Raw genomic sequence first — 72,089 nt, forward strand, 5'->3', positions numbered from 1 at the left:
AACCAGTTAGCTAATACCTACCTATGATCAGTTTTTTTTTTTTGCAAGTGGAATAACACTGCAATAATGGCGAATTCCTGCAGTAAGAACAACGGCGAAATAATGAAAGTACTTTTCCAAAACAACATAAACTACGCTGGAGATCGTTTCAAAATTAAAATCAAATGAAATCAACTTTCAACAGACGTTAGTGTGTAAATAGGTCGCAACTTTAGAAGTCACTTTTTTATATTACCAGCGTTTCAAGAAATGCCATCATTGCCAAGAAGTGCGCCGAAGAATGGCAGAAAGTCATTCTTTCAAACAAAAGTAAGTATAAATAAAATTAAATTAAATTATACTTTAAATTACATAAAACATATTTAAATTAACCTAGGTTAATTTAAAAATGTATTATTTACAAAAATTACATTCCTGAAGTGGCTTTCTGAAGTTTTTAAAGTAATTTCCCAGGTTAAATTAAAATAAGTTTTGATTTCATGTTCATTTATTATTTTTAATATTATTATTTCCTATATTTCACTGTAAGTGCTAATCAGTTAATTATTAAGCCATTTAAAGCACTAGGTGCTATACTTACTAGTGAAATCAATTATACTCACGCGCCTAATACCATGTCGATACACTAAAATTTGAACCCAGTTAAAACTGAAACCTTAAGAGAATCAAACCACTTTCTCATGAAACCAACTATCTAATGAGACCTAATGTGTTTCACGGTTTCATTCCAGACATTTTCAATGGCTTAATCGTTCAATAATACTCACTGTTTGTTTGCATTCCGCCGGATATCCTCACAAGACAATGCTAAACTGATCGCTCCGAAGTGAGTAACATTACATTGTTCACGGAGTAAGATGCTTTGGATTGGAGCCCCTAGTTGAAGTTTTATTGGTCGTAAAAATCGTGTCGAACATGTTCTCATTGAACGCAAAACTTACATTAGTTAGAGATTTTGTATATGTTGAAACAAAAAGAGTTTTGGAAGTTCACAGCGGCCACGAAAGTACTATAAAAAAAAAATTTTTTTCTTTGTCGTTTGCGGAGTAAATGTCAAACGAATTGGGGCTCGCATGGCTCACATTTTATACGCGCTACCATGCCTTCCTGTATGTAAAATCTTATTCCTTGAGCATGATAAATATGTATATGGGAAACTTAGTGAACAGGTTTTTCAGCTAATGTTTATCCGCAGTTTGAAAGGAGTTTTCAAAAAATCCCATGGAATCGAATAATGTGGGATATTTAAGTTTGTATGAGAAAATGGATCAGGCTCGAAAAACTCACTTTCCCAAAACGTACAATTTCTCTAAAAGTGCACTTTTCGCTAAATGTACACTCATAAAAGGTACACTTTACCAATTGGGGGTAGTTTTTCAATAGGGTGCACTGTTTCAAAAAGTGCACTTTTCTAAAATGCACTTTTCGCTAAATTCCCAAAAGGTACACTTTACGCAATAGGGTGCACTGTTTCGAAAAGTGCACTAAAATTTTCAAAAGGTAAACTTTCGTTGCACTTTTCCAAAGCGGACTCATTTGGTATAAGTATGTGTATTATTCACGCCGACAAAATGGTAAAAAACTATAAATATTATTTTTTTGTTCACCTGACACACAAAGTGGGGTGTTTTGCTCCAACCCCGCTGTGTGGGGTGTCGTTAAATAGGTCTTAGAATAACCTAACCACCAAAAAGTTGGAAAGCCCCCGACCCGATAAACGGCTGAACCGATTTTGATGAAACGTGTTTAGAAACAATATTTAGATAACCTGCTTTCAAATAAAAAAGAAACCGCATTCAAATCGATCCACCCGTTTAAGAGCTACGGTGCTACAGACAGACAGACAGACACACATAGCGGTCTAACTTATAACACCCCTCTTTTTTCGACAAATCAACAGTGACTTAAATAATCGCTCGGAGAGTTCAATCAAATATATGCGTCCCCCACTTCTTATTTATGAACCTGTTGTGACGGTTGAGCAACCACGCGGCCACGGAACCCTACAGTGAGCATGGCGACATGCGATTGCCCGGTTTTATTAAGTTTAGAGATTTATTATAGTAAAGATTGTTGAAAATATAGCTTCTGAAAATGTGCACTGTCTGAGAACTTGCACTTTTTGAGAAAGTATACCTATTGGGATCGCGGGCAAAAGCTAGTATCTGATATCAGTGATATCACTCTACGAGTATGTTATACTCTCTGTGCACGACATCAGCGCCACCTAGCATCCGCAACTTTTTTGGCTTTGATGCTCTGACATTGTGACAAAAATCAAACCTATAACATATTAATTTATAATACAAAAATTACTGTGATACCATGATTTGGGTGGACAAAAGGTTATAAATTAATTTTTGGTCATTAAAATTAAATGAGGTAAGTAAAATTTATTCATAAAGTGTGTTTTATTTTCGTTACGTCAGGGCTTGTTTACTTCATGTTTAGTTGTACTTTTACTGTAAAACGAAAAGATAAAGCTATCTTATTGGTTTATTTGAATAATAGTAAAATTATATAATTGTTCTTATATCGCTAGTAATAAATTAAATATCGTTTTCTGATCAAAATGAGTATCATTTTGAAGACCGGTTTTGTGACTATCACTCAATATAAAATTTCAACCGCAAACCGTTTCATAAGGAAAATTGTTGCTGGACATGTCCGAGATGTAGAGGAATTAAGAACAAAGGGGCAGTGTTCAACAATTCAAGCTCTCATCATAACACAAACATCTATTACTAAAATTAGGTAGTTAAAGTCTATACAAATTTGCTTTCTTAATGACAGATTCATATGAGTATGACATCTGTCATCATCTTTGACAGAGCCTAGATTATTTCTTCTTTTGGCCGCTATGAGTGCTGCGATAGATTTCATTACCCCCACCTAGTACTTCGCACCCTCCCAATACACGGCTGTAGGTACACAACAATACAATCGTGTCGCAAACACCAATCATGTCTCAGAATTGAAACAAAAACTCAAGTGTCTCTTGATTTAATATGTTGAACATTTTTAATTAAATACAAAAAAAACATTACCAGAAACATGCTATTTATATTATACCTCTACGTTGCAAAATACAGGCTAATAAAATGACACACTCATGATCAATTAAAATTTCAATACAGAGACCTCAGAGGATTAAACACATTAAAAACCTCCTTCACAATTTTAGGGTGAAAAAACCCTAAAAAATTGGAAAAATCAATATGAAACTACAGACAAATAACAATCAGACATTCTACGGGAACTGAAGGCCACGTGTCACTGATCATAATTTAACCGAGTAATACAAGATAGGGGAGACCGGGGACAAAAGTATTTGCTCAAATGAATATTGCTATATAAAACTTTTCTTTATGCTCTATATATATGCGTACATTTTTATTAAATAGTGTTCGATTTTTTATAGTTACAAGGTTTTGAAAAATAATTGACGATTGTTACTTTTGTCCTCTATGGGTAGGACGAAAGTAACATGGTTAGAATCGAAAGTTAAACCCGTGAAACAACACTTTACTGAATATAACAACACTTTACTGAGCATAACCTATGATCACTTCTTTCTGTTTCATGTAACTTTAGGTACTTTAATGTTTGTAATTTACGATGTTTAATTTTTTCTGCATAAAAATGCTTTCTGCTCTTCATAATCCTAAGCGTCATTTAAAATCGATCCCTGTGAACATTTAGAGGTAGAATTGAGTGTAAGTTAATGATTTTTGGCGTACCTTATGACCTTAATGCAATTTATCAGGTTTTTTTTGGTCCAGCTTAAGCGTTATGTTACTTTTGTACATAGGTATCCCAGATTTCTCATTTCATACGTTCTTAGCAAAAAAACTAAATGTTTTGCATTAAACTTAAAAGATTCTATAAGCAATGGAATAAAGAATTACAATCTACACAGTATAATTGTCATAAACAAACGCATTGCTGAAAAGGTACAATTGAAGTAATGTAAGTAGTATAAGTATACTAAACTATCCTAAAAATAACTTAACTATATATACAATTTCCCCAAGTCTGGTCCTTGCGGAAGAGTACCCATAAGGCTGGCTGCATTTCCGCGCTGTATCGTGATCCCAATATGTTGGGCGAGAAATGCACCTGCCCTATTATGGTTAATTATATATTTTTTTTATTTGACCAAAAAGTTTGTGAGTAATACAATTAGTAGGTAGTAGTCATGTCGATATTATCGCCCTTATGATAAATAAGCGCCAAATAGATCAATCTTAAAACTTTACTTCAGGGGTGCAAAATCATGTTAGTAAGTACTTGTAATTTTACTTGAGGTTGAGACATAGGATTGATACCTGGTTACAAGCAGAGAAATGATATTTGCTAGCTCTGGACGGCTGCATGTAGTATTTTGATCACTGCATAACTCTACAAACCCGTTGTTACTTTCAACCCGCTGATACTTTTGTCCCCGGTCTCCCCTACTCGTACGGACGTCAAAAATAGTACTTATCAACCCAATTGGCATTATACGGCCAAATTACAAGCAATGGATGGCAAGTGGCACAACAATCTCTTGCTGTAATTCAACCAAGTAAATGCTTTACCTACCATTTTTTATGACAGTTCGTACATCAGCATAAAATAATAAGGTAAATGTTCATTATTGACTTGTAAGTGAAAATAGCCTTAGTTGTGTTTTAAGTCATACAATTAACATTGAACCATCGATTTCATTGAACTCTTGAGTGGTAAAGGAATTTCTTGATCGACATTACATTTATCAATTTACGTAGAAATACCGTCGTACCCACACTAGCGCCCAAGCAGCGGTCGGCCGGTAGGTATGGTGTAGTTTGATGTTGTGCTAATATAATTCTGCGGCCTTGTTATGCCAGTAGTGCTCAAATTCCAAATCCATTCTTTCGTTGTTATTTTAGCAGTACGAGTTGGATGAGAGCGAGTTGAATGGGCACGAGTTGGATGAATACGAGATCTTCTTCTATCCGACTGCCGCCAAAAAACAGGGTTATTTTCAGTTGTAATTGGGTTTAACGCCGCTAAACTCTTAGCACCCTTGGTTTTTTTGCCCGGGTCCCTTCCAAGGAAGTAGTAAATTGCTCCAAAAATGAGGAATAGCACGATCGGAACTCTGAAAATACGTATAATCACTATGACCATCACAATGAAAACTTTAGTCTACTCCGGACCGTAATGCAAGTAGAGTAGATGCATCAAAATAGAGTTCATAAAGGCATGTCATTGTAAGTAATCGTGTCAGAACCAATCGAGACTTTTTCCTCTATATTTATACACTTTTTCGTATTCATAGATTTAATCAAATAACGAAAGTAAACACTTTGGAAGCTCAATCTCTATTATTATCAATTTTTGGGCAATCAACTTGAACAAGTTCCGTTAAGTACAGATTAAATCGAGAAAATATCTGACTTTAACTTGCATGAAATTCCTATTTATTTTGATTCTTTTAATTTGTATTTAAAGATTCACTCCGACATTAAAAGAGTCAAAATGATTAAAAAGAGACGACCTTTATTTTTACATAATTATTCTCTTTGATACGTTATGGGCTCATCAGAACTTAGTTTAAACAAAAAGATAAATTAATGAAATGTTTCGTGATGTTTGTAATGGTCATTAACTCAACGTACTAAAAAAATACTTACCCAAGTATTGATACCGCCATAATTTATTTATGATCTCAAAAGATCAGAATAAAACTGAGAGAAAAACTCTACAGAACTGCCAAACTTAGTAAAAGAAATCTGTTTGACTTTCGTTTCTTCTTTTATAAACATCATAAAGCAGTGTCTACACTCATAAAAAATCCTACACAAGCTGTTAACAGATCACCTCTATGCGAAGAGTTTTTTGTATTTGTCTCCACTCCGGTGAAAGAATTCCTTATCCCATGGGAAATCGGGAATCATACTTTGATCTTCTAGTCATCATAAAGTAAACTTTTATGCAAATTCTGTTTGGAGCTGTCCAAATCAGTTAAGATTTTTTTTCTGATTTCTAACACACTTAACAGGCAAGAATCCTAATCTAATTATTGTTTAGGTTATAATTCCGTTCACTAAATAGACGGAACAAAAATGTCACTCGATTTGTTTTTACCAAGGTTATATGTCCACGGCTTTACATTTTAGAATTAAAACAAAAATCCACATTTACAAACATTATGGAAAATGAGATTCGCGAGAAATCAAAGACGCGTGAGAAAAAATGTTCTTTTACATTCGTACCTTTCAAACATGTCTTGACGGATTACTTAATTAAGAGTACCTGTCTGTACTAATCTATCTCTTTTTCGTTATTTTCATCTCAACTCTTTTTAATCTATACTTACTAATGTAATTAAAAGATAACCTTTGTACCGTGGTATGTAGAGTTTAATCTTTGGATCTACATAACAGATACCAAAGATGTCTTTCAATCAACCTTCAGTATCCGAGTAAATATTCAGCGTTTTTGCGACGTTTTTTGTCCTTGTTACAGTTTCAGCAAGTATTTATTATTAAAAGGGATGATGACAAGTGAACAATACCAAAACTTTTGAAGTGAAATTTAGTTCCTTTTGCGTACGTCTTTTACTTAATATTTTAAGTCGGACTGTTAGTATACAAGGTAAGTAAAGAAAAACAGGTATGTTTAATTTTTTAATCCCTATAAACATAATTACAACATTCACATAATTGTGACATCAAACTGGTTTTACACATGAAAACTTAAGTAAATTACAAGTTCTATGTTTGTAGTGTACAGAATTGATATGGGACTTACGTCATTTTTCGAATACGGAACGTTGGACTTATGAACCCGTGTTACTACTACATACTCACAGGTAGTTTACTAAATTTTTTCATATATACTAAATGAATATCTCGTAAATTAATAATAGGTATCCCTTCTTGTGCTTAAAACTGTAGTTGCTATAGCGTACTTGTTTGTACAAAGACAAATAGCAACCGCAACCAGACGTTGGTTTTAGTACTTTGAAGCGTACTCGTAATGTAATGTAATAAATTTTAATTTAGGCATTAGATCAGATCGAAATTATTATTTTTTTCTAGCTGCAATATTGTATAATAATTAACGTACAATAATTTGCACGAGAGAGAAGTGGATCTGTGACAGTTGACTCATCAGCAAGTACCTACTTCCGACGTTCGAATAAAAACAAAGTAGTAACAAAGTATTTTAGTAAAACATGGCATGCTATTTTAAAGTAGTATTTTTTATTAAAAAATATGAAAGTATTTCTAGAGGTACTTTACTAACTAGGTACTCTTAAAGCTTGCTTATAACAAAAACACAGGCTATAAGCTGAGTCTATAAGTAAACTTATTTTATCATTTCGCTTAGCCTATCTTTGACGGTAAAAAGAAATTACAACAGTTTCTTTTCAAAACTTCCAGAGTCATCGGTGAATATCCTATTTTTATCCATTTACAACTAGTACGACATAGTACGAGATCTATGCCACGCACCAAACTTAGCGAATAAGAATAACTGGAAATTATCTTTATTTAACGATAGGTAGTCACAGGCGTAACGATTTATTTGCGGAAGTTTAGACTCAAGTACAGTACCCGGTTTAGACCTTAATAAACACTAATACATTGGGAGGCCATAAGGCCAACGAGTTTGTAGTGGTCAATCGAGCGCCGCAATGTAATGGAACTAGCACGATTTTTCTTGCTAGCCTAAACTGAGCTTGATAAGACATTCTAAACTTATCCAAGTGAATCGCACATCTGCGGCTACCATTAGGTTAAGTATGAATATTCGCTCATAGCGATTCGTGTGCGCCCGCACTGCTTCTACCTGAATCTTCTACACGGGGGTCTCAGTGCTCTGAAAAACGAAGCGTTGTCAGTCTCTCCACGATATCGAATAGTTATGTTCTGCTCAATCATGGTTAGGTTTGGTAAGTGATCACTGACCAGATTATCAGTTGTGAGATGACGTCGCAACTACGTCACATTTTCGGTCATATGTTCCACTTAAACTGTAAACGCCTGATGTTTTTCTAATTCTACTTGGGCGTTGATGGTTCGCTTGAACTCATTAATATGGTGCGGAGAATGTGTGGTGGCGCCGTCGTCGTCTCTGGCACGCTCATCAGATACTTCGTCGCCCAATATGCGCTGAAAGCGAGCAGTCCCGTCAGCATCAAACTAAAAAAAAATTTTTTTTCATTAACGAAGCATGTACTTGGACTTACATAGTATAAAAAATTTTGACGAAGCACGTTTCTGATTTTATTCTTGTAGGGTTGACAACTGCCTGGTATGATTTCTGTTTTTATATATTTTTATGGATTCGAACTAGTCGTAGAAATAGACTGTCAAACATTGTTTTTCGAGAAGCGCCTGAGAATATGTAATGTCTATTCAAACTGCGATGACCATGAAAATGCTTCGCGGAAACCCGTTTAAAAAAAAAGACTTTTTTGAAAAAATATGTCTAACTTGTTGTTTCTTGATGGATTCTTCTCAACAGAGGTTTTCTCGACCGGTGGTAGATTTTTTTGACATTCATAATAAGTGCTTTTTAAAGCCGAAATTAAATACTTAAATAAATTTTGACTTTGATTTTGACATCTTTTGCAGTATCTTGTGGTCGCTGGTTGAAACAAATTGCTTATAGATCAAAGGTATTAATTTGCAGGCAAAAAATGTAGAAAATAAATGAGACGTGTTTATTACTTACAATACAAGAGCCATAATTGCAGTTGGATCTCCAGGATTATAATATTCAACAACGCACAGCCTTTAATATTTACTGACTCTGCTCAATTGAAATCAAAGTCAAAAGACTGAGAGGTTATATAGACAAGATGGGAACAGAGCCAGTATATCACAAGAAGATATACACTCTTAAGCTATATCGCATGTAAATCGACAAGGTATTATTACAGGTATTATTATTCGCACATGATCGCTAAGTGTAGCATTGAGGTCAAAATTATGCTTTTGGCATGTTTGCGATGCGCATGTAGATGACTTTTAATGCGCAAAAATAATGCGTCAGTGGTACACCGTATGGGCGGGAGCACCAGCGGGATCCTGAAAATGATAGCGGAGCGTTTTGACTGTAATTTTGGGGCGATATACCGAACTCCATGTTCACAAACATGCGGATCGATAATTCTGCCACAACTGACTGTATTGCACTGTAACATAGCTTATACTCGTAAGTTAATATTAACAACTTGTCTGAAAATAAATATTTTTTATTTTTTATTATTAATCTGAATGGCTTGCACATGTGCCACCCTAGGCATCTTTTATAGTTTAAAAGAGTGTCTCTTTACTAATTATCATTATGTGACTTAGAAAGGGGCATACTGAGTGTTAATTTATCTTACAAGCTGTTCCGTTGATAGAGCATATGTGATAATTCTGTATTAAATTTGTTGTGCGTGTCGGGGGCAGGCTGAAAACCAGCGCTGGCAGCTTCTGTGCAAGCGCAGCTGAGTCTGTTTCTTTTGTCACAGTGCAAGGGACTTGGGACATTGAGCTGAGATTCTAAATTAGTTTATTGTTTACTTGTATTCTGTTTGCCTATCATTGTATTGTTCATGTTGGATAATAATTATTATTATTATTTATTTCTGATTTCTCATATCCATAGATTATTGGTTACAAAGCACTTATAAGACTATGTTAGTATGAAAACAAAATTAAATTAAATAATAATTAAAACTAAATTAAATTAATAAATCAATCTTCTTTCTTTCTTTCAAATATTTAATCAAGTATTTAATATTTAGTCTGACTAAATAATCGTCATTGTTGTTTATAGAACAAGTGTACAGGTAATTATTTTGAGAAGTTAATACGAGTAAACCTCCATATAATTATAAATTAACTGGCTGGAGATTGATAAAATGATAGTCAGTTTCTGTTCGGAACCCAAATCTATTTTGTGTTTGAAGTGGTGTAATAAGATGTGTAATTAGTCAGTGATAAAATACCGCAGTATATTATAGCTTCTGGTGTGATCATCGTTTTATTATTTCGATACAATACGTGTCATATATTGATCAAATACGAATTGTGTGGTTGATGCCTACAGACTAATTGTTAATCAAAGTTATGAGAGACGGGTAATGGAAACACACGGAGTAAAAATGTAATATACCCCGCTGCTTTTCTTTATTTAACATCATCACAAAATCTAAGAATCGAAAAATCTCAAATAAAGTTAGTAACTATTTTTTCACCTCAGCACCTCAAACAGGCAGGTTTTGCTATGAGAAATCAGTGAGCAAAATCGCATTTTGCTCACTCCGTGAGACAAAGTAACTTTTTAATTATTTTTTTAAATGCTGAGTACAGTGTTGGGTCTACTCACTGAATTCCAAATATTTGAACTTTACTTTGATCTGTCATTTTACTTCAACACGAAAAAAGCGAGAGATAGGATCAAATGTGTTGATTACAATCTTAAATTAAATTGTTGGTATTCAAAATATATCGATACCTAATAAATTACATGAAAACGAAATATTTCCTAAATGTGATTATTATATTTGTTTCTTAATAAACGGATTCTATTTTTAAAAAATGTGTTGGTTTTGTAAACAGGTAGGTATATGTGGTTTTATTCTTATGTTACATTTAAATTATGTTCTCGCTGCTGAGATGAAAAATTGTATATGTCACACGAGACCAAAGTTTTTTTGCATCTCGTTATAGCATTCAATTATAGAATCCTTCGCTTACTCGGGATTCAAAATCAACACTCGCAACAAAAACCAACTTTTCTCTCTCTTTGCACAAATAACTATTGCCTGTTCTTTTTTATTGCTGTTTAGAAAGTGAGAAAAGAAATATACTGATATTTTCAACCAAAAGTTTGTTTTACAGATTTGTAACATCTTAAAATACTAATAAAATTGCATAATCGAGGACATTCCATTCTATATCGAACTTAATGGGCCAAGTTATAAAAATATTTGGAAGAACATACGAGTAGTTGCAAAACTTGCAAGTTGTACAAAGAAATAAAAGTTAAACAAATCCTAAGAGATTGCCTACGCCTACAGTTTAGTGTGAGCACAACTTACAGTCCAATTCACCTTTATTACCTGACTGCCCGAAGGAGGGTGTACTAATACAACCAACTAAAGTTCAATAAATATGCAAACTGTCATATTGTTAAGCATCTAAAAGCTTCAAGCTCGTTCATAACATCAACTGTTTCTCGGAAGTTCACACTTTCACAGTATAAAAATAGCATACAATACAATACAATACAATTACTCTTTATTGTACACCAGAAATAGTAAGCGATACAGAAAACAGCTACATTGAGAAAATTACAAGGTAAGCAATAGGCGGCCTTATCGCTTAAGAGTGATCTCTTCCAGGCAACCTTTTTTACTAGGACTAGTTTACAGCAGGTGGTGCATTAACAGTAGATCAGAAAAATTAAAATGCAACAAAAACACATCTACACATATACATTATCGTACATATTATACACGTCTAAAGAATATATTAATTAACTAGGATAAAGCTAATTATCGCACGATGACAGATAGTGCTCCTTAAGCATAGATTTAAAGAGTGACAGAGATTTTGCCCATCGTAAGTTAATTGGTAAGGAATTCCACAACCGAATAGCCTGGACAGTATAAGAATAGACATAGAATTTAGAGTTAGAAAGAGGCACGGTGAGGAGAAAGTTCTGAGAGCATTGAATAGAAGTTACGTAGCTAAATCGCTCTTTGAGGTAGCGAGGAGTTGCAGGGTTAAAGCATATCGTTGGGGATAGTGCAAAATTGCAAATCTACGGCACTAACGTTGGTAAAATCCGCGTATCTGAATTTAAACAACATTCAAAACCAAAAAACACTATTAACTCAAAATTCTGTAAAATACAACAAATTAAGTTTAAATTATCCTCTGTAAAACTGTGCAGATCCGTGGTATTTACGTATGGTAGTTAAGCGATTTTTTCAATACCTCTGATGATATCTAAGTTAATCAGATATGGTGCAGCGTTCTACGAGTAAATATTTTAGAATCGGTCTAACTTTTTCCATAGACTAAAACACACAAAGTAAAACATACAAAGACACATCCAAAATTTACTTTATTACATTAGTATCTATAAATGAAATGATAATTCATAAACCTAGAATTAAAAATCGTGTAATGACTAATGACATAAACCACCTATTTACATTATTAACGTTCATTTATAACATTTTCAATAAAGCTTACTGAATTATCTTTTATACAGAAATATTACTATAATTAAGTCGACAAGCACGAACAGCGCGCCCAAGAGGCATATGACGCCGATACCAAAGTATGTTTTGTCGAATTTTCGGACTCTCCTAGTCTGCACCTGGCCTGCCGAGGCATCTGGCTGGCTTCTGGCACGCTTCAAAGCTTTGTATTCGTGGTAAACCTTGAAAAACGACACAAACTTATACAGTATCGATGGCCCTAACATAAGTATCGATATTACAATACAATACAATACAATGACTCTTTATTGTACACCAAAACAAAATTACACAGAGAAAAAAAAAATCTTAGCAACTACGAGTAGTATGAAAATGTGGACATGTAAGTTAGGAAAAACAACAGTTAGGAAAAGGACTGTACAACTTATCTCTTTTATCTCTTGACAATGACCTAAATACCAAATAGTTATTTCCCAGTAATGTTCTATTATTGTGAATTATTTGATTAGATGAATATTTAAAAAAAAACATATTTTCAAAATAAAATCAAAGTTCCGAAGTATTAAATTGTAAAACGCAGCCATTTCGCTGGAATTTAATATGTGGCTTTGTACAGTCAAGTGCAAAAATAAGTATATATTCGAACCACTCAAAAATATGTTACTACTAAGTCTGTGGTACATATTTTTGAAACTTTGAATAAGTTCATATTTTTACACTTGACTGCAGGTCAACTCTAGAAACTACTATTCATCTTTATGTTTCTGTTTTCCAGAGGGTAGAGACAAGTTGTATGATATTTCAATGCTATACAAGGCCCTTTCTTCTATCTAAACTATCAATAACCCCATATTTGAAGTTCATTTTATTTGCATTGCATTTGTAACATCTGTCTGTATTTGGTTTTTTAATTCATAATGTACACATTGGTTAATGGCCATATATGTCAGCATATTTGTTTTTTTTCCTTGCATATTATTGTTAATTAAGGGTAATCGGTGTTTGAAGGTACTACAGTGGCGGTTCTGTGTAGGGCCGTAATGAGTCAGTCAGTCAGTCTGGAATTGTCTTGTATGTTAAGAATGCCGTCCATCGTTCTGTTTGAAGGTACAGCCACCAAAAACACAGTAAAAGTTTATCCCTAAATGTAATCCAGTTTTAACTGTATGAACTTAATTATTCATATCATTTAGACTGAAACTGTGTCTTCATTACAAGTCACCCAATTCGAAAGTAGAAAACCAAAATATAAGGGAAAAATTTAGGAAAACCTGATTGAAAACTAACCAACATCACGCCAGTAATGAGAAACATCACAATGCCCGTCCCCAAGAAGTAGGCGTGGACGAATAGGTCCAAATTATCTTCTACCATGTTTGTTATGATCAGGCCGATGTTGATTATCGTTTGACTCCAAATGGTGCCACCAATCCAGGTCTGTTCGTCCCGGTACTTCGGCCTGCTGCCCACTCCTGCTCCCGTCCAAAACCCCCCACCAGCCACCGCCAGAGCTAACGTACATAGTTTGAGGGCAAGACTAATATATCGCATGTGTTTAGTTTGTGTTCATCATTTTGAAAGACATGGGACTGTCAAAGTTAAGTTTTTTTTTCAGAGATTATGACTTGTGACTTGGTTGACGTTATTACAGACAAGTTACAGACTGAGCAACTTATCTGGGAATCGAAAAAGTTTTTAAGTCGTTCGCATACGCTACACTTCACTTGTAACTACTTCTAAAAAAAAGTAAGACGAAAAAGTATGAATAGAAGCTTACAAAAAAATACAATTATTTATTTTTGAAAAAACATTGGGATTAATTTAAATAAGTAGTTTTAAGGCTATTTCAATCACTTGCCTCGCCAACTTTTTATGAGCTCTTCTAATGAGATTTTCTAAGATTTTGTTAGTTGTTATTGTAATTGTTTGTTAGTAACTAGGACGTCACTTATTAGCCAAATCAATTGATTGTAAATTATATATTTTAAAGCTTCTAAAAAAGTAAAAATCAAATTTTACTGATAATCAAAAATTAATCTGGTTTCTCTTGTTTAAATTAAATGGTTTTCAATTGAAGCTGTGTCTGGACACTTTTAGTTAATGATTCAAAATATCCTTCAATCAGCGTGGGACCATTTCTGCAGTCATCCTGTATCCAAGCTGCAGTACCGTTCGTGACGAAAGAGAAGACAACGGAAGAGAATGACTTCGAACACATCCGTGAGGCGGCTCGGTTAAACTTGGCCGAGTTGTTTATCCACCCGCTCGAGTCTAACAGGGCTTACAATATTTGCTCTTTTAGACTCCAAGAGCCGGCTAAGCACCAGTGGTGTATGTTCCTGCACTCCGATTTCTAACCGGAGGGTGTGGTCTTCCGTCGCTTTAGGAAAGCAAGAATGAAAATTCCTAAATAACTTTTTTATTTTACTATTATCTATTTGTGATATGTTCTGTATTGTTATTATATGTGATTATTTTCATGTTTTTAATTTTACAGTGCATTGATATGAACAGTAAATAATTTTTCATTTCTTTATAAACAAAATGATCACGATTGCCAAAAAATTCGACAACACCACAATACTTAACATTTTATTATTTGTTGTGTCCGTGAATGTTTCATTTAATAACATAAAATCACTACCATGTGCGTTGAACCTTGTGGCCATCAGATAAAATATTTTTTTATAATAAATCCTTAAATAGCCAACTATTTCTGCGAATCACCATTTCGCTCACCATCGCCTCAGCATGCGTCTCCAAACTGTTTTATTTTGTATTTTATACTTATCGCAAAAAGCATGTATTTGTACAGAAAACTACGTGAGTTCAATTTATCATGATTTTAAGGAGCACCATTTTTAAAAGCTTTTTGTTTAACTCGTGTTCGTATGTACCTAAGTTTGTAAATTATGGTTTTCTTATTTGCCCACCATTTTTTAACCACTTTTGGTGTCCGATTGTGCTGAAATTTGGCGTACTTAATGTAAGTTTAGTGAGAGTACAATAATCTGGTAGTAAAGTTATGGTGTCCGGAAAACGGAACTATATTCAACAGTTAATGGCAAGAACTTGGAACTTGGTACGGGCGGTTATTTAGTTTAGATGACACTACAAGTAAACGCAATGAAAAGTAGTATTAGCTAAAAAAATTACAAAAATATTTTTTTGCCAAAAAAATTACCTTAACATGTATACGACATCAAAAATCTAGGTCAAAAACTTCTTCAATGGAAATTAAATAAGAAAATGCATTTAAAGAGTAATCCAGTACCTAACTTATTCTTTTAGGGGCCATTTAAAATGTTGATAACCAAATTTGATGTGTGCACTGGACCAAGGAATAAAGACTGCACTGTTTTAAATGCGACCATTCTTGGAGGAGGCAACCTCAACGTGGACGTTAAAGTTAAGCAAAATTGTAACCCGTCTAAGGTAGGTAATAAGTAAGTTAGCTTTTAAGATCGTCTTTCTTTCTTCTTACACTTTTCTCATTTAGAACAGTCGAGTTCTTATACTTCTGAGCAAAAATTCACTTCTACTCGTTCACACATATAGTCGTCATTTCAAATATTTTTGATCAAATTTTCTTTTTGATCAAATTTTTTAGTTTAGCTTATTGATCAGTGCTTATTAAGCCTATCATGAGTTTAACAGTAGTCAAATATGCTGAAACGAAGACCTCATTAGGTCTTCGACATCCTCCGAAGCTCAGAGTTGAAGGGTGTTGTAGCCAAACATAAGTTTTGGTTTAGGATACGCTTCTTTTAAAGCAGAGTGGATATTAACGTCACATTGTCTCATCTACATATCAGTTACGTAAAACTGGCCGTGATTGACCCCTATCTCACCTGATGTAAAGTCCAGATGAGGCCAAAGGTTGTTAACCCAATCGTTTTTATTTTAATATTTCAGGCTAAAATTCTAGTCATATCCAACGGCAAAGAGCTGGTGAGACTTCAAATGAACAAACCATGTGATCATTTGTTCCTGAGACCGCTACTTGAAAGCCTATTTACTGTTACAAAAAACTGCGTAATCTTAAAGGTGATAAACTGAAATTAATTTTTAACCCTAAACTTGGCAAGTTGAGACAAGTATACTCAATTCAAGCCTCGTTGGATTCTTGTAGAGCTAACAAACATAACTTAAAAAAATACAAAAAGATGATTTGAAATAATGTATCTTATTTATTAGTTACGCTGCCAAGTTTAGGGTAATCTCCAACAAAAATCAAACAAGATTTAAAAAGCTATTGTATCTTGTTTTGAGATCAAAGCACTTATAATATAAAGCTAATAATAATAATTTAATTATAATAAATAATAACTGACACCAAGGACTGACTGTATAACTGACTAAATGACGACATCGTGAGAGTTGCGGGCAACTGGCGGATGCAAGTAGAGAGTTTTCGTTCATTATGGCATTCTAAGGAGGAAGCCTTTATTTAACAGTGGACGTCTTCCGGCTGATGATGAATAAAAATATGATAAAGTGCAAACTTTACCCACGTTTGTTAAGATCTTAGTCGCACGTATTTTGTCTAACGTCTAGCAAAAATAAATGTCAAAGTGACATACAGAGACTAATGATTATTAAATTAACACGAGCTTAAAAGCCCTATGAACTTATGAACGATCATAAGTGTTAATTAGGATTCGCGCTGTCCTCGTTCATCCACCATTAACTCTCACATTATGTTTTTTTATATGTAAAAATGAATCTTTATTTCCCTTGATCACCGCATCACACGTGAACGGCTAGACCGATTTCGATTTGTTGTGTTTGCTATTGTCAATAGAAGGTTCTTATAAAAGAAGATTTAGAAAATAAAAGAAAAACTACAACGGGGGCGAAGCCGCGGGCACCAGCTAGTGTTTTATAGATATTTGTGTACTAGACACTGGCAAAATCGTCTTTCGATGGACAGAGGCATATTATAAAAAAACACGAAACTAACCGTCATATCACCGTCATGTCAGAGCCATATTTAAAAAAGTGTTCATCTATAGGCAAAACTATATGATAAGTCTACTTTGACAATGGTGATGAGCAATTATCTTAAATTATTTATAAGGCAATTAGAATCATTATTCAAAAACATTACATTAAGTATTCAAAATCATTACATTATTCAAAATGTCATTACATTGTTCATGTCATATGAAATAAAAATTGCAGTATGCGATAGTTATTGAAGTCCTTTATTTTCAGGGTGACTACAATTGCAAATTGGACGTGGAACAAATAGGCACAAGCTACTTTGGCGGCAAGTTTTTCTACGGAAATATGACTTTCAAGTCAATTTTTTACGGAAACGACTGTAACTTCTCTTGTACTCAATTACATGTTACTTTAAGTCCAAAATAATCATGACTATTATCACTTGCAATTACACGAAACTTATTTTTTTATTTTGTCATCTTGACCCTTTCAGCCGTCCACGTAATCGTAGAAATTATAACGAAAACGTTGAAAATGCATCAGATCAAGCTTCCTTACGTCAAGCCCTACACTTCGTCATTCGTCGTCTAAAGTACCTATCAGACCTTGTTACTCCAAGACCTCGTGACTCTTTTCAAGAAAGTTGTACTGTATTATGTTATAATTCCTTATTTAACATAAAAACACATTTTTTTTTTAAAAAGCCACAACTAATGTTTATTTTTTTTATATTATTCCTGGTGATTTTAATAAGTGTTTAAATATATAGAACCAAAACAAACCTTCATACTAAATTTTTGGTGGTTTTTTGCGCCTCCTGCAAAATTTGATCTGATAGAATAACGAAGTCTAACACTTTAGCCGACCGACTTGCAGGGTATTAAGACACCCACACGATCATAATATATTAAATGTGTTATGGTAATGGCTGTGTTATTATTCAAAATTGTATTAGCACAGCATAATGAGTAGATGAAATATACGTACCTATACTCATTTAATATCTGTTTTGTACCTAAGTTGCCATCTTTAAACTTAAGAATATAACTTAACCTAACTAATCAACAAAAAGTTTTAAAATCCCCGACATTGTCACTTCAAAGTTCAATATTTCAAAAACGGCTGAACCGATTTTGATAAAACATGTCTAAGAACCATCGGTAGAAAAACCTGCTTTCAAATAAAAAAACCGGCCAAGAGCGTGTCTGACACGCCCGAAATAGGGTTCCGTAGTAGCCATGACGAAACAAATAAGTATCATTTTTCTAATATTCCAAGTTTACTTAGGCTGCTGTTTACTCTTAAACTACTAATAGGTAATTCTCAAGAAAACTTAACCGTTATAGTTTTCCTTGTAAGTTTGATATACTTACTACCATCCTGAATTTTTTCACATTTTTCCACCCACCGGTTTAGATTTTTGAGGGGGGGGGAACACTTGATTTTAATGAAAATTTGCACTTTAAAGTTGACTATTTTGTAAACAAATCACTGAATCGAAAAATCGTTTTAGCAATTCCCTAATGGTTTTAAAAGACCTATCCAACTGTAAACTGAACATTGTGTAACCTTAGATAAGTTACACAATATTACAAAACTCCATGTAGCAGCTTCCAAAAGATAACAGTTGATAACAAAAAAAACTAGTGATTTATGAATTATAAAATAATACAATATACTCGTAGAGTTCAATATCGATGAACATACGATCTTTATTTTAATTTACCTTGCTCTTCAGCGACCATACGTGAAAGACAGCTACGTTGTACGACAGACATGGTGTTTTCATGCATGTATGTAGTTGTGTGCTTACATTTGGTTTTGAACCCGAACTTCTGAAGAGTTCGCAACGCGTTAGCATTTGATGTTGTGTTTGTGATAGTAAGGTCTATGTGACATGCATAGATTTGCAACTGTCTTTAGTTAAGTTTATGTTTTTATGTTAAGTTTATAATTATTCATGCATGTCTTCTGTTATACGAGTAGTTGTTTGAAATTTAATATAATGTTGTAACTCATAAAGTTAGTAGCTGCAGTGTTACAAATTTATTTCTTGTTAGCGCTTGATTAAGCCCTGTTTGACCCTATTATATGCCTATAAATAGAAAAAAAACATATCTAGTCGTAGACATAGATACGAATTCTCTCCATAGAGTTCCTATAACGTTCTGGCAAAGCATGAGATTCCTATTTTTAACCCCCGACGAAAAAGAGGGGTGTTATAAGTTTGACCGCTATGTGTGTCTATGTGTCTGTGTGCCTGTGTGTCTGTCTGTGGCACCGTAGCTCTTAAACGGGTGGATCGATTTGAATGCGGTTTTTTTATTTGAAAGCTGGTTTTTTAGCGATGGATCTTAGACATGATTTATCAAAATCGGTTCAGCCGTTTCAAGATCATCAGCTCTTTTGTTCGCTGCGGTAGGAATCTTAGACGCATAATGGATCTTTACTTTACTTTCAAACATATTTGGGACCTAAAATTTGAAACACCCATGTATGCTATATAGCTATGCAAGATTATGGAATTCTCGGCCTGATGCTGCAGCCAGGATATCCAGAACACTAGTAGGTACACTCTTAATAAAACTTTAGCAGATATATCGTGTTTGGGTTCGTTTTGATCAGTATTTGATTATACAAACAATGCAATGGTGGCAACAGAATGAGCTGATGCTGCAGCCAGGATATCCAGCACAATAGTACACTCTATAAAAAATAATAGCACATATGTCGTGTTTGGATTCGTTTTGATCAGTAATTGATTCTTCATACAATGCAGTGGTGGCAACACGACGAGCTGATGCTGCAGCCAGGATATTCAGCACACTAGTACACTCTATAAAAAATAATAGCACATTATGTCTTGTTTGGAATCGTTTTGATCAGCAATTGATTCTACATACAATGCAGTGGTGGCAACACGACGAGCTGATGCTACAGCCAGGATATCCAGCACACCAGTATACTCTTGAAAAAATAATAGCAGATATGTCGTGTTTGATTCCTTTTGATCAGTATTTGATTCTACATACAATGCAATGGTGGCAACAAGATGAGCTGATGCTGCAGCCAGGATATCCAACACACTAGTACACTTTAAAAAAATATATATCAAAGTTTAAAAAACGTGAAATAAAACTTAAATTTAAAATTTAAAAAACCTCCGACTTAAAAAAACGCCAGCAAAAATAAAAATTAAAACGCCCGAAAAAAAACGCTGCTTGAAAAGACAATTAAAAAGTAAAAAATAATTATGCGCTACCTAGCTGTTGCCCGCGACTTCATCTACGAAGAATTCGTTTATCTCTATCCCGCGGGGACTATGCTGATTTCCCGCAAAATTAGCCTAAGTTAATTTAGTATAAAGTATCTAGTAATATTTTTTTATCTAAGCGTTGTTTACAGTGGCTAGAAGACAGGTACATACAGATTATTAGCACCACCTGTGCAATTATCAACATTATTCTGAATAAAAATACCTACCATACCAACAACATTATACTGATAGAGATACAATACTTAATAAAATAAACTTTAGCAAACTATCTTGTTTTGTTAAAGTATGTTTTATCTAAAATTGGGTTCTTTAAACCAAAAGATAAAACCACGTGACAGAGGGACGTAAAAAGGAAATAGAAAAGAAATGAAGGCATAAAATAAAATTCTTTTTACACGTCACTATTAACTCCATTTTTAAGGTATCCAGGTGAAATAGGGGTAAATATGTTTTTTGCTACATATTTTACTGTCGAAAAATACTAAAAAAAATTTTTTTCAAGGACTAGATACAATCACGAGCAAAGCAAATTAAGGTTAAAAAATAGAAAAAATATTATTTATTTACTGATAACATTTAAACATAATTTACATGTTCAACCAGGCGTGGTGTCATCAGATAAGGTAGCGCATTTACTGTATTTTATAACCATTTTAGTTTATTACACCGTTTTATACGAGATAGTAACTTATCTTTTATGATTATATGTTAAAAAAAAACTTTTTAAGCAGCAATGAAACTATTCACATCATGTTTCATCATTTCACTATCTTATTTAATATGTTTAACTCAAAAGTCTGATAAACTTTTCGTAAGTTTTCATCGTTAGTATTAATACTGCGTGACACATAGTGATAGTGAATAATATATAAAAATCAATGCCACTTTTCGTTGTAATTTTATAACTCAAGAACGGGCTCACCTATCCAAACTAAATGTTTAGGCTTTGTTCGGACTATTTAGTAGATGGTTTATGTGAAGTTTGCACGAAATCGGTAGAGCGGTTCTTCATTTATCACATTTTTTGTATACGTAGCGAAGCACGTACCGGGCCGCTAGTAGTGAATAACATTTTAAAACGTTTTTTTCCAATGCAAGGGACCTTTTGACATGCGGCTGACCAGCTTTGATGTATGTTCTGGACCTAAGGCCAAGAATTGCACATCATTGAGAGCAAATATTACCAGCAAGAACGTCATTTACGCTGACTTCCAAGTTTTTAAGACTTGCTCCCCTGTAAAGGTAACTAATATTAAAAATAATATTTATTAATGCTTTTCAAGCTTTTGTTAATCTAAATTAATATTCCTTAGTATTTATCACTCAATTACCTATTTGTTTATCGGAATCCTGTTATTTGAATTTTGTCTTCCACAGTTATTTTTTTCTTCCTTATTACAGGCCTGTACTTTTCAGTGAGTAGAGGGGCTTGGTAGATTGTCTTTATCTATTGCTTTAATTTTTTTCTCTTACAGGTATAGATTTTTTCCTCGTACCGAGACTGTACTTCTTATTAATCTTTACAAATATTAACTCTGTATGTCTGTTTGTTACCTCTTCACGCTTCAACCACTGAATCGATTTATATGAAATTCGGTATGGCGATAGTTCGAGTCCCGAAAAAGGACATAGGATAGTTTTTATCCCGGAAAATTGCATAGTTCCTGCGTGATAGCGATAAACGAGTTCTACGCAAGTCATTGTTATGTTGGTTTTGTGTCAAAACGGATATGCAGGGCTGGGCTACTCTGAAATTCGAAAATCGAAGTTCGTGTCGTTCCGTCCCTCTGACGCTTATACTATTCAATACGAGAGTAAGAGGAACGGTACGATACGAACTTCGATTTTCGCATTACGGAGTAGGCCCTCTGGTCCTACACTACGAAGTACAAAATTCGAACTTTGTATCTTGCCGTCCCGCTTACGTTTATATTATTTAATACGAGATAAGACGGTACGATTCGAACTTCGATTTGCAAATTTTGTAGTAGGTAGCCGCCTAGATTTCATGTAGGTACTTAACCCCATTAAAAACCCGACCTGTTTTCGTTGCTCTTACCTACCTATAGGTATAAGGTATTATATCAAGAGACAAAAATCACGAGTTTGTTTTTTTCTCTAACAGGGGAAGATCCTGTCGTCGGCGAACGGCAAAGAGCTGACTCGATTACAAATGAATAAGCCATGTGAACACTTATTCCTCAAACCTCTGTTCACGACGTTGTTTAATCTTACAAAAAACTGCTTGGTTTTAAAGGTAGGTAAATACCGCGTCTTGTCTGTAATATAATCAATGCATAATTTGATTCTTGAGATTACATACTGTCATTCATAAGGGTTTCTGTGGCAGATTAATTGGCGCTACTATCGTGAAGTCCGTTTGACAGGTCTAACATTTGCATCGCATTTGTGACTGGTTAAATAACTAAATGAGCCGATCACAAGAAACACGTCAAACGGACTTATCTATACTAACCTAACGCCATCTAGCAATATTTCGCCTGTCAAGAAACCCTCATTAAAATATCTTACTGAGTCGCAAAATAGAAAAAAAATAAGGTTATAAATAAATTCTAAACCTATTTATGTACCTACCTATATATTATATTAACCTTACGATATGATCTCCTATCGGCCATTAAAAACAAATTAAAAACAAACGCCTAATCGTTTGTTTTTAATTATTCAGTACCTGGGCGAAAAAAGGAGGAGGTTCAAAAAAGGAATTCGGTCGTATTTTTTTTATGTTTGTTACCTCAGAACTCCGTCATTTATGAACCGATTCGAATTATTTTTTGCGTTCTTCTATGAATATCTTCAATTAGGTCCCATAAACAGCAAATCAGGATCTGATGATTGGATCTTAAGGAAATCGAGGGAACTCTTCAAATGTTGTAGGGACACCTATAGTAAATTGGATATATTCAGTAGTAACGCGTGCATTTGCTCTTGAAAATCATCATTTGGTGAAGTGGAACTGATCATGAAGACCACAGTTGAGCATCGGAGTTACTACTCGATAAAAAGTATTTCACGGGTTGAAATTTAATTACTTTGACACAGTTGCTAAGCAATTTATGCCCCTCGTAATGATTATGGGAGGCCGGGATAAAAAATATTAAGCACTTTTAAATGTTCTGCACGATATTTGGTTATAGACCTTGTGCTGTGGTAAAAAGGGTGGTGAAGCACACTAAAAACATGAAAAAAAAATATGACAAAAAAATTAACCGACTACAAAAAAAAACATGAAAATAATATTCTACCAGTCTAAAGTCGGTCGGTGCCTCAGCACGAGCCAGCAGGAGTGATTGACCAATATAAAGTGCGTAGGTGAGGTAGATGACTGTAGGTCCACTCCTGCTGGCTCGTACTGAGGTACCGACCAACTTCAGACTGGTAGAAAATTATTTTCATGGTTTTTTGTAGTCGGTTAAATTTTTTGTCATATTTTTTTTTGACATTCAGTTTGTCATGTTGCAAAGATTAGTTTCTTTAGTTTATAATATGTGATAAGATCAGCTATGTATGTAACCGTAGGTACATAATTGCGCATTATGTAACAGTCACATAAACTTATATTAAGGGTCATTCGTCACAGACGCTGTATTTATTTTAGAGGGAAGTAAATGAATAAACGAAAATCATCCAATTATACGCGATCACCAACACTCATGAGAATTAACAACCTCAAGGGAGTCGCTTGTCCATTGTCGGCTTTTAAGTTAACAAAATATAACAGCAGCCAACTAACAATTTCTACTTGACATCCAGTTGATGTTTAGCTCAATAAGAAAATCACAAGAAAATACATGATTAATATTTAAATTATACTTTTGTTCCAGGGTGACTATTCCAAAAAAATAGATATAGGGCATTTATTTAACAGCTATTTTGCTAGCAGCTTCTTCTACGGAAACGTTTCTATTCGATCACATTTCTACAACGATGAGTGTAATTTTGCGTGCGTCGTCTTGAAGGTGTTATTGAGTCCGAAATAAATAAATATTATAATGCTTTATCAGCAAAAAAAACCTATTTCTTGTTGTTATTTCTAAACCTTATTTAGTTCAGATACACAAAGCCAACTACTGACTCTGCAAATTGGATAGCTATTCAGGACTGATATTCGAATCACGGCGCCATTTCCTTCCCTACATCCTTCTTAATCAGTCATCCATTTTGAATCTTTGAATCAAACATAATGGCGAAATATTATGTACACACTTTTATGAAAAATGTATCCTAAATAGATATTTATAAGTTTTTTCATAAGCAAATAAGGCATCTCCTCTAATAAACAGTTCTGCTCGGAGAATTTTGTCAAATTCTGTCCATAGGCTCACGTACAACGATAAAGAATAGAAAATCGATGAAGATGTCGAAGTCAAAATCGATAATTATTCAGTATTAACTTTATCGAATGTACTATGTAATAAATGCGACACACGCTTTTAATAATCAACGAGGTATATTTACCTTCCAGCCGGCCCACTACTCGCTGTAAATGGTAGGTGCATTTTCGAGTTTCAACTGCCGAAGTGAATAGAAAATAAATATATCCTTATCTTTTATTTGATATGACAAAGTGTATAAATGATGACGAGGCTGGCATAGTCACTTTTGGTGTACTGAAGCCTCGTTAAAATATAAGATTTAAAAAAATAAAAATAATAAATGATGACGATGATGATTCGACCGATTTCGGCCATGGCGACCATTTCAACTCCTAATTATTTGATTGGTCATACTTACCCTGAAATATGTATCCGATCCATGGCCGTATTGTTAACGGTACGTGTCCACCTAATCCGTAGTCGGCCGAAGTGTGTTCGGGCGTCGTCTCGTCCGAACTCGGCCGATCGAATCAAACGTATTTGAAGGTACAAGAGCGCCCAAATTGCATCACGGTTGTAGCAGTGTCGGCGCTTTCATTCCTTCACATACGTTTGATTCGATCGGCCGATTACGGACAACGACGCCCAAACATACTTCGGCCGACAACGGATTAGGTGACACGTACACACCGTTACGCCCGAATGCTGGCGATCGCATTCACCGTCTGTTTCTACCCTCATCCTATACCTATTGTGTGACATAAAAAACCGGCCAAGAGCGTGTCAAACACGCCCGAAATAGGGTTCCATAGCCATTACGAAAAAAATAAGTAATATTTTTCTTAGGATTTCGTATTTTCTACGGAATATTCCAAGTTTAGGTATATTTTATACTTTAGGCTGCTAATTACTCTTAAACTACTAATAATTCTCAAGAAAACTTAACCATTAATAGTTTTCCTGGTAAGTTTGATATACTACCATCCTGAATTTTTCAAATTTTTCCACTCACCGGTTTAGATTTTAGAAGGGGGGGGACGCTAGATTTTAATGAAAATTTGCACTTTATAGTTGAATATTTTGCATCATAATCATCATCATCCCAGCCTATATACGTCCCACTGCTGGGCACAGACCTCCTCTCAGAACAAGAGGGCTTGGGCCATAGTTCCCACGCGGGCCCAGTGCGGATTGGGAACTTCGCACGCACCATTGAATCGCTTCGCAGGTTTGTGCAGGTTTCCTCACGATGTTTTCCTTCACCGCAAAGCTCGTGCAAACAAATCACTGAATCAAAAAATCGTTGTAGCAACCCCTTTATGGTTTTCAAAGACTTATCCAACGATACCCCACACTACAAGATTTGATGAGAAAAAAAAACACCCCCACTTTACGTCTATCCACTAACTAAAATTTTACACTATTTTTTTTTATTATGTAAATGTATTTTTATCTGTAAGTCATTTTCATCGGCATAGTTTACATTATATATCGTGCAAAATTACAGTTTTCTAGCATTGATAGTCCCTGAGCAAAGCCGCGGACGGACAGACAGACAGACAGACAGACATGGCGAAACTATAAGGGTTCCGTTTTTGCCATATTGGCTACGGAACCCTAAAAACGATTGTGACTCCAAGCGTGTTAGTTAATAACCCTCCCAGCCCAGGTATTATAGCGGAATCAACCAATCGCACAGCGATCGGATCAGCTTTATTAATATTATCTTGTTTGTCAATGGTTTGATTGCACAACGAAATTTAAGCGTATCGTTTACAACAGCTCGTTACGATACGATGCGGAAACAAGTCACCTTTTATTTAATTATTTCAGTCTCCTTATTTTCTGTTTTAACTGAAAAAAATGTTCGAGTTTTGCTTTACATATCACAAAATTAATCCCAAGTGTCCCATGTCCCACTTTTATGGTAACGTAATGTTAGCACAAAATCTCTCGAAAATTACCAAAAAAGTATGGTTGGGTAACCCAAAAAATTCACCTTCATCTTCCCTTGGAGTGGCGGCGCCATACCTATTTAAAATTTACCGTTAGGTGACGTGGTGCGTAAATAAATAAAAATCAAGGTAGTTTTGAAGGACGGTTAAAAAATTTATTATTAATTTGTGGGTAGTTTTGTTTTGTTTCATAAAACGTATGTGGTACTTGGTTACAGTGACAAGTTAGAACGGTTTGTGTGTTAGTCAACAACTGGTAGCATGTGTACGGACTCTGAAGATGAGAGTTCGAAACTCAGTGCTTACAGTGCATGATATTTTGCATAAGCTTAGCTATCGTAAGGTCGCGGGTGAGCAAGGAAATTATTTTAGTTCATTTAGAACGAAATTTCTTCCATAGTGTTGTCGCAGCCGTTAATGAATGGCATCCTTGTCTATTTACGAACGCATTTTACAAGAATGAGCAAGCCAAAAATAGTTCTATCAGTTATTATTTAGATTTAAAATACGCCAGAATCAAATGCCGGGAGACGGTCGCTTGCTACTTAAGGGTTTTTGACAGGATTCCGGGAGACGGTCGCTTGCCACTCCAAGGGTCATCAACTTAAAATATCCATTTTTCACAATCAAGTTTCAGATTCAGTTGATCATTGCAGGATGTGTTTTAAGCGCTCTGTTTTAATTATTAAGGGACCCTTCAATATGGAAAAGAAAAAACCGTATCAAGATGTTCAGAAATGTTAACTAAGACCTACAGTTTCCTTAAATTGTACTGCGCTATTCAAAGAGGATAACTAAATTAAAAGTTAAAATTATTTATTAATTTATGAGTCGTTCAAAAGATGTTAGAATTTGAAAATTTTGGAATAAAGGTTATACAAACAGATACTTTGATTAACACCTAAGTTTTAAATTGTAAATGTGCTAAATACAATCTAAAGGATCCAACTTTTTTTAAAGTTAAAATTAATTTATTAATTTATTGATTCATTTGGTTCTATTTCAAATAATTGGATTAAGGTATGGCTTGTATTATTGAATCTAAATTAATATTATTATTTATATTTAAGAAAATTACATCTAGTGGTTCATCAACTTATATTAGATATAAAATTGCAGCGTCAGTGAATTATAGTTAAATATGTTGTTGAAAGTACCAGGGGTTAACATTATGATAATAAGTAAAAATAGTTAAAAACGTTGTGTTGTATTACTAAATGAACAAACCTTGTACGATTAAAATATCTTTGTTAGTTTACATTTTATTAAGTCTGCTCTGATAAACATATTCGTATGTTCAAGTGGATAGAGAACAATTCGTTTCGCGAATTGAAAGGTAATTGCGAAATATTAAAGCTTATTAACCTCCTGTTTCACTATTCATTGATTAAATTTATCTGACGGATAAATGTGATGCCGGCTCTGTTTGTTTTATTCGAATAGACGGAGATGGCATCACATTTATCTGTCAATTAAAATTAATCAATGGGTGGTGAAACTGCCCCTAAGCATATTTGTTTAATTGTGTAGCTAATGTAAAACAGTGGATTAACAGAGAAGTTGACCAGAGGCGTTATTGTCACACTTGGAATCACAATAGTTTTCACCACTTCTTTCTATCACACGGTATAAGACGAGGGTAGAAAGAGATGGTGAATGCGATCGCGAACGTCAGCGCGTTAGACAATATTGCCTCAGTTCATTAGTACGCTTTATCCACTTATAAGTATATCAAACTCGGGACTTACATTAAACTACTTCGATGTTTAAGACACATCGCAGTGGCAGTATCACGTAGCTGCAGCCAGGTGACCTAGACAAGGGTAATCTCGACTCCGAGAAGGAGGGATCTGATTTACTAAATCTAGCTCCGGTATCGGCACCGACTCCGCTTATCAACTCCGACTCCTTTATTGACTCCGGTTCTTTCGAGCGATTATTAGTTTGTCTATGGCCGATCCGGCTCAATTCGGTACCGGAATACTGAATTCCGTCCTAATGACTCTTTTGAATCTGTGAGTCACTTTGGATATAGATACTTACTACTGGCGTACCGGCTCCGGGGAGCGGCTTTAAAATTCGAATCATGCTATCCCATGAATTGCTATTAGCGTGAGTGGGGCGGCACAAATCCGATCCGATCCGGACGAAGTCGCGGGCAAAAGCTAGTAATATAATATTTAAGTCCCAGGTCTCCTTTTTTCCAGGGTACTTATTCCATGAGAGTGGATTTAGGACAAATATTTTACAGCTACTCACGCGGAAGCTTTATCTATGGGAACAATAGAGCCTTCTAAGCTCATAAGCAAAATGTACGAATGTTTGGTCATTTTAGATGGCTTATTCACATAGACATTCAGAGATGAAAAATTTATGATTTTCAGATTTTTCTTATTTATTGTGCTATAAGAGCTACCTTTATGCAAAATTCCACGTTTCTAGGACAGCCGGAAGTACCCTATAACTTTTTCTGTTAAGGCAATTTGTATGAATTTAATGACTGTAGCTTTTGATTGACAGCAAAGTAATCCTATAAGGGTTCTATTGTTTCCTTTTTAGGTACGGAACCCTAAAAAACATTTGCTCCGGTGCTTTTAAAATTTCGACCTATTTACTTGAAAATATGGGGATGTAAGTTCATAAGGAATTCCAAAAAAATTACTACATATAAGTATATTTATCGGATATATTTATGCTTAGTTAAAATGCCGTCTTAATTATAATCCTACCATCCTAACTTCCAATAAAGGACGTAAGGTGTCAAGAGTTCACTATGAAGAATTAGTCCTTTTGTGTTGGTAGGGTAGAATACACGTTGTATTGCTAAAATGTGGCTACCCGCAAAATATTTATGTTTTACCAAAGAACATCGGATGGATGGATGAATGGAAGAACAAAAAAAAATATTTTATATTTATAGCAATGTATTAAAATAGGTTATTTTCGGTAAACCGTAGAAGTTTCTATGTACTATTATCGGCAGAATAGGTATCCTAAATAAATTAAATACCTCCCTAAATTACTATTCCACGCGGACGAAGTCGCGGGCAAAATCTAGTATAATATATATTGTGTGTGTATATATATGTCGCAGGAATATGATAAAAATAGGGATTTGATCAAATTCCTCATGGATATGATCAAGTCCCGGGAGATGATAAAAAAACATCGCGTTGTATCATTTCCCTTGCAGAATTCAATGATTTGATCAAGTCTCCGAGCCGTTTTAGGGGAATGATAGAATTATAGCAATGGCCGATGGATTTCTTAATTTCCCTTAGCAATTTGATCAAATCCCTGAGCTGTTTTAGGGAAAAGATTAAACGAGTTATTTAAGTCAACTAGATTCTTACATTTTACTAAACACGTCTAGTGATTTGATGAAATCCCGAAACTATGTAGGGATTTGACCAAATACCTCAGGGATATGATCAAGTCCCGGGAGACGATAAAAAAACATCGCGTTGTATCATTTCCCTTGCGGAATTCAGTGATTTGATCAAGTCTCCGAGCCGTTTTAGGGGATAGATAGAATTATGGCAATGGCCGATGGATTCCATCATTTCTCTTAGCGATTTGATCAAATACCTGAGCTGTTCTAGGGAAAAGATAAAACGAATCATTTAAGTCAATTCAATTTGAACATTTTACTTAACACGCCTAGTTTTTATCAAATCCCTATACATCATCATCATCATCATTAGCCTATATACATACGTCTCACTGCTGGGCACAGTTAAGATTTGTCACTTAACTGCGATACCCTAATTATGATATAAAATATATTTATTTATTTTTACATAATAAATGATTTAAACAATAAAAACTTAATAATAATAATTAAAAACTAATATAAATCTAAAAAAGGCCCCTGTGGCATGGTTCCAAGAATGCTGGCAGCATTTCCTCGCTGTATGACGATGCCAAGACGCTGAGCGAGGAAGCTGCCAGCCCTCTTGTCTCCGGTGGCGTCGACCAGTCTCTTTGCCAGTTGGCTGAAGAGTTCCCTTGCGCCAGGGCCCCACGGACCGAGCGTCTCGACGCCGAAGGCAATGAAGTTTTATTATTCCCTCCTATACGAGTATAAATTAACCATACACCAATCATTATTAAGTATCATGTTAAATCAGGCTTATCTCAATCAGATAAGGTAAATGGACATTTTTAATGTATATGAAAAGTATTTCAACTACGCTATGTAATTTTAGCATTGTTTAAAGCGGCGTATTACCATGCAGAAGCCAAAAACGTTTTTTGTCGTTATTTCGACATATTTTTTCATAAATTCAGCAGACATAAATTACGTAAGTAACGCACCAGGATTGAAATTCAAAAGATATTACATTATGTGCATCGGCTCAGATAAGCGAAAGATCTGTTCAAAAGCACTATAATTATCATCGTTGTAAGTACCTACCTAGCAAGAAAAACTGCATTGATAACTAGATTAACAAAAAACATTTTGCTAAAATAATATTATTCATTACGAGCTTCTTTGCTGAATGTACTTTTTTGTTGTACTTTCATTATCATCCAACTCACATAATTATATAATTCATGGCCCAATTTAACTTCCAAGATTTGATTAATGACGCAAAGACAGCGGCACTGGGGTGTACTTTTACAACCTTTTTTAATTATTATTATTTAGTTTCACCTGTACCGATGTCCGATGTTTGTCATCAAATCATGCAAATTAAATTTGATCCGCTTCCTGGTTACCGATTGAGCTGAAATTTTGCATACTTGTGTCAATCGCGTGACAATACAATAATCTGGTAGTCCGGCCAGGGTCGTCTCCGCAGGATGGAACTTTTCGACGGTAAATGGCATGACTTAAAATTTGGTATTCAAATGTATTTTGGGTGACAATGCAAATAGAGTATAACAAAAAGTACAGTCAGCAAAAACTTATTTACCAAAAATGTATTGTGCTTGCTTTTTTTTATCTATGCATGCAGTTTATCTTGTCACTAAAATTGATGACATGGTGGCTTGGAATAGATCTATATCCATGTCTTAAAGTTTCAAATTTACCCATCTAAAAGGAAAGAAAATTTGATCAAAATGTCCAGTAAAAGTGACATATTCTTGTCACTTAAAATTGATTGCAGCAGGGGGAATTAGGCTGGCAATCAGACATTTTTTTTAAATTTGAAAAGGCCTGAAATGTTGGAACAAGTTATATACAGTCAAGTCTAATTTCTATCATATATTTTGTTGGAATCCCTAAACTATTGGGTCTGAAATACCTTGGGTATTTTCAAGTGGACACCTGCAGTTTACTTTTAATGAAGGCGGGAAAGCTAAGATTTTGGAATCTATTCAGATTGTTCATCACATCATCCGTTTAATACTCTCACTCAGCCAGCAATTGTCTACTTCCACCACGACAATAAATACTATTTCTCAAACATGTGAAATATTGACTTGTGTTACAAATAATAGGCTGAAAAGTATTGCAGGCGTTGTTCTAGCAATGCTGGAGATTTCATACAACCTTGCAAGACGCTGGCGAGGAATGCCAGCCCTCTTGTCTCAACGCGACGTCTCTGCGCCAGTTGGCTGAAGAGTTCCCTTGCGCCAGCACCACCGACCGAGCGTCTCGACGCCGAAGGCAATGAAGTTGTATTATTCCCTATACGAGTATAAATTAACCATACACCAATATTATTAGCGTTAAATCAGGCTTATCTCAATCAGATAAGGTAAATTTTATTTCATGTAATGTATATGAAAAGTATTATACAAGCTAAGCATGGTTTGCGGCGTATTACCATGTAATATTATGTCAAGTAAGACAGTGTTGATTTATTGTACACAATTCGAGCAGATACAAGGTTGAGAAAGTAAGCGGTCGATATTGACGTGTTCACAAAGAAAGTTCGTCATACATTGTTGAAGTAATATTTAAATCTGTTAATTAATCTGTTATTTTATTCTTATAATGAAACATTTAATTTAAAATAATATTATTCATTACGAGCTTCTTTGCTGAATGTACTTTTTTGTTGTACTTTCATTATCATCCAATACATACAAACATGGCCCAATTTAACTTCCAAGATTTGAAAAAATGACGCAAAGACAGCGGCACTGGGGTGTACTTTTACAACCTTTTTTTAATTAATTATTTATTTACGTAAATGTTTGCGTATTTGTTATTATTTATCACAAAATAACAACCGCTAATTTACATTTTGTTCAATTACATACGTTTCTTTCGGCGGTCGTCACCAAAACTTTTCGACAAATGGTGGTGCAAATTCAGAACGTATCGGAGGGAAAGCAACTTATCACGTCCAACATTGGATCAGCAAATCTGCTTTTGCTTACTTATGCAGTGCTCTTTTTATAGAATATGATGCATGTATCTTGAGAAATTTCCATGTCTTAAATCTCAATTTAAAAAAGCTTCACTTCATAACCTGAAATGAGCAGCTAAAAGTGACTATATCAATATTATTTTGATAATAAGTTTACCCACGTGCGCATTTTATTGGAAATATATAAGTTGAGTTAGGTAAGATTATAGTATAATGTTGATTGACCTCACTAGACTAGATAAGATACCTCACTAGGCTTTCTTTATCCTTCGAAATCTGCGTAGGAAAACGCTTTTTATCCTCTTGGCTGGAAAAGGTTTTTGAAATTCGAACGTTATCATGAACAGGGGTGCACTTTCAAAATACATAATATGTATTGTATAGACCGCTCGTGCCAAACAGTAACTTTCCAGCCTTGCATAACAAATACTATTATCAAATTTTCAACATCCTGACCTTCCATCTATCATGTCTCTACACTCTTAACAGAGTGGTCGTGGTCATCAGTTAAGGATCAGTGGTGAAACTTCAAGACACTTTCTTGGGAAAATAGTACGGCGGCTTCCCCTTACCTTCCACATCGCAGTGCTGGAGTCCGGAGTTCGTAGTTGGCAATAGAGAGCACTGCTGCCCACTCTCATCAAGTCCCTTAGTCGCCCAACACCGACGGGAAGAGATGGGTCGGTCCTATGCTAAAACCGGGCACGTCACGTACTACCATTCATACGATTTATTAATATCTACTTTAGGATAAGAAGAACTAAACCAGCAGACACTTACCTAATAATAAGGCGTCTACTCTACTTTGCTTAAGTGCTAAATTTTAATATTTGACTATGACATATAACATGAGTGTTTGGTTCGCCAACAAATTGTTTTGCAATTTGGCAACATATTTCTTATGGTAAAATGTGTATAATAATATTTTTCAATAAATACAAAAAAAAACAATTCTTCGCCTTTTATGCATTATAATATTAATAGGTACGCAATATTTACACATTCGATTATTATAGCCTGTTAAAATTGTAAGAAAATTAATGATGTTTATACGATTCTCACGAGATATGTTCTTTAAAGGGGCCAATTAACATCGACTTGAACTCCTTTGAAGTGTGCACCGGACCCAAATCTAAAAACTGTACTGTTTTCAAGGCGAATATAATCGGAAAGAACATTATTTATATGCACTTTGAGGTCACGACGAACTGCTCTCCTTCTAAGGTAAAAAAAAACAATAACGAACATGCATATTGAAACGAATGTATTTTCCATATTTTGTTCGCATATGCATATATTTTGTTATATAGTAGGTAGTGTATTTTTATGTTAGGTTTATTTTGTGGATTTGTGTATTATATTATTTAAAGCATTGTTTTGTCGCTTCCACTGTTTATTTTCATTTTTAAACTAACTTTTTATCTGTCCTTGACTAAATGCTTGTCTCATCCACTCAAAGGTAGACTGGTAGAGATCTCTTAAAAGGATAAGGTGACATTTGTACATATATCTCAATGTTTGTCAATTATGTGTGTTTACTTATTCTGTACTATAAAGAGTTTATATACTTATGTACATACATATGAATAGTTTCATCTTCGCTTTTTTGGAGAGCAAGCTTATTTTATCCCTCTCCGTGTGGTAAACTTACGACGGTACTAAATTATTTTCTTATTTTCACATTATTTTAAGTGTTGAATTTAATTATAAGCAACTGAAAGAGAGATACGGATATCACCCACATGTCTGTCACTTTCATTGCCTCTATCTGCTTCCCGTGAAATCCCGTGTCTATAGCTTCTCCATAAAGTTGAACGTGATTGCAATATTTTATTAAATTAGTACTTAAATGTTCAAAACAGAAGAAAGTAAAGTCTAGGTAAACTAAACTCATTAAACTTTACTACTTTTATGGTACATATTTTATCAAAAAATCATACACAAGTTCACAAGTACCTAAGTCTCCCGAGAATCTAAAAAATAATTGTCTAGGGTCACGGCACCAATCATGGACATGTTAACACAGTAGTAGTATCCAGTAATATACAGCAAGGATTCAATGCCTTATAGCTCACCATTCATGAACTTTACCAGTTATGATCATCAGTTATGTATCTGCACAAGTGTCATTAGTTTTAGAAAAAGTAGCGTCCGTTTCTTAATATTGGGTTAGCGGAAAAAATATTCCATTATTGGTTACTGTCCATGACTGGTGCCTTCACCCTAATGTAATAAATTTTTGATTGGTTCAGTTTAGGGAAGTGGCTCACAGTGGAGCAGATTTTTTCAAACTGATTTAATCACACTAGTGTCTTTAAAAAGTTTAGTTTTTTTTTCTTAAACGTAAGTTTACTATCTATGTTTGAAAAACAAAGACAAAGAAAGCACTTGGGAAGTTCAGTAATAAAATATATAAATTTAAAAAAAAAATGGCGCGTGATCCACTGTAACCCATATCTGAGTAACACTGAATCAGGGATCTGAGGTAGAACGGATCGTACAGGATTCACTAAATTATGTCTAAAAACAGCTAAAAATATAGTTTTACTTTAATTAAATTATTTTTTATTAAACAACAGAAACTAATCTTCGCACTGTGGCGGTTGAACGTAGAACATAGAAAATTTTGCTACATTTCAAGATAAAGATACTCACTCACTCTCTTTAAAGCTTGTACGTGTACAAGTAATGTGTCTCTTTCTATTTCATGATTATAAACAAAATTTAAAAAAAATCTCACCTATACCGGTTACCTATAGTGGATCGTAATCCATTGTGACCCAATTTAAATTGATCCGCTGTTCCCCAATGACGTTGTAAAAATAAAAACGTATAAAATTTAACATTCGACGTAAGACTGATAGATGGTAATAAAATCCCATTTTCTAAATCAAAAAATCAGAAAAAAAAATGGCTTAAAAATATACTTTTGTACTTACTAGGTGCCCGATGCGCTGTACCGTTACCTCTCGTTTCGCTACTGAGACGATAACTAGTTTGGCAAGCGGGGGGATGTAAGAGCAACAATGTCGCAACCGCTCACGGGTGTGCCTGTTATACACATAAAACTATACCAAAAGATCCACTGTTACCCATGATTCACTGTAACCCACCTTCCCACCTATTATTTTTTGTAGGTGCCTACCTACTACTTCTATTTTCTTCGTTTTAGAGCATTAAAGTAAAAGCATTTTTTTTTCTTGTTTTTACAAGTATTTTTTTCAAACTGACAGGGCAAAATAGTGGTATCATCAAACGGCAAAGAGCTAACGAGGTTACAGATGAATAAGCCGTGTGAACACATGTTTTTAAGACCCCTATTTACAAGTATGTACAACGCCACAAAAAACTGTATAATTTTGAAGGTAACTTTTAATCATACTTCATTATTTCAGGAATATTCTATTTATATTTGCATTTTATTCAATACCGGGATAAAGACATAGAAACAATGAGGGGACGCCTTTGTTATGCACGGTTTACATTATTCCAGTAAAATCATGCCAGTAGCGATACATTGCGGGATCACAATCCAAACGAGTTATACAAGACTGATCGAGCGCCGCAGTGTCATGCTACTGGAACGGTTTTACTTAAGCAACGAGACTATTCCAGTAATTTACATAATTAATAATGGTTCTTGTAAATTTCACGCCGTTTCTTTAGTACTTATTTACGCACAATAGACCACTGAAAACTCAAAGAAAAATATTTCAGTTAACATAAAAGAAAATAATCTACCGCACTTGTCCAAACAAAAGCGGATAAAATACATCATATTTGTACATATAAGATGTATTTTCCGCCACCAAACGTTAATATTTCATATTATAATATTGAACAATAATAATAATTTATTTTCATTATTACCCTTTCACGCTAAGACGGCTGGACTGATTTGGATGGTATTTGGTATGTAGATAGCTGGATCTTAGGAATAAAGTTTCAAAACTTGGGCGAGAATAAAACTCGGAAACACGCGTTTTCCCACATATACTCGTAAGACCTTGCTAGGTCGATTTTTTGCCTCGATGAACCGCACGTAAAGCAAATTTTATCGAAATCGTTCGAACCGTTGCCGAGATCGAAGCCCTAGGAAAATGCTAGTCTTGAATATTTTATGGCGTTGAGTAAAAAAATAGTAACATGTATTTTTGTTTCAGGGTGACTATTCAAGAAAAGTGGATATAGGGCAGATATTTCACAATTATTTTGGTTCTAACTTTTTCTATGGAAATATTTCATTTCGTTCACATCTCTATAGTAACGACTGCAATTTTTCATGTGTATCTTTAAAGGTCACCACGAGTCGCAAATAAATGCGAACTATTTTATTCACAGTTTATCTTCTTATACATGAATCATGAACACTTTCCGAGACATACTTATAGACTATACAAAAAAAATGTTATAACAGATCTGTAATTTGTGGAGGTTAGAGTGCTGGCGTTTATTCAAAGGAGTCACGGTTGCTAACTTACACAAAACTATAACGTTGGCTTTTTATTTCTCCTCTAATATTTATCTTTATGTTCAATGAACTGCATTATAATGCCATCCATAAATCCCTTAAGATCCACTCGTCAGATTGACCTACCTATCCATCATATCACACTGTTACATACAGTGGTAACTGGCAGACAGGCTTTTTTTGAGGTTAAAATAACGTATTTCTGTAATTTAACCATGATTAAGATTGGTTTTTGGAGTCTTTTTGTATTTTTTAATTTAACTCCAAATTTTGTTACTTTTACGGTCATCCCGTAAAACCTATATCGAAAGTACAAACTGAAACATAGATGCACAGAAAAACCAGAAAAATAGACCAGCGCTGGCAATCGAACCCAGGTCCTGGGCATTCTGTGCCACGTGCTATACCGATACACCACCACTGAACAGGGGTACAGACACGAATATCTCCTATGCGCCATATAGCTTGTTTGTTTCTTATTTAGTCACTTTAGCAGCGACACTAACCATGATATTAAATTAATTAATAAAGTAAAACTCAGACTTTGTTAACTTTCTAAGAAAATTATAATTGCCAGCAATGTACAGCAATAGCACTGATGTATTAAACTGAGCAATAGGCAAATTGACAAGTAAGTGAAAATGACAGCCGACAGATACTTTTATTATTAAGGCTGTCTTGCAGGAAAAAAAAATCTAGATTTAGTAGTTAATCCTGGATTAAGCTTGACAGTTCCATACAATTTGACACTACTAAACTGAGCTTGACGCTAACTCAAGATTTATGTGTTTACTGCAAGTGGGCCTAGGTACTTGTCAATTTACTTTGCTTTACAATGCAGGCAATTATAATTTTGTTAGAAAGTTAACAAAGTCTGAATTTTAGTTTATTAATTAAATTAGTGTCATGTAACTTTACAGAAATACGTTACTTTAACCTCCCTTAAATTGCCTGGCTGGCGGTAGGCGGTAACGCATTGTATAATTCAATACTTCCTGAAAGCTGCCAGCCGGCCCCATCGGAGGGGTAAATTAAACATTCCTCAGACGCAAATTAAGCATCACCATGAATATGACTCCACAATTTAGTCATATTGGCTCTGTGCACGACATCAGCGCCACCTAGCGTCCGCAACTTTTTTGGCTCTGATGCTCTGACGTTTTGAAATTTCATCGCGACATTGTGACAAAAATCAAACCTATAACGTATTAATTTATAATACAAAATTACTGTGATACCGTGATTTGGGTGGACAAAAGGTTGTGAATTCATTTTTGGTCATTAAAATTAAACGAGGTGAGTAAAATTTATTCAAAAAGTGTGATTTATTTTCGTTATGTCAGGGTTTGTTTACTTCATGTTTAGTTGTACTTTTACTGCAAAAACGAAAAGATAAAGCTATCTTATTGGTTTCTTTGAATAATAATAAAATGATATAATTGTTCTTATATCGCTAGTAATAAATTAAATATCGTTTTCAGATCAAAATGAGTATCATTATGAAGACCGGTTTTGTGAGTATCACTCAATATAAAATTTCAACCACAAACCGTTTCATAAGGAAAATTGTTGCTGGACATGTCCGAGATGTAGAGGAATTAAGAACAAAACTGGGACAGTGTTCAATAATTCAAGCTCACTTCATAACACAAACATCTATTACTAAAATTAGGTAGTTAAAGTCTATACAAATTGCTTTGTTAATGACAGATTCATATGAGTATGACAGAAGACAGACTATAGACCTTGTATAGACTAAACGGGTTTAATTAATGCAGTTTCTTTAAATTTATATTTCTGGTTTCAAATTGAATTACTTGTCTCCTAAATTAATAGGTCAGCGAATTATTTTGAACGACTAATAAACACTTTTCAATCGACCGTATATTGTGTGATCCAAGCTACGTCTTAATGAATCAGGGGGCTACTACGAAATTCGAAAATCAAAGCACGTGACCTGCCGTCCCTCTCACCCTCGTATTAAATAATATTAGCGTCAGTGGGACGGCAATATACGAAGCCTGAATTTTGCACTTCGTTATAGGGACAGCATGGCGATTACTGTAATAGCAAATAAATTTGTAATAATGTCTGTCTACACATCAAATTTATTTAATAATCATCATAAAATAAACAGTGGACAAATTTCATATAGTGACCACTATTTTATATGTTACAATTTAAGTAATTAGCGAGTAAGTAGGTAAATCTTGTTGAGTCTAACATGAAGAAAAATGGTCAATCATAGATTTACATTTACAACTTTACCGCTCTGAGGGACAAAAGGTAACGAATGTACCTATCATGATAATGAGTCAGTTTGTGTGAAGGAAATGGGTCTATATTGAATAAATAAAAGGAGTTTTATTTACTCAATTGGATCTGAGAAATGAACTACTATGTCAAAATATCTATTATCAGGCTGTTTTAAAAATATACGTAACATCGAAGGCTAAGGCGAGACCTACGCGCTACACTACGCTCCACCCCCCTCTAGCCTTTTTTTGAACTTAACCAACTGAGTCGGTTTTGCCCTGCTCTAGCTATTTCATTCACTTGCTTGATAGAATTATGCGAATTCATTTTATAACAAATAAGTTATACTTAATTAATAATGTATGCCTATTTTAATTATACCCCGTGGTGACCTAGTGGTTTGACCTATCGCCTCTCAAGCAGATGATCGGGGTTCAAGCCCCGGCTCACACCTCTGAGGAGGCTTATGCTCAGCAGTGGGACGTATATAGGCTGGGATGATGATTATTATACTTAATATTTTATACTATTTTATAACCATACAAGTTCGATTTAAAGCATAATTATATTATGCGATATTACGAATTCATATAAGGACAATTAATGTTATGCGAAATAAGGGGCACCTTTAAAAATCAAATAATCATTTTATTTGCAAATTATTAACTTTAGTGGCAATGCGAAACGTATGCTTAAACTGTAACCTTAAATTTAGCACATAAACTAAGACAATCAAATAATGAAAAAAATAATAATAATCATTGTATTATCAACGGGGTTCGTGCTTTTGTTGGCCTCCCACGCTTTCTTTTCAAGGTAATATTATTATTTTGTGTTTTTGCTTCTGGAGGCGGGATTACATATTTCATTCTGATGGCTAAACCCAACAAATGCTTGCAATAATACTTGCTGTGAAATTCGGGACATTCACAGATCCCATGAACCCATTCTTCTTCTTTTTTTGGTAACGTTGTTTTCCAATAAGAAAAAAACACTTCTTTGTACTCGTCAAAATCGTTATATGTTTTTTCCGCTGTAGTAGTTTTCATAAAGTCGTCACCCGGGACCAGGTAGGTATTAGTTGTTGGTGTTGACAATATTATACTAATTTTGTAATCTTTTTTAGCCCATTCATATCCGGCGGTCCAAGCAGGTAAATTGACCTCCGGTGTGATTGCAAAGTGTTCTTCTAATGCCTCTTGTGTCCAGCTAGCAACCATATCCTTGGCGACCACTAGAAAACGGGATAACGGTATACGCTCACGGAGAGTATTTTCATCTTTAATGACCCTAGTAAAAGATTCGAGAGCGTTGTTAGTCGTAGGTGATAAGATTGGTGCTGCACCTAAATACCAGTTAGGGTTTTTCGTGAGCCACTCTATTTTGAAATATGCCACAAATGTCTTTTGCTCTCGCCATTTTCTTAAGAAATCCTTTGAAGCGGCAGTAAACACTTTAGGAGAAGTAGCACACTGCAATGCGTCTATATCTTGCAAAATTGATTTTCGGAGACTTTCATTAGTTGTTTGATCCAATTTTGTGCATATCTGCTTTTTAGCGTGTGCCCAACACATTCTAACTGTTGTTTCTTTTCCGAACACGTCAATAAAAGCATCTTGAATGTTTTTTGCGGCGTCGCATACCAAAACTTTCGGTTCAAATGCATTTGAGAAAATGGATGAAATGCTATCCTTTAATCCCTTAAACACCGTTTCAAAGTCTACTTTACGTTCATATGTAGATATTGTCAAGCAAATAGGATGAAATTTCCGGTTTTTATCACTTGTCCCAACTACCAAAACAGGAAACCCCTGCCAAATTAATTTGTAAGTAGCATCTGCATGTAAGATTTTGACAGTAAGACATCTTTTTAATAAATTCTTCGAAGACAAAACGAAGCAAAAGCTAGGATCAGCTTCCATGATATGGTAGGCTATTACAAAAACTTCATTATCGTCGTCAGGAATTTTTGTGCGGCTAATAACCCATTTTTTTAACTCGCCGAGGTGAATTGAGGACGTTTCATACTTTATACGCCTGCAGTACGCCAAATAATTATATAGCTGCTGTTTTGTAGGTATTTTAATTCTATCTATCTTATTTAGATTGCCTAAAATTGCTTTCGGCTTTAAGCGGAGGTCAAAAAGTTTGTTAATTTCCAATTTAGTTTCGTCGCAAATACCAAAATTGTAACTACTTTTGATGGAATCGTGATTATGCTCACAATCCGTGCGATACAATAACACCGCGTCCGAGTTCGTGTCAAATAACAAATATAACTGTGCAGCACACTGTTCTCCCTTTCGTGGCACTTTATTGCACCTATAAAATCGTTTTTTACCATCATATGTCAAATGGGTAGTTAGTATGGACCATGAATTTTCTTCTTCCACTGCTTTTTCGGCCGCACATACACTTATAAATTCTTCCACAAATATCCATTGTTTAGATTCACCACGTTTTTTTTTTGGTTGCTGCACTTCTTCCAAATCGTCATCGGAAAAGTATAAGGGGACCTCAGTTTTAATCGACATGTTAAAAAATCGTCGTTAAAACCACCATTACAACGTTTTTACAATTAAATTAATCAAGAAGCACTTCTAAATCATGTCCATAACTGTAAACAAACTCGTTGCGACACTCTGAATGCAGCACGCTCACTGGCGAAGCCGGCCGGTTCCCGCGCCTGCGCGCTCTCATTCCCGCGCACGCAGCGCACCGCGTAGTGTGTTGCTGATTTTCATTATTAAAAGAAGACGAGTTATTAATATTGATTTAGTTGCTAAGTAATTATTTACAATGCTCCTTATTGAGATATGATATTGATTAAATTAATATGTACGCACACGGATATTGAAGCGCCAAGTACCTAATTATTTTGAAGATAATATATAATTATCGGTAGCTAAGTTATGTTAATTAGTGTTTGTAAATTAGCGCGCGATTTTGCAGAATTTGCTGGCATTGTAAAAAGATGGCATATTAGAAGCTGTTCTATTAACCCATTGCTTACATACAAAAAAGACGTTCCGTTGCAGATGTTGAAGAAAACTTTAGTCGCTCCACTTATTATTTCCCTTATTAAACCAAGTACGCTTAAATTATCACACATTATTTTAGTTGTATTATTTACTTTAAAAATAAATAATTAAATTAAAATAAAATAAATATTTAAAGGGGCTCTAATACAACAAAGGCGATTTTTGCCGTTTTTTTCTAATGTCAAATGTTGTACCTATAGATAATGGTACGGAACCCTTCGTGCGCGAGTCCGACTCGCACTTGGCCGGTTTTTCAAACTTGTACCTACTTTTAATAGGCAGTTATTTGTTATGTAGGTATTATGTTTTTTAATTATTAGAAAATTTCTCTATAATCAAAATGGGCTAGTGTCCTGAAAAAAATATAAACCAAATCTAATAAGCCCGTCTGTTAGACTATCAATAAATATAAGACATGTATTTTTTTCACTATTAAAAAAAAATTGAAAGATGTAGTTTTGGGTGACGTCACGCAGTGTGACACTTTTTGGCCCCCACTTCTGAACTTTGACGAGCTTCATCTTCGTAATTTTTTGTTTGATTTAAATAGTACATTGTGTCTTAAGGACGGTAAGTGAGGAGTTACGAACGAGCTTCTATTAGAAGCCCGAAGTCGAAGACTGAGGGCTTTTATGAGTCGATAATGTTCGTAATTCCAGTACCACCCGTGCGACATACAATGTTTTTCATCACATTTGCGAGTAAAATTGTTTATTTGTAAAACAAAATATTTTTTTGCCGAAATTGCCGATACCTAAGGCTGCGCTTTTGGCAGTGCCAGCATCCTCCGCTGCACAGCGCGCCCGACGTGCGATTCAGTTGGTTCTAGTGTACCTACATCTGCTCTTCTCTGATTGCTATGTTTAGGAATAAAACAATTGTTCTACACCATTATTATATTTAACAAGATAATGGTCAAATTCACCATACGCAGCCAAGCTTGCCATCAGATAAGGTAATCACTCCTAAATCCCAATAAATTTTAAAGCCATTTTTATAGCACAAAGATTAATTTATACTCGTAGGTAGAGAGCGATCATTTTCTATATCACAGTACCATGTTAAAGCAAGTAACACTTTGTTTTACTATAAAATAGGCCGTTTTACAAGGACCGCCGACTCTATCTTCTTCTATTCTATCTATATCTAAGTATTCTATAATATTGTATACATATAATAAATCTGTAGAAAGTCGGTGTCTATTCATTGGAAATATTTTAGAAAAACTATTACTTGGGCCTATATTAGCGCAATAGAACCCAAAATAATGATTTTTAGAATTATTGTCTGTTTGTCTGTTTGCCTGTGCGTTTGCACACGCTAATCTTAGTCACCACTCAACGTAGAAGGATGCAGTTTTCACTGATGTGTTGTCCTTGCTTTGGATTAACATTTAATGTTTGTTTCATTCGAATCGGATCACATATAAAAAGATATGTCAATTCAAAGAAGAAAAAAATGGATATTTCGTAGAAATTGTTTTCCAACGTAAGATGAGCTGACGACAATATGGTCGACCATAATAAATAGGGTCATGCTAAGCGCGCGAGAGCATCTGGACGGGGTGTATGTAGCTCTAGTACCTCGGGAACGCGCGTGTGTCTATGCGCGAGTGCCCTCGCGCGCAAAACGCTCCCCCTGGACAGGCTCTAAGGGCCCTTCCTACACGACGTTTTTTTGCGCTCGTTTGTATCGATACAAACACAAGTCGAACGCTCAGCAAACGCAAGGAAGCCAGCAAGTTTTAACATTACACAAGATCTTTGCGTTTGTTTCAATACTAACGCCACGGTTTTCGAACGCAAACGTTTGTATCGCGTCTGGCCCTGTTCATCATCATCATCATCCCAGCCTATATACGTCCCACTGCTGGGCACAGGCCTCCTCTCAGAACAAGAGGGCTTGGGCCATAGTTCCCACGCGGGCCCAGTGCGGATTGGGAACTTCACACGCACCATTGAATTGCTTCACAGGTTTGTGCAAGTTTCCTCACGATGTTTTCCTTCACCGCAAAGCTCGTGGTAAATTTCAAATGTAATTCCGCACATGAATTTCGAAAAACTCAGAGGTGCGAGCCGGGGTTTGAACCCACGACCCTCTGTTTGAGAGGCGATAGGTCAAACCACTAGGCCACCATGGCTGTTGGGGCGTAGGAATTTTAAAATTAATTACATTAATTAACTGTACTTACATAATCCATATATATACGCTATGTTAACCACGTCTAATTTTTAGGAAGAAGTATTAACTAACACATAATTAAGGTTAAGTAAGGTACCAATGTAATTAAACTATACTTTCATCTAGTTATAAAATAAACTTAGAACTTATGTGGTATAGAAGCTTTCCTTTAAAATTTACCCCCTTGCTACTGTTGCGCCTATTATCACCTTTTGACGAGCACTGCATTAAGGTGCGACCAAAACGCTGCTTAAAAAACGGTGACGGCACGGAATCGCAGTGACGCACCGTATGCGCACCGTTTTTGTCGCATGCTCTCCACACCGCTGCTTAAAATACGGAATCTCAGTGACGTGTCGTAAACTTCAGGTCTTTACCGAACAAAAGTCGTGACGTTTACGGGACGTCACTGCGATTCCGCACCGTTTGCGTATTTTAAGCAGCGGTGTGGAAAGCATGCAAAAAAAAAACGGTGCGCATACGATGCGTCGCTGCGATTCCGTACCGTCACCGTTTTTAAAGCAGCGGTTTGGTCGCATCTTTAACCATGCATAAACAGAGATTGTGCTCATTGTTTCTATACTAAAGAGGCGGTAAGAGGTAAGAGCGTTTTCACACTATCCGATACCGATATCAACTCGCGGGACCTTTCAACTTGCTGATAAATTCTCTGGTGATATGTTCCGGACCGAAGACTAAAGACTGCACCGATTTAAAAGGCCACGTTACAGGTGATGCATTCTACACTTGGAGCTACAAGTTCTTAAAAACTGTGCACCGACAAAGGTAAATTAATTGAGTAGTTTACTTATTATTTACTTAGTGTGTATTTTTATCGCCAAATAATTTAAAAACAGGGCAAAAGTTTATCATAAATTTAGCCGTTTTGAAGCTATTTTATAAACAATGCATAGAGATCTCATTAAAATTATACTTTTTAATGATGACTTTATTTATCTCTTTAAATCACTTTGACATTTTATCCTTGCCAGATAAAAATAAAACAAAGATTGTTTTTTTGGAATCTTTTGTATTTTTTATTTCAATTCTAAATGTTTGTTTCTTTTACGGTCATCCCGTAAAACCCATATCGAAAATACAAAAAGTGGTGGTGTAGTGGTATAGCACGTGGCACGGAATGCCGAGGACCTGGGTTCGATTCCCAGCGCTGGTCTTATTTTTCTGGTTTTTCTATGCATCTATATTTCAGTTTGTATTGTCGATACAAATAAAACACACATTTCTTATAAGACGTTTGTGACTTGTTTTCACTTAGTTCACAACAGTTCTGATCTGAGCGAGCAATCGTTCATTCCTTTTGGTAAAGGCTGTGGTGGCCTAGGAATCAATTGGCTGACTGTACATCGGCAGAACAGCAAACACTTGGTCAAAACAAAATGTTTGTTCAGAGCACTAACTGAAAACACAACTTTTATGAATATCTAAAGGGTATTTTTCTAGTGGTGTTTTGTTCCCATTTTACAGGGGAAAATCGTGACATCATCAAATGACAAAGAGTTGGCGAGATTTCAGATGAGCAAACCTTGCGAACATCTGTTTCTGAGGCCCTTGCTGGCATCTATGTACAATGTTACCAAAAACTGCATGATCATGAAGGTAAGAGTTCATTTTCACACGACATCGCAACAAAGAAAATGCACGCACAATTGCATTTTAGGTGTAACTTCGGTATTATCTAATTTTAACCGAAAAAATCTTGTTTATTTCAGGGATCTCCGAAATAGCTCCAACGATTTCAATAACATTTACTAAGTGGGGGTATTCAGGGACGCAAATAATCAATCTAGCTTTGTCTTATCTCTGGGATAAAGCGATGTTTCCGAGTTTTAACCCGAGCTTGCCACTTTATACCTTTAGTTGAAGAACTCCGCGCATCCGAAATCATTAGAAACTCGGGTCTTTGCTCAGGTTTGGCATATTTCATCCCGAAAAGATAATAATGAAGTTTCTCGTAATTGACAATTTATAAGTTAATATATGTCCACTTTTTCCAGGGTCACAACTCGCGTAAAGTTGATATAGGACCAAATAGCTAACAACTATTTTGGGGGCAGATTCTTCTACGGAAATCTAGTGAATAAGTGTTTCGGGCACATCTGTACAACGACAACTGCAATTTTTCATGCACAATACTGTAGGTCACAATGAGTCCGAAATAATAATGAATACAAGGTATATGTAGTTATGAAATTAAAATCAAAGAAAGAACATTTTAATCATGCTGTTGAAAATAATCATTGTAAAAGAACTTTCGATATATTTTTGTGAGAAATAAAACAAAAAAAAATAACCTGACAAGTTTATTTCTTAGAAACATTATAAATAAATTATTAAATCAAGATTTTAAAATAAATTAGGTATAGTATGTACAATTTAAATAAATTACTTACTTAATTCGATGTAATGTTAGTCAAATGGGCATGCTTCTTCGTGATCCAAGCTTACGCAGTACATGCCTCGACACCTGGAAGAAAACAAATCGTTTAAGATAACTACAATCTAATCTTTATTTCTTTAAATGATGTATTACTTATAAAATCTTCTGCAAGTCACATTGAGATAAAAATCGTACTTGAATAACCAAATATCTGTAATAAGCGCCTACGAATGGAAAGCCCCATTCATAACTTAAAATCATTATCTAGCACACAACACTTTAAATAAGAATCCATTTGGTAGACAAAAAGGCGGCTACGTAGGTAACTTTGACGGTAATCATAAATACAAATAGTTTGTTTCCGAAAATATTAAAAAACACCAAATAATCTCAAAAATCGTCATTTCAAACATCAATATCTCAAAAACGGCTGAATCGATTTTAATGAAAGAAAACTAATAACCGTCCATCCGTTTGATAACTACGATGCCTGCCACAGACCGACAGACATAGGCTTCAAACTTACCTCACTTTTTTTCGTCAGGAGTTAAAAAGTCTTACCACCTGCAAACTTACGTATCAGGGGTGGCTTCGCCAAGGCGCACGGCTCGCCGGTCCAGTCTGATTCCCCAGCGACCCCGGTCCTTGGGGCAGTTGGAGTCACAGGGCACCCCCACCATCCGGATGCTCCGGTTCTGACGCACGCTGGCCGCGAAATAACAGGAGCTCATGAAATGGCTGCATCGAGCTATTCCTATAAACGCAAAAGGAATTTTATAAGCAAGTGCCATTTTCTTAATTATTAAAAAAAGGTGTATAAGAGGTAAAGTATGATCACATTGACCAGCATGTAGGTGAGGCCTGGAACTATTATAGGAAGTAGTTCTAGAAGCACGGAGATGACTGATATTTATGAATGATGATGAGCTGCAATTTTGCATAAGTCTACTTACGTATGTATCAAAGCTGTCAAACTATTTCTTGGGTATAGTTAAAGTCAGAAAATATTTTCCATGTCAAAGTCTTTATGAATTTAATATAAGATTGATTTTTACTCTCTCCTTCAGCTACACGTAGCGGGGAGATGGTTTTTTCTTTCTCGGTTAAATAGTATGAATATCGTTGGATAGGTTGGTGAATTTCTATGTCAATTTTCCGTTCTAGGAATCCATTTGGTAAATGCCCAAACATTATTTTTTCAAGTATTCTTTTTGTTAAGTCGAGTGTCCAAGCCGAGAATTATTACATAGTATGAAAAGAAGGGAACTAAAGGAACTACTGCGACTAACCCCGCTTTACTTCTACTGGCTAAAGTCTTGGCTTAAAAAATCTGAAAAAAAACCTACACTGCACAGCGATGCTGTACGCTTTTGGCCAGTTTTTGACAAAACATACCCAATACTAATACTCACGCATAAAATGCCCCTGGCAGCCAGGCTGCGTCGTGCCTCCATTGATGCAGAAGTCAGCGTGGCCTATCAGGCCTGTTTCACCCAGGAACCCGGCGTTGGTATGGATCACTTGCACCACTAGAGCGTCGTCCCGACTCAGACGGAACAGGCGCGAGCCATAGCCGGAGACAAGCGGCCGTGCTGGATCAAGACCTGTAAAATGGAAAGTAGTTTTTGCAGAAACAAAAGAAAGAAAATGTAAAGAAATTTATTCATTCTGAAAAATATTTCATAAAAATTTATCCTACTAATAATATGAGTGTGTATGTGTTTGTTACTTGCTGACACTAACAATTGGATGAAAATTGGTATTTAGATAGCTGGACGTCTTTAATATCACATAAGCTACTTTTGAAAAGAAGAGAAAAGCAAAGAAAGAAAACATTTATATTTGTGACAACATGGAAAGAATGGATAAGAATAAAAATAATAAAAATAGTCATCATGTCACGAAATGGTCCCAAATCAGCAATCTGCCGGTCTTGCGAACGACTCTGGTCTTCCTTTGGGACCATGTGGTCATCATACCTACTTACATTTAAAAAAAATATACAGTTAAATAAAGTGAGACCGATACAATATTCAGTTAAAAATACATTCCTATTTGAATGATAAAAAGAAACACTAACATTACAATATGGGTAGTGCCACCAGAGTTAAGGTCACGAACACCCAAGAATATGTCAGAACATAGACAGAATTACTTTCGTATCATTGTTAGTAAGGGTGGAAGTATGAGTGTATTATCTTTACAGTGTGATTAACGTTGCTATCATACATAATGGATTTGTGGACAAAACTCCTGGAAAAAACAAAGTCGATAACGGGATACCTATCCTTAAACTTTGAGAGATTTAAGCCAAATTGTCATTCCCGAAAACCCTCACATACCAAATTTAATTGAAATCGTTGGAGCTGTTTCCGAGATCTCGGAAATTATATATATAAAATTTTGGGGATATATATATATATATATATATATAAATATATATATACCTTTCAACGAGCAATTCTTATTTATATCTATATGTATATTCGTTGAAAGGTATTCTTATATAATGGAATAAACCAAATAATCACGGATTTTATAAATGATACCTGCTAGAACTAGATAGAACCATTGAAAGGTCAAAGAAAGACGTGACCGAAAGTTACAAGCAAGGGCGGGACAAAAAAACAATCGACTGTACTACTTGTAGTCATAACAATTAAGGATAAGAGTAGATATACCGAAAACAAAAGTTTAAATGCCAAGAAAAAGTTAGACACTACATTTTACATATTTCTTTAAATAATATATAATTAATTACATAGGTAGCACACTTATCATGCCACCCCTATATAAACAAAATATTACAATGATCCAATGTGAAATGTTTTACCGCAAAAGCACTAGTGCGTTCGAATATTTACTAAAGTTAAGCCAGCGACAGGAAGCTACGACAACGTATACTTGTTAGTTAGTTTGGTTTAAAAAAAATTGGTTTTGTCCACCGGAGGACATTTTTGCCAGTATCTAGTGGTTTTTGCCGTTGTATGATAGAAAAATCTAGAAGACAAAATATGGGAGGTAATGGTGGATGAACGGTGGCAGCGCGAAGTTGTTAAATTGGTTATATAGGCTAAGCGTGCCCAGATATTTTTGATAAAATTTTTGCTATAGTAGTTTATGAACTCGACTGACCCAAGGAATCAGTTATTTTTGTAGCTGTGTGTGTAACACTTCAACTCTCGTGGCACTACCTATATCCCTCCTGTTTTTATGTAATATCATTGTTTGTAACTTGGCTGTAATGTGCTATATTTTTTATGATGCTGGCAATATTTTATAATGTCACATTGACACTATGTATAATGATAGCACAACTTCGCAAGACAAGCTTACTTAGCAAGGTATTTTTATTATTATTTTGAGTTTATATAGGTACAGGTTTCTCATTAGCTCATAGCCGTGGCTTCATGCCTGTAGAAGAATTCCATCCTATGGAAATTTAAAAACTCCACCCATTTCCGTTGTCTACGCAATACATCGTAATAGTATGTACAATTTCCGCTTTCTAAGTCCAAGGTTTCGAGCTGAGCGTTGATTAGTCAGCTAAGAGTCAGCTTATCTATCAATTATGGCTTATATTGAACTAGCAGTTTCCCGCGACTTCGTCTGCGAAGAAAACGTTTATCGCGAGCCCTCGCGAAGAACTATTTTTTTCGGAATAAGAGATAACTTATTTTTATTCCGGTATTCTAATCTTATGTGTGCAAAATTACAGGCAATCGGTTCAGTAGTTAAGGCGTGAAAGCGAAACAAACAAACTCCTTTCGCATTTTGACGGTTAAGAATCAATAACACCTAATTATCATGCTAAAAGATATTAGATAGACGGTATTGGTTCTTAACTGTCCATTTATAATAATAGTAGGATCAGTAAGAACAGTTGAATTGATTGATTGTGCTTTACATTATCTATATACCTAATCGAGGGCATAAAATATGCCAAAGCGGCAAATTTCCACTACTCGTGATTTAGGTAAGTATACCATTTTCTAGTGATGTTCTATATGTTTCATTTAAAAAATCAGAACCCTAGTTAAGAAACTAATTTAATTATTGATTTCAACAAATTTAACGCCCAGACAACTGCCTCGTAATTTCTCCAAATTTTATTAAAATCAAATCAAAAATAAAAAAGTGTGAGTAACCACGGGTTATAAGACAAATTAAAGAAAATAGCAAGTATAAATTGCGATTTCTGTAAATTTGCTGTTTTTGAGATTTATATACTGTTTTGTATTTTGTCACACAACGGTAGAACGGTTTCTCTGACACAATGAACAAAAACAGCTTATGGATATCCCAAAGGATATAATAATAACAAACAATGAGCTCTCCAAATTCTCCTTTTGTTTTACACTGAAAAGTGAACATTGTCCAAAAGACATACCTACGAGTACGTGTACAGTCACCCAACAACGTAGGTCTTGTAAGTGTTATGTATGAGTCTTTCAACGATCTCGGGGAAACTTATATCAGTAAACATAGGTACGTAATATCAAATGCCTATGCGTTTTATCGCTCAGTGGTAATAATAATAGACGATGTAAAGAGCGGCCGGCGTTGTTATTTCCTCACTTTGTGGGAGACCGTGGTCGGCGACAGACGGGTGCATACCAAAAATAAACATGGCTAAAGTTGACATCAAATACACCAAGGTATTTTGTTCTATTTTTTTCGCGGTGTTGTGACAAGTGTTGTTTCATGGCTGGACTGTAATGTTGTTGCAGTTTTTAGAATTTTTTTCAATGTCGGAACCATCCGTGCTTTTATTGTTGAAGTACCTACATACTTATATACTTACACACCGGCCGTGTTTATCGGAAGTTCCAAAAAATATTTTAACTTTATTTAGTGGCTTACTATTCACAGACTTTCTTTACCGTCTGATCAAAAATAAGTGTTTCTTTTTTCATGTCTACTAGTACTATTATAGTACTTATGTATTTATATTTATGTTGGTATATTCACCAATAACTTCGACAATTGTCGTCTAATTAGGCAAATCTTTTTCTGTTTGAAAAGGACTCCCAGGATGGTCCCATAAAATTTTTATGAATAATATTTCGCAATCACAATCCTGCCCCGGCCAATGTCGAGGCTGAAAAAACATTATTGGTTAGCCGTTGTTCGGTAGCTCCGATAAAATAGTTATGCGGCCTGTACCCCTAGTGTAAGTTTTCGGTTACAAAATACGTCTCGATCGCGTTCGCGTTAAAATCTCAATTTATATGGAAACACGAACAGCGCCTCTAGCGGAACGTTTGCGATGTTAGTGTTTTCATACAAATTGAGATTTTAACGCGAACGCGATCGAGACGTATTTTGTAACCGAAAACTTACACTAAGGGCACTGTCTGTTGTCCAACATAATTTTGCGCTTATTGAATGTACCATACAATACAGGTAGTTTGACGAAGATACACACGAACAGTTGACAACCAAAAATAGATACTGGCATTATTTACTATGTTCTTCCAAAACGTATATTCAGAAAAACATTACTAAAACAATACTCTTATTTATAGCTAATGTATTTTTTAAAACAAGAAAATTATTACGTGACGTAGGTACGCGTAAGCGAACCACTCCTCAGTCCTAGTTCAAATGATGAATTAATACACTACCTATAGTAGAAATTATAGTCAATGATGATTTTTAATTTGTGTCTTGATTGATTCCTATTTTAACGGCTTCATCGCGATAAAATGACGAAATGTAATGTGTTTCAGATGATAACAGAGAAATAATTTATGCTTTTCAACTTTAAACCTCGCATTGTATGCATTTTTAAATGCTTGTGTAAACAAATTTACAATACCAAGCGCTGTTCAAAGTATATTATTTCAATATCTCATACCCAAAATACGTTTATTAATATCGCGAATATTCCGTTTATCAGCCGGCCGGGCTATATATTTACTTTCAAAATAACTAATATCATTCACTAAATTGACCATAAATTAATACACAATGTGTGTGTTATTTTATTACATGTCTGATCTGATCTATATGTTGGGTAACGTCGTCCAACGTGAGAGACGTTATTATACGTTAGCATGAACGCCTAGAATTTCCATCTCACTTGAATTATAACCGCTTTTTTTTTTATTCGACTGGATGGCAAACGAGCAAGTGGGTCTCCTGATGATAAAAGATCACCACCGCCCATAAACATCTGCAACAAGCTGGCCCAAAATGCAGAGTGGGCAAACTTCTTGAGCTAAGTATTACATGCATACCTGGATAACCTCGATATTTGTAAAATCGGACAGTGTGATTTTGATTTCCCAGCTAAATCAATTTTTCACATTCAACACCCTAATGTTTTAAACTTCATCTAAATTATTAGTTCTCTTTGTAAGATCTCAAAGATTTATGCTATACCTTACTAATATTATAAATTCGAAAGTCTGTCTGTTACTTTTTCATGCTTAAACCGCTGAACGAAATTGGATTAAATTTGATACGCAGATAGTTTGGAGTTTGAAACCCTGGGATGGATATAGCTTAGTTTTATCCCGGAAAATTGCATAGTTCCCGCGGGATATCTATAAACGAATCATTCGTAGACAAAGTCGCCGGCAATATTTAGCTTTATATTATAGTAGGTATAGGACGAGTGTCTACTGGATGTCAACAAGGATCCTAAACATAGTTTGAACGTAATTTTAATAATAAGCAACTTGTCTGCTTTAAATAAATGTTTACCATATCAATTACTCAACCATGTGCAAAAGCTGTCATAAACATCATTTGAATAATGGTTTACTCAGTTGGTAACCGTATTGTTGCAGATGAATGGTTTTAAAAAACATGTCGCCCTCTCTTACAAAATATGACTCTTCTTTCGTTATTAATATCATTGTACGTAATTAAAATGATTCACAAACATTCCACAATCAAATAAAAACAGATTCAAATTTTGCTGAATGTACATTACAAACTGATAATTATAATTCATGAATATGAACTACGTAGGTATTAATATCACTACTCGCATTTACGAATGGCTGGTTAAAGCCAGGTTATCAAACCAGCCATTTATTATTGTAAATAAATATCACGGGACCATTCACACCAATTGACCTAGTCCCAAAGTAAGCTTAAGCTTGCGTTATAGTTTAAATAACCGGTTTTCATTATTAACAGTTTAAAATACGATACATTATAATCTTCACTCATAAAAAAAAACGTAAATAGAATTGCCTTCCAATGTTTTTTTCTGTCCATAACTTCGCGTGGGAGGAGGAGGGTTCTCTTTAACTTAACAATTTGTAGGAACTCGAAACTAACTAATTCGAAACTTGTTGTGGATTAGTAGTACCTATTTGTAATTTGTTTATTCCTTAACTACCTGATAATAAATTACTTTCTTACTAAAACTTAAATCACTGTTAATTTGGCTAACGCAAGTGTAGCTTGGTGTCTGTTTTAATTTTAGCATTGATCCACCAACTGTGTCAAAAGTCTTCCATAACTGCAAAACACATTCTACCAACATTAAAACGCATAACAATAATCCCATTTTGTCCGTGGTTACTGAAATTACAGACATCCATGATTCCGGCTTTGTGGCAAACCAAACAATGGCATGCAAACTGTTCATTGTGAATAAACGACAGTAGGTAACTGTGCAATTGATACTACACATCTCTACCCACACCCAACTCAATGAACACGACATATGTCATTCAATCAACTGTTGGGATTGCAAATTCATTTTATTATATATAACTAGCTTTTACCCGCGGCCCGCGGCTTCGCACGCGTAAACTATTCGGTGTGGTAGCTGCAATTTAAATTTTCGGGATTTTACAAAATTTCCCTGGAAATTTCCAATATTTATATCGTGGTCTTCATTGAGGTTGTGTTGTGAATAACTGTACAAAATTGAAGACTCCAAACCCAGTGCTGAAGTTTCAAAATTTTTCCCTATCCAAATTCAAATTCAAATCATTTATTCAGTAAATAGGCCGCAATGGGCACTTTTACACCTCATTTTTTAAACTACCAGCACTTTTGGAAAGACCATCATTGCCAAGAAGAATGCGCTGCAAGAAACTTGGCAGAAAGTCATTTTTTCAAAATAAAATAATTACAAATAAAATACTTAAAAACTACAGTATACAATAAAAAAAAATACGAAATAATAATAATAAAATACAGGGATGTTAGGGGTCCCTTAGTTACAAAACTATACCGTGGGAATATCGGGATAAAAAGTAGCGTACTTATGTGTTATTCCAGACATACGGCTACCAACATCCAAATTTCATGCCTCTAAGCCTAGCGGTTGTTATTTCGACATTTTATTCCTAGGTATCTCGTGGTAATATCGGGTCAAAAAGTCGTCTGTGTGATTTTCTAGACATCCAGCTTCCTACATACCAAATTTTATGACTCTAAGCTCAGCGGTTAATATTTCAAGATTTTATCCCTATCCCGTGGGAATATCGGGTAAAAAAATAGATTATGTGTTATTCCAGAGGTCCAGCTACCTACAATACATACCAAATTTCATGGGTCTAAGCCTAGTGGTTGTTATTTCGAGATTTTATCCCTAGATATCTCGTGGGAGTATCGGGTCAAAAAATCGCTTATGTATTATTCCAGACGTTTAGCTACCTACATACCAAATTTCATGACTCTAAGCCCAGCGGTTATTATTTTAAGATTGTATCCTTATCCCAGGGGAATATCGGGATAAAAAGTAGCCTATGTGTTATTCCAGAGGTCCAGCTACCTACATACCAAAATTCATGGCTCTAAACCCAGTGGTTGTTATTTCGAGATTTTATCCTTAAGTATCCCGTGGGAATATCGGAATAAAAAGTCACCTATCTGTTATTCCAAACGTCCAACTATCTACATACCTAATTTCATGACTCTAAGCCCAGAGGTTGTTATTTCAAGATTTTATCCCTATCCCGTGGGAATACCGGGAATAAAAGTATCCTATGTTTTAATCCAGGTTATAAACTAACTTTTCGCCAAATTTCATCCAAATCCGTCCAGCCGTTTCAGCGTGAAGAAGTAACAAACATACTCACTCACTCACTCACATACTCACTCACTCACTCACAAACTTTCACATTTATAATATTAGTAGGATTCATCGTGGCTGAAAAAGAAACTGTTACAAATTTGTTAATTACTCGATTTAGGATTAACCTTAAAAGTAACTTTTTTATGATTGTTACTAAACAAACCTAACTGATTCTCTAAGTTAGGCTCTCAAAGAAAGGAAAAAAACATTTATTTTCATCCATGATATTACAATAGTTAGGTACGACTGTAGAAAAAGACGCATGGTAATATACATGTGTTACCACGATATATGTTCCCAGCTGAGCATGTCGGATTTACGGCAAACAATCAAATAAATGTAAATTACAGCTAGTAAACATTACATCAAGAGAAGATATCGAACTCGATTCATTATCATTACAAATCTTTTTAAATTTCGTGTTTTAAAATTAGTTAAACTACTAGAACAATTATTATTATAATCTACAAAGGTATGTTAAAGATTACCGAACAGGTTATCAAGATTACTCCTAAGACATTTAACACGTAAATCAAAACAAACGTTTTTGAAAGTCATCCTGATTATTTATCGTAATTCTTAGGTATCTGCACTCTGTTAATAATAATAGTTTAATGTCATAATATTGTGCAATACTGGAACTACTTGAAATAGCCGAGTAGTAGGTGGCTTTTTAGTAGCGAAGGCCAAGTTGATCAGCTTGTTAAACGTTTGATTGGACGAACGCATTAAGAGAGTTGTTCAATGGACAAAGATAGGTCCGGTCCATTCTTAGGATGAATTTTCATCTTCATATTTAGACTTTTATTTTAAAAGCACTTGTATTTTCGAAGTAATTTATTTGAAAGCTGACAAAATTTCACCTTATTTCACGACTTATTACTTAATAAAAAAGTTAGCACAATCAGTTAAATCCACTTCATACAAATACAAAACTATTTCACTAAAATCAGTTAAATTCATCTCACTATCTAGAATTATTGGTACTTTCCTTATAGGCTTAAATCGTAATAGGACAAGATTTGAATGATAACACAGCTTTAGATTAAGGCTGAAGAATTCGTGAAAATAAACTAAGTACCTATATATCTTTTTTACAGTTGTTCATCAACAACGAATGGGTAGATGCAGTTAGCAAGAAGACCTTTCCGACTATCAACCCTCAGGATGAGAGTGTTATCGTCCAAGTTGCGGAGGGAGACAAGGTAGGTACAGCTTCATAGCAAACCAATTCATAAGTATTTTTTTTAGTTATATGTCCCGTTGCATTGACGTTGACGTGAACTAGATCAGATATAATAGAAATTATATTCTTATGGCGTCCATTTACATCCTGTATACGTCAAAGTAATATATAACAAGCATTAAAAATCCCTGTTTATCTTCAAGGCCGATATAGATCTTGCCGTTCAAGCCGCAAAGAAAGCATTCCACCGCTATTCGGAATGGCGTACTCTGGACGCGTCCCAGAGAGGCAGACTGCTGCTCAAACTGGCTGATCTGATGGACAGGGATGCCAAATACTTGAGCGAACTGGAAACTCTGGACAACGGCAAACCAGTGACTCAAGCCTACGGAGAAATCATCTGGGCTGCTGGCATCGTCAGATACTATGCTGGCAAGGCTGATAAGATCCTTGGAAGCACAATTCCTGCCGGTGAGTTTAAGTTCTTCACTCGTTTCATAACTTTGATATCAAGTTTAGAAGAAACGAACACACTACTCAACTCATTTTTTTTGTTACAGATGGCGATGTTCTGTCCTTCACTCTCAAGGAGCCAGTTGGCGTTTGTGGCTCAATTTTGCCATGGAACTACCCAGTTCCAATGTTCATTTGGAAGATCGCTCCTGCTTTGGCTGCCGGTGAGTAACTCCGACGTAAGAGGTTATTTTAGCTTTTGATGATAGTATCACTGTTGTCAATGATGATGATATCCTGAGATCTCCTCAGCGCAGCAACATAGGACACAATAAAGATTTTTGTGGTACTGATCCATGGCTCCAAAGTCCTGCCAGTTGGAACCAATAATCAAGAACTTGTCAGTGCTTGTAGACACCTGTAATTCTAGAGGGGAAACAGATGCATTGCTTGCGAATAGACAGACGTAGGTGGAATGTCCTCGCAGTAATTTCCTCAGCTATGTTTGTGTCAGCACCTCTTCTTACCGCAGAACAAGTGATCCGGATCTTGCATAAAACTAAGCAAATTTACAAATTTAAAGTGAAAGAATCTTTACAAGTACCTATTCGTTTTTGTAAGGAGTAGGTACACGTTACCAGAAAAAATACCTATGATGACTGTATCCGATACCTACCTAATGCTTGAGAAAAATCTAAATATGTCCTGCACCGTTTTCAGGTTGCACCCTCGTCGTGAAGCCCGCGGAACAGACTCCCCTTACTGCCTTGGCCCTCGCAGCTTTGGTCAAGGAAGCAGGGTTCCCGGCAGGAGTGGTGAACGTGGTTCCAGGCTACGGTCCCACGGCCGGCGGAGCGCTGACCCACCACCCCGACGTCGACAAAGTCGCCTTCACTGGCTCAACTGAGGTAAAATTCTTAATTATGGAGATAATAAAGTAGAACTTTTAGAAAAAGTCAACCTCATGGTAAAATTTTTGCTACACGCAGCTACGCATACAAAATTTCAAGTTCAAACACCAGCAAATTTACTTGCAAATTTTGTCCCGAAAATATGAACTAACAATATCACAAGAGAGGTAAAAAAAATGCTAATTGATTTTACAAATTTAGATTAATACTATCAACTACGTACGATACCGAAATTAGTGCGTTGATTTGTCCAAATATTTAGCCATATTTCTTGAAATAAATCCCAAACAACTTTTTATATTTAGATACAATAATAATTCAGAAGGTCGATATAGAACCAACAATGCCAAGGTCAAGTTTGCCTACCCATAATTTTAACTGGCATCTGATAGTTAATTGCTAATGTAAGTTACACAAAGGTAAAAAATGTTCACTATATTGTTTTTTTTAGGTGGGCCGTATCATCATGAACGCTGCTGCCGCAGTCAACCTCAAGCGGGTCACTCTCGAGCTCGGAGGCAAGAGTCCTCTGGTCATCTTCAATGATGCTGATGGTACGTAACAGCCTTTAGCACTTAACCAATTCCTAATTAAACAGTACGACAGTCATTTGTTTTGCTCAGTCACGTAAATGCTAATTCATTACACGTGTGAGGATCATTAGGTATCGTACGCGAATGTTTCCATAACAACACTAAAAAACGTGTTTATCGAGACACCGTTTAATTATCTACCTATATATAAATAAAAATGAATCACCAACAACATGTATGCACGCGCTTGAATTGAATAATATTTTTTTGTTGTATTCGTTTGTCAGTACAAGGTTTGTACTAGAAAATCGGACTACTCTGTAAAAAGCTATGCGTGGTCAAACATATAAAGTGTATATACCTACGCGTTGACTTGAGAACATCCTCCGTTTTTTTTTCGTCGGTTAAAATAAAAAGACTGGAACGGGGGCGAAGCCGCGGGCAACAGCTAGTTTTTCAAATTCAAATTAATTTATTTCGCTTGATTTCGGGTACAAAAAGATTACATAAATTGCATTGAGTTTCACTAAAACCTACCGGATATAATTCTATATAATTCGGAATTCGTGTATAATTGAGGCATTCTCTCCAAAGAAAAAAAGTGTGTATTGCTCTCAGAGTGCATCCTAGTATGTATCTCAAAAAAAGTCCGTACCTACCGTAATGCTGCATCATTTATTCGTCTCGAGTTTTTCTTATCGATTCAAAATATGTATTTTTTGTGTTGAACAGGGTTAAATTATTTTAAGTACCTATTTGTTTCAGGGTACGATAATTTAAAACCAAATTAAAAGAATTTGATTTAATATTTCAGTGGACAAGGCGGCCGATATCGCCCATAGAGCCGCTTTCGCCAACGCTGGTCAGTGCTGTGTGGCTGCTACCAGAACGTACGTCCAAGCTGGCATCTATGACAAATTCGTAGCTAAGGCTGCTGAAATTGCACAGAAGAGGAAGGTTGGCAACCCTTACGAGGAAGTGGAACAGGGCCCACAGGTAATAATGGCAACATAAATCTTAAATGTACATAATATACTAAACAATATTCTTTTACTTCGGCCTCTCTATTATTGAAGATCGGCAGTCAGTTGATTTCCTTGTCCAGAGTTACCCTGAACAGTCGCTTCACGGTGCGTTCATCAAAACCGACCAACATGGGAAATTTAATTATGGTAGTTACCTGCTACCTTCCATCGCATTTTTTTGCTTACTGAATATTATTTGGAATAAAGTGACCTTTAATTTAAGTTCGACGAAAAAGGCCAGCCAGCATAATAAATAAACGTTTTTTTTTCTGTCAGGGTCCTTCTGTTTTTCTTTTTGGTCTCACATTATTTTTCTTCGTTATTACCGTAGTTCATAAGCCTGGCTTGCAGGCTCATCGTTGGTCGCTGGCCATAAAGTATTTAATTTACGTTGCAGATCGACAAGGAAATGTACGATAAAGTGATGAGCTACATCGAATCCGGCAAGAAGCAAGCGCGCTGTGTGGCCGGCGGCAACCGGGTCGGCAGCAAGGGCTTCTTCATCCAACCAACCGTGTTCGCGGATGTTACTGATGACATGAAGATTTCCAGGGAAGAGGTGAGATCTTGAAATTGATTACGATAACCATCTCCTGAAGTAAAAAGCGACGAGGAACAACTGAGGTTTCTTTTGGCCCATCGTGAATCAATCCGCCACCCGTTAATGGGTCGTTCTTATTATAATTGATGCCGTTCTAGTGAAAATTAGTAAGTTCTTCTAATCCTTTTTTTAGATAACTATTTTCAAACAGATAACAGGTAATTGACAAGACAACAAGTGATTGTAGATCAAAATTATCGATCATGAGTGTTGTTTTAACCACAAATCTGAATACGGAATCATCTTGAGAAAACTGCTACAACTCGATTATGTGTCAGTCCTTCAACTTGTGTGCCTGAGCCCTGTCAGGATCAAGACAAGGAAAATGAATTCTATCTATCGGATTGCTTTGGTCTATTGATTAACTTACTAAAATTTTATGTTGTGGTCTTCAGATCTTCGGCCCCGTCCAGAGCATCCACAAATTCGATAGCTTCGAGGAAGTCGTTGACCGCGCCAACGACTCCAACTACGGACTCGGCGCAGGCGTCGTTACCAACGACGTCAACATTGCACTTGCTTTCATCCGCCACGTACGCGCTGGCAGCGTATGGTAAGAACTGAAGTTTAGCAAGCGTTGTCACAATCGCATTTACCGTCTCATTCAACTAATCATTGGCTGCGCTATCATTAGCGCTACACTGACACCTGAGGCGAGACTGTGTCCGCTTTTGTAAATGTTTTAATTATTTTGAATTTAATGTAATGATATTGTATTTATTTTCCTTTTCTTTTGAATATTTCTATTTTCCTCTTTACCGCATGTAATTTTAACTGTTTGCCTATCTTCTTCTTAATAAATTGTCTTCTCTTAACTAGGTTAGCTGAAAGATATCCCTTTTTAGGGATAAACTCGCCTTTGCTCTCCTTTTTGTGTATTTGTATTTTATTTTGATGTGCAATGAAGAGTTTACATACATACATACATTAGCTTTAAGCAGATGTCGTGAAGAATTGAGTTGAAAAACCCATGTCATCTCCGCTCTGTTTGCAATGTGATAATGGCGATCAATTCCACCGCATTTCTAGATAATTCCGCTCCTTTTAGATAGAAACTTAGCTGCTTACACTGTACAATACTTTGAGCAAATTATCCAGCGAACTAGTTTTAGTCAAATAGCCGTCATAAAGATATATCAATATCAGCCTCTTTCCATAACCGCTATCAAAAATAGCAATATTTTACAGCTATCTTGATGATCTGGTATAATATTAAATTTGTCTGCTATTTGGACAGTAAATTGCGGCAAATATTGTAGACTGTAAAATAAATGGACTACAGTAATTTTTCTTCTTTGTCTCCAGGGTTAACACCTATGAACACGTGACCACCCAGACACCGTTCGGAGGCTTCAGGGAATCTGGTCTCGGGCGCGAACTGTAAGTATTTGAAAAAGTTAATTGTAGAGAACTTGTGTGTTTAGAGCAGGGGCTCCCAGCCAGTGGTCCACAAGAGCTAAAATAGGGTCTGCGAAAGATTTTAAGCTCTGACCAACCACTCGCCGGCATGCTGCAGCAGCACGTTTTTTGAACGGCGGGCCAATGAAAAGCAATAGACATTTTAATTTATTTATTTTTAACTTTGTGGCCTACAAGGTACTTACCCTGGTTTGATTATGCCAGCCTTCCCAGGGAACTACTCGGGCTGGCATTTCGTGTGCGGTCTCGTCACATTCCACTAAACTATTTCCTAAATTTGATGAGAATTGTACAATCACCCTTGTGCATAGGTTGTAGTAAGACTGAAGACCTTCTTAATTTTCTTCTGGAATGTGATCAGAATATGGACATCAGAAACAGGTATCTGGACGGTATGGGCTTGTTGAATGGAGGTGTAAATGCGATTCTGAGTCAACCACTTTGCGAAGAAGCGATGCTAATTTACAGGTTCATTAGACAGGCCTTTGTATCCAGAGACTAGGTTTCAGTACAAGGGAGAGTTTAACATGTATCTGAGGCTCCCCATGAGGCTGAGAGAGTCACATTTGGTGTACTAAAGCCTCGTTAAAATATAAGATAAAAAAAATACCTTGTGGTCCCTAAAATGAAACAAACGTGATCTTTGGCAAAAAAAAGGGAAACCACTGGTTCAGACGCAGAACTTCATGTTTAAATAGCATATCTAAGTCCTGCAATACACATGAAGCAAGTTCACGCTAGGTTGTGAGCTTTGTATTGTTCCGGTCGGCGTCTTTCACGTTTTTATCTCTATTCCTGAATAAATGCAGTATTATTGGCACACATGCCAAGTAAAAGTAATTAGATCTATTAGCCAAACCGTTTTACTTGCACTTTTCATTTAGTACCCGATGATTTAGTTAATACGTGATGTACACTGCGGTATAATGATATACGAGTAAATATTGTCAATGTGCTTACGAAAATATATTTTTTATTTTCGGGTAAGATTGTGTTTCTACCAGAGATGTGCGATGTGTTACAAGAAATGTGTTTTTCATGAACCAATAGAAACGCTTCATTTACCTATCCTTGCACAGCAGAGCTCTAGTGGCAACAACTGAGTAGAGCCAGGACCGGTCAATGGAGTGTTTCTATTGGCTCATGAAAAACACATGCTCGCCACGTCTCTTCCCACATCTCTGGTGGAAACGCAACCTGTTTTTACCCGACTGCCCGAAGGAAGGTTATTCTTTTCACCGCACGAGTAGTTCTTACTAAGATATCCTTTATTAGAGATAACTTCGCCTTTCTACTTCTTCCTGACCATTTCTATTCTTAATTTTTATGTGCAGCAAAGAGTTTACCTGCTTAAATAATTTTATACATTTAATAATGTATGATTGTTTTCTTACAGGGGCGAAGAAGGTATCCAGCAATACGTTGAAAATAAGACTGTAACCCTCAACCTTCCAAAGAAGCCTCTGCTTTAAACCGAAAATTTATTCTAGGTCCTTATTTAATATTTTTACCTACTGTTTCTTTCGAAATTTTAAAAAAAATCTTTTACGATTTACATTTACTTATGTTATTATAAGAAATATTACACGTTATTATAAACTGATTTGGATTGTATTACTTATCATACTAGCCGTTACCCGCGACTCCGTCCGCGTAGAACTCGGTAATTGCTATCCTGCGGGAACTATGCAATTTTCCGGGATAAAAACTATCCTATGTCCTTCTTCGGGATTCAAAATATCTGTATACCTACCGAATTTCATCTAAATCGGTTCAGCGGTTTAGACGTGATGAAGTAACAAACAAACAAACAGACTTACAAACTTGCGCATAATATTAGTGGGATATCTATCGTCGTTGCGAGAGCACGTTTTTTATGAATGCTGAACATTATATAATATAATCCATGAACTACCTTAAACTTCTTGAAATAAGCCAGAATAAATAAGCTAAAGCTTTATTTTATATAAATTAGGTGTTTAAATCGTTAGTATAAGAAAACATATGAATGAACAAGGCGTATGATTAGTGATATTATTGATTCCGATGATTATGAATTTCAATCTTAAGTATAAAAAAAAATATTTAGAGTGATCGTTATGATGTAAAATGGTATGACAAGCATTTTCGGACTTCCGATAATAGGACTGCTGGTGCTATCCCCGGTCTGGGTCGTGGCTGGTTCAACAGGTATCCATTGCTGTACAGAGGGGCAATGCTGCCGGGATAATGGGGACTTTTTAAACCGGGCACGATGCAGGGAGGGGATTTTTAGGTTAGTTTTTTTAATAAGTTTATATTTTTTATTTTATTATTTTTGACTGTATATTGCTGATACTCGTAGTTATAGTTAGTTAATATTTCTTAGGTTAATTCTTTTTTTATATATAATAGGACTTAAAATGTTCTCTCGTTCTTATCTGCGTTAGAAATAATTATATATATAAACTTTTAGCCTTTATACTATAACGAAGGTCTGGCTGCCGCGGGCTCTGGCTCTATAAGTACCTAGTCAGTGAGCCAATCTAGATATATAATCTATATACGCCAAAAGGAACTAAGGCGCCATCTAGAGATGTTGTATTTTATCCGTAAGTACTCGTATACCTACCTACGTAAGCACTGTCTAGTGTCTATTAACCACAGCTGGATGAACGGTAAGGAAGCGTATTGATGAGTACTTATTAAGACTGATTTGAAAATGCCGACTATTCAACGGTATAGTCGGCCCAGCCCATCACTAATATGGCTCATAAGTACGAGTAGCTCGGACGTTTTCGATAAATATCTTATTTTTCAACTTAAATCTAACCCGTGATAACTTAACCGTCTAACTTAAATCTGACCCCTATATCAGCCGATATGAGGCCAGAGGTGTATCTCACTGGTTCAGTAGCAGCCTATTTGCCCAAGCCTTGGAGAACCCTCGATTGTATTTCTCCAGATATACAGACGACAGGAGCGAATTCCATTCCATTTACGGTTGAGGGAGGGTATTTTGGGTCTAGAATTCGATATGTCAGGGATCTTATGCATGAATGAATGAATGATTTATTTATATAACATAGGTAAGTTACAGAGATTTTTAAGATTTAAGAGATCCTTTATGTTTTGCCGGTAGGCGTGCAAATATAAGTTTATTTAAAATAATAATATAAATATACCCACTTAAATTCAATTGTTATCTCCAGGAAATTAAAATTTAATATCGAGAAATTAATAGAAATGAAAAGAAATAAATCCGCAATCCAAATTAGTCCAAAGTCTATGTTCAGTAAATTTTATTTTATTTATGTATTTAAGTTTATGTTTAATGTCGCCATCTTTTGGTGAGTAGCAAAATACCTCGAAATACATTGAGCAAAGCTCGGTCGCCCAAGTTCTTTGATATACCGGGTGTGGCCTATAATACGAGCAAATAATTAAAACATAGATTATACTCGTCAAGCTGAACAACATTAGTACATCGATTTTTAAAAATAGTTTTTAATTTTTATTACACTTTTAAGTTTATTCGAAGAAGCAATGTAAAGCAAAATGCTTGTATTTGTAGCGTGACAGGCGAAGTCAGTTGTGTTCTAGGGTGGCGTAAATACATTGATAGCAGTATTTAATTTGTATGAAAAAAGGAAGATTCAAAGACTCCATTATTTTTAAAAGTCGCTGAACTAATGTTGTTCAGTTTTACGAGGAGGATCTATGACTCTATGTTTTAATTTTTTGGTCGTATTACAGGCCACACCCGGTACATGTAGTGAAAAAAGTTTTTACACAGGCCAAGTCAAAATCAATCTTATGCCAACGTCATCATAAATAAAGACTTTGACATGAAAAACTGTTCTCACTTTAACTATACAGTTAGTAATTAAATATTTGACCAAACAAATGAAGTGCATTATGCTACGAACAGCTACTTTCTAACGTTCATCGGGTTCTTACTCGTATAACGTGAAATTTAGATATTAATACGCATGCGTGGAATTTATACGCATTTACCTATACATATGTAGTATATATTAATAAAATAGCATCGTCTACAATGCGACACGAATAACTGTGCTACAACCGTGACTCTTGTCACAATATCTTAAGTCAGATTTTTTCAAAGTCCATCAGAAGCACACATTTGCCTGCAGGGCTACTACGAAACTCGAAACTCGAAGTTCGTATCGTACCGTCCCTCTCGCTCTCGCATTAAATAGTGTAAGTGTCAGAGGGACCGCACGACACGAACTTCGAGTTTCGAGTTTCGTAGTAAATAGCCCTGCTGGTCATGTTGTTATTCGTACCACGTGATATTGTTTGATATAAAAACCACAGTCCCCGATATTGAGTCTTACGGCTTTGGTTTTTGGTTCATATTGAAAAGGGGCGTCGGGATTCATTTTATAGCCAGTTGGAACTACACCCAGTTATTTGTTAGCGGCCGGACTATACGCCTGTGCTGCGCCAGGGTTAAACTGATTTAATCATACTTAAATAAAGATGGTGAAACTAGACGTTAAATATACTAAGGTAAGATAATAATATCTATATTAGAGCTGGTTCCCACTTGTCGGATGTCGGACCCGAATTTAAATCGAATGTTCCAGTGGCAGAACATTTTATATGAAGCTATTCATACTTGCCCGACACGATTTTCTATAGAAATGACTGACATCCGACACGAAACGGATCCGATACCCGACAAGTGGGAACGAGCTCTTAGTTCTAATAAGCTTAAGAACATTCTGCTTAGAATGAAACATACAAAACATTTTTATACGAGCTACACAAGCCGACATTTTAAACTGTTCGTCTTTACTTTTCATCGAGATGTAGAGTTAGGAGATACAGAGCTAGACGATATACTTAGTATCTTTTTAACAACGAAAACGTTTTGAACTAAATGTTTTTGATAGGATTATTAATAAATACTTAATAAATTTTAATTTAAGACATTAATAATATATCATGCATGAGATTAATATTAGATAGTCGGTACTAATAATTTGGCTGTAGCATATTTATGCTATTCTTACCCTATTTAAAATAAGAGCTTGTTGAAAAATATGAAGTAATAATAGTGCTCAAATTATTTAGATACGTAACAAGTACAAAATTAGCACGCTCATTAGTAGCATGTCTTTCATAATACCCAAGTAATATGTTGATAATTAGCATTTGTTTGAAAATTTGCAATCGTCGGTGGCATGCCAATTAACGACAGGTATAAAACATAGATTTTTGCAGGGAACTATAGTTAATAAACTTTAAAACGTCTTTTTAGGATTCCGTAGTCTCATGTCCGTCCGTATGCTCGTCCGAGGCATAGCTTAGGTTAGAGATTGCTGTGTACAACACACAATAATACAATAGTAATAATAATATTCACAAATAAACAATCAAACGATTAATTATTCCATTCTGTGCTGTGTAGAGTACTAGACTAGGCAAATACAGTTTCACAAATTAAATATTAAAGTAGGCAGCTTATTGCATTTATACCTATTTCTTTGTATACTTTTACGATAACAATTATCTTTCCATACCTACAGCGACTTGAATTAAAGCGATAAAATTAATTGCTATGTAAAGAAATTGAAAATGTGAGTATAAATAATGTTATAATGATACCCACTCAGTATTTATTAGGCATCACTTTATTCAACTTATAAAAGAATGAGACCTATGTCTCTCAAGGCGTGGTATTCTAGCTCAATAACCGGCTTACCAGGCCTGTCAGCAGACTCGTAGCCCCGTACGTAACAAGTATACTAGTAGTCAATCTTCGCAGGAATTTGTGTGGTTGGCGTAGGTGCAAAGAATTGAAAATGCTAAGAAACTATTATATATCTAACAAGAAAAATTAAACTTACCCCTTCAATGTACTAAAAGTAAAGGTCAAAAAATGTCCACGTAGGTATTATACTAGTATTTATAAATCGAAATTGTTCAAATTTGTGATAAACTGATGTAAATATCCTTCTTTGAAAAGGAAGCAAATTTATCACTATAAGATTCTGACTGAACACAAATCATAATAAAACACCGTGTCCATTTTATGCGCAGTTATTTATCAACAATGAATGGGTGGACGCTGTCAGTAAAAAGACTTTCCCGACCATCAACCCTCAGGATGAGTCTGTGATCGTCCAGGTCGCAGAAGGAGACAAGGTAAATAATAAAATCAATGTTTTCAAGACAAAAACCGATTAGAATATTAGAAAAAATATAGCTCTCTGATAATAACATAGAACATTTAAGTAAATAATTTTAAAATGATAATAAAAATATCACAGCGCAAAACCAGTTACGCAGTTTAACGTTGTTCCCTGTTTAATCATTAAATTTTATATCTTATACAAATTGATCTTAGGCTGACGTGGACCTTGCAGTAGCAGCAGCCAAGAAGGCTTTCCATCGTTACTCGAAATGGCGTACGATGGACGCCTCGCAGCGAGGACTTCTATTGCTGAAGCTAGCTGATCTCCTCGAATCTCAAGCCAGATACTTAGCAGAGTTAGAGACCCTAGACTGCGGCAAACCCGTCAAGCAATCCGAAGAAGAAATTTACTTCTCTGCAACGGTTCTCCGATACTATGCCGGGAAAGCTGACAAAATCTTGGGAAACACTATACCTGCAGGTTTGATGATATTAAGAACGTCTTTTATTTAGTATTGCTTTTGCTCGATTCTCGTTGCAACACAAATTATTAGCGAAAAAAAAAACTCATCTTAATTAAGTCATATAACCCGAAATCTGTAACTTTACCTTTTCCCAGAACTTATATCTCGCAGATTAAATTTGTTTACATTGCACTCTCTAATCTCTTTGTAAATTCACATGTGTACCATTAACTTGATTCAATGTCTTGTTATCATCATTTCAGACAAACAATTGTCATATCTATCATGATGTTTCTTACATTACAATGCGTGATCACAATTAATGAGAAAAATATGTCAATCTTTACTCAACTTTATTCAATTTAATGTGTCTGTTTATGTTTTAGACGGTGACGTGTTATCTTTGACACTGAAAGAGCCCGTGGGCGTGTGCGGGCAGATTATTCCATGGAATTATCCTGTACCGATGCTGACCTGGAAAATTGCACCTGCATTAGCAGCAGGTATAATTTTGAAACAATTAATTACAATGACCACCATTTCTCATGTCATCGTATTTTTACCCGACTGCGAAGATAGGAGGGTTATTCCGAGACGAGAACACATAGGAGTGAAAAGTGAAATATAGCTGAAGCTGGAAACTGTATCGACAATTTGTACTTATCATGTGCCTAACAAATGCACTTGATCAATTATTATACCTGTCCTGAAATCTGTTAATCCAAATACTTTGATTACATTTATCCGTCTCAAACGCTACCTGTGTAAAAGAAAAGTTATTATATAGGTACTATTCATGTCGAAATCACAATGATCCAGTGATTGTGCAGTCAAAACACCATTAAAAGTAAAATGTTTGGTTGAGCATTACTATTTTTTTTTTGTTATCAAGGTTGTACAGTTATCGTGAAGCCGGCCGAACAGACACCACTCACTGCCCTGGCCGTGGCCGCGCTTATCAAGGAGGCTGGTTTCCCTCCGGGAGTTGTTAACGTGGTTCCTGGATACGGACCGACGGCTGGCGCCGCATTGACTCATCATCCAGATGTGGACAAGGTTGCTTTCACAGGCTCAACCGAGGTTAGTATCACGATAATGAAGATCATCCGGCTATTTATAATTATTTTGGGGACACCTTCTTTGTTAGCTACTTGCGGTCTGATGTGAGTAGGTAAGTAATACGCTCTTCTCCTCGTATACCTGATGAACTACTACACAAGCTACTATACACATAATAAGTATAGATATAATAAAAATAAGTACACATTACATAATGTCGTTTGTATAGTATTTAAATATTGTATCACCTGATGGATGCACAGAAAAACCAGCATTAGCTGTACCTAAAGCCAGCATTATAGGCTAGCAGGCAGCAGTTGGAACCATGATGAGGGAATTTTTGTCTCTATAATTTACCTTTTTCTTGTCTGTTGTCGTCATAAATAATGATTTCTTTGTTTATTTCTACCTTATCATTGCCACTTCACACCTTTGGCATAATGCATTTGCTACTGTTATATTAATTTCTGATGTTGTTGTTATGACATTACAGGTTGGTCGCATCATCATGGGGGCCGCCACAGTGGCCAATCTGAAGCGGGTTACACTCGAATTAGGCGGGAAGAGTGCATTAGTAGTATTCAATGATGCTGACGGTAATTCCTTTCCTGATTAGTTTTTAAAACCAAACTAAAATGATACAATTGATTTCACAAACGGATTTCTGATTTAAGTGGAAAAAGCGGCTCAAATAGCTCATGCTGCTGCCTTTGCCAACGGAGGCCAGTGCTGCTGTGCTGGCACGAGAACTTATGTCCAATCTGGCGTTTACGATCAGTTTGTGCAGAAAGCCAGTGAAATAGCCAAGAGCAGATCTGTTGGCAATCCCTTTGACGACGTTCAGCAAGGACCTCAGGTAATTATCTTATTTATTAGGTTTTTTCTACTGTACGTAAATACTTTTTACCCGACTGCGAAGAAGGAGGGCTATGATGTGATTGACCCGTATATGTATGTATGTATATTCCTGTGTCCTCTCGTAACTACTCAACGGCTGAACCGATTTTGGAAAATGATACGTCATTGGATTCGTCTTGATGACACCAGTGACACTGGGTACGTAAAATTCTTGAAAAATCAAAATGGCGGATTTTTGGCGCCAAATTGCGAGTTCAAATTTGTTTTTATTCAAACCTATCGAGTACCTAGGGTATCAAATGAAAGCTAATAATTAGCCCATTCTAAATTTATATAGATTATAATAGTTTTAATTTACCATTTTCACAGAAATATAAAAAAAGTGTGAAATAAAACAAAAAATCAAAAACCGACTGCCTTAAAAATACTAAAAAGAAGAAAACCAGTGTAATGGTCTAAAACTGTTTAGTAGCTAACTTAAAATTCAACAGTCGGGACCCATTCAAATCGTGACCAGCTCAAAAATTCTAAGTACCTGACCTAATGGGTCCCGACTGTTGAACTTTAAGTTAGCTACTTAACAGAGTTCTAGACCACTAGACTTGTTTTCTTCTTTTTAGTATTTTTCAAGGCAGTCGGGGTTTTTCATATTAATTCGTCAGCCTGTTGTTTGAACATTTTTTTACTCGACTGCGAAGAAGGAGGGTTATTGTAAACATCTTGCTTTTTACACGTAACGACAAGCAGAAAACAGCAGGCTAAGTTTAATGATTATACCTACATATAAATTCACAAAATTTCCTACCTATTTTTATGTGGAAGATGAAGAAACCAGGTACATGTAACTATTGGTTTCCATTTTTCAGATTGACAAAGAAATGTACACAAAGGTACTGAACTACATTGAGGCAGGCAAGACCGGTGGAGCGAAATGCGTGGCTGGCGGTAATAAGTTAGGTGGCAAGGGCTACTATATCCAGCCCACTGTGTTT

The 72,089-nt window shown here is 35.5% G+C and overlaps 7 protein-coding genes and 2 long non-coding RNA genes across 11 annotated transcripts in view; 5 read left to right on the top strand and 4 right to left on the bottom strand.

Moving 5' to 3' along the window:
- Nucleotides 1-6,643: 6,643 nt before the first annotated feature.
- Nucleotides 6,644-8,830, bottom strand: LOC141431621 (uncharacterized). The gene is made up of 2 exons (XR_012451735.1): nt 8,713-8,830; nt 6,644-8,177 (listed from the first exon to the last, which is right to left on the bottom strand). It is a non-coding gene; the product is annotated as an uncharacterized lncRNA (long non-coding RNA).
- Nucleotides 8,831-12,190: 3,360 nt separating this feature from the next.
- On the bottom strand, nt 12,191-13,774 carry LOC141431620 (uncharacterized). The gene is made up of 2 exons (XM_074092801.1): nt 13,493-13,774; nt 12,191-12,426 (listed from the first exon to the last, which is right to left on the bottom strand). Exons 1-2 carry the CDS (start codon nt 13,754-13,756, stop codon nt 12,241-12,243), a joined length of 450 nt encoding a protein of 149 aa, XP_073948902.1. The 5' UTR covers nt 13,757-13,774; the 3' UTR covers nt 12,191-12,240.
- A 1,177-nt stretch (nt 13,775-14,951) lies between these two features.
- Nucleotides 14,952-17,578, top strand: LOC141431763 (uncharacterized). The gene is made up of 4 exons (XM_074092942.1): nt 14,952-15,028; nt 15,497-15,640; nt 16,121-16,252; nt 17,423-17,578. Exons 1-4 carry the CDS (start codon nt 14,957-14,959, stop codon nt 17,576-17,578), a joined length of 504 nt encoding a protein of 167 aa, XP_073949043.1. The 5' UTR covers nt 14,952-14,956.
- Nucleotides 17,579-21,376: 3,798 nt separating this feature from the next.
- LOC141431764 (uncharacterized) lies at nt 21,377-30,808 on the top strand. The gene is made up of 4 exons (XM_074092943.1): nt 21,377-21,671; nt 22,555-22,686; nt 24,275-24,393; nt 30,622-30,808. The coding sequence occupies exons 1-4, from the start codon at nt 21,540-21,542 to the stop codon at nt 30,806-30,808; spliced, it is 570 nt and encodes a 189-aa protein (XP_073949044.1). The 5' UTR covers nt 21,377-21,539.
- Nucleotides 30,809-40,401: 9,593 nt separating this feature from the next.
- On the bottom strand, nt 40,402-42,442 carry LOC141431622 (uncharacterized). The gene has a single exon (XM_074092802.1). The coding sequence runs from the start codon at nt 42,306-42,308 to the stop codon at nt 40,533-40,535; it is 1,776 nt and encodes a 591-aa protein (XP_073948903.1). The 5' UTR covers nt 42,309-42,442; the 3' UTR covers nt 40,402-40,532.
- A 3,821-nt stretch (nt 42,443-46,263) lies between these two features.
- On the top strand, nt 46,264-47,074 carry LOC141431623 (uncharacterized). Its single transcript, XR_012451736.1, has 4 exons — nt 46,264-46,395; nt 46,482-46,613; nt 46,727-46,925; nt 47,012-47,074. It is a non-coding gene; the product is annotated as an uncharacterized lncRNA (long non-coding RNA).
- A 252-nt stretch (nt 47,075-47,326) lies between these two features.
- The window catches only part of LOC141432126 (phospholipase A1-like), a 40,030-nt gene continuing 15,267 nt past the window's right edge, over nt 47,327-72,089 (bottom strand). For 2 of the 3 annotated variants that reach the window (XM_074093572.1, XM_074093571.1), the window contains exons 6-8: nt 48,807-48,998; nt 47,971-48,148; nt 47,327-47,481 (exon numbers count right to left, since the gene is read on the bottom strand). In XM_074093572.1, coding sequence (XP_073949673.1) covers nt 47,424-47,481; nt 47,971-48,148; nt 48,807-48,998 — 428 coding nt within the window. In that variant the 3' untranslated portion in view covers nt 47,327-47,423. The remainder of the gene's footprint in view (nt 47,482-47,970; nt 48,149-48,806; nt 48,999-72,089) is intronic. The other variant, XM_074093569.1, reaches the window with a different exon arrangement.
- LOC141432125 (aldehyde dehydrogenase X, mitochondrial-like) lies at nt 51,943-64,174 on the top strand. Its single transcript, XM_074093568.1, has 11 exons — nt 51,943-52,052; nt 57,544-57,648; nt 57,833-58,100; nt 58,190-58,306; nt 58,803-58,990; nt 59,445-59,547; nt 60,341-60,522; nt 60,949-61,110; nt 61,548-61,705; nt 62,458-62,532; nt 63,968-64,174. Exons 1-11 carry the CDS (start codon nt 52,023-52,025, stop codon nt 64,041-64,043), a joined length of 1,464 nt encoding a protein of 487 aa, XP_073949669.1. The 5' UTR covers nt 51,943-52,022; the 3' UTR covers nt 64,044-64,174.
- Nucleotides 66,977-72,089, top strand: part of LOC141432124 (aldehyde dehydrogenase X, mitochondrial-like) — a 7,224-nt gene continuing 2,111 nt past the window's right edge. Inside the window, exons 1-8 of the mRNA XM_074093567.1 lie at nt 66,977-67,086; nt 68,623-68,727; nt 68,930-69,197; nt 69,567-69,683; nt 70,073-70,260; nt 70,733-70,835; nt 70,914-71,095; nt 71,964-72,089. The exon at nt 71,964-72,089 is cut by the window's right edge and continues 39 nt beyond it. Coding sequence (XP_073949668.1) covers nt 67,057-67,086; nt 68,623-68,727; nt 68,930-69,197; nt 69,567-69,683; nt 70,073-70,260; nt 70,733-70,835; nt 70,914-71,095; nt 71,964-72,089 — 1,119 coding nt within the window. The 5' untranslated portion in view covers nt 66,977-67,056. The remainder of the gene's footprint in view (nt 67,087-68,622; nt 68,728-68,929; nt 69,198-69,566; nt 69,684-70,072; nt 70,261-70,732; nt 70,836-70,913; nt 71,096-71,963) is intronic.

The sequence above is a fragment of the Choristoneura fumiferana genome, chromosome 10, assembly GCF_025370935.1.
Source record: "Choristoneura fumiferana chromosome 10, NRCan_CFum_1, whole genome shotgun sequence".
Taxonomy (NCBI): domain Eukaryota; kingdom Metazoa; phylum Arthropoda; class Insecta; order Lepidoptera; family Tortricidae; genus Choristoneura; species Choristoneura fumiferana.

Bases quoted from the DNA above. Each gene is read 5' to 3' on its own strand.
- LOC141431620 (XM_074092801.1), bottom strand. From the start codon at position 13,756: ATGCGATATATTAGTCTTGCCCTCAAACTATGTACGTTAGCTCTGGCG. The intron at 12,427-13,492 runs GTTAGTTTTCAA...TCGTTTTTCAAG, and splicing joins TCATTACTGGCGTGATGTTG to GTTTACCACGAATACAAAGC.
- LOC141431763 (XM_074092942.1), top strand. From the start codon at position 14,957: ATGCGTCTCCAAACTGTTTTATTTTGTATTTTATACTTATCGCAAAAA. The intron at 15,029-15,496 runs GTGAGTTCAATT...TTATTCTTTTAG, and splicing joins GTATTTGTACAGAAAACTAC to GGGCCATTTAAAATGTTGAT. The intron at 15,641-16,120 runs GTAGGTAATAAG...TTAATATTTCAG, and splicing joins AAAATTGTAACCCGTCTAAG to GCTAAAATTCTAGTCATATC.
- LOC141431764 (XM_074092943.1), top strand. From the start codon at position 21,540: ATGCGGCTGACCAGCTTTGATGTATGTTCTGGACCTAAGGCCAAGAAT. The intron at 22,687-24,274 runs GTAGGTAAATAC...CTTTTGTTCCAG, and splicing joins AAAACTGCTTGGTTTTAAAG to GGTGACTATTCCAAAAAAAT. The intron at 24,394-30,621 runs GTGCGTCGTCTT...GAATGCTGGCAG, and splicing joins AACGATGAGTGTAATTTTGC to CATTTCCTCGCTGTATGACG.
- LOC141431622 (XM_074092802.1), bottom strand. From the start codon at position 42,308: ATGTCGATTAAAACTGAGGTCCCCTTATACTTTTCCGATGACGATTTG.
- LOC141432125 (XM_074093568.1), top strand. From the start codon at position 52,023: ATGGCTAAAGTTGACATCAAATACACCAAG. The intron at 60,523-60,948 runs GTAATAATGGCA...TTTACGTTGCAG, and splicing joins AAGTGGAACAGGGCCCACAG to ATCGACAAGGAAATGTACGA. The intron at 61,706-62,457 runs GTAAGAACTGAA...CTTTGTCTCCAG, and splicing joins GTACGCGCTGGCAGCGTATG to GGTTAACACCTATGAACACG.